Source organism: Homarus americanus, unplaced genomic scaffold (genome assembly GCF_018991925.1).
Source record: "Homarus americanus isolate GMGI-L3 unplaced genomic scaffold, GMGI_Hamer_2.0 scaffold21048, whole genome shotgun sequence".
In the NCBI taxonomy this organism is placed as follows: Eukaryota; Metazoa; Arthropoda; class Malacostraca; order Decapoda; family Nephropidae; genus Homarus; species Homarus americanus.
In genome coordinates, this window is record NW_024714126.1 from 79,774 (window position 1) to 142,500 (window position 62,727).

Below are 62,727 nucleotides of genomic sequence, written 5' to 3' on the forward strand. Positions count from 1 at the left end.
TCGCACGTCCGGCAGGCCAGAAAAATGGTAGCTGGTACTAATGACGGCGGCTGTCTCAACTCGCCTCCCGGTACTGGCGGACAACTGATGTATCTCTCTCCCGTAGACACATTATATATAAAAGCCTCTTGAGCCATCAGGGAGACTAATGATAAAATGTACTTTGAGTGAGGGAACCTTTATGTAAATGGATAAAAAAAAACTACTGGTCGGCCGCTCGTTGCCATAGAGCGGTCATCCTTTTTATACGTGTGTGTGTGTGTGTGTGTGTGTGTGTGTGTGTAAGAGGGGAGTTTGTGTACGCACTCTGGCTCGCGGTCTGTATTTGAGCGAGCGCCATTACGTCTTTGTGTAACTGTTCAAATCCCCGTTTCCTTCTTGACCAAATATTTTTATTTCGTGAGTTTCTTTGTTGTTTCTCCGTTATCCTTTATTGTTCTGTTATTTTTACGTGTGTTGAGATCACCATCATTCCGAGCTCAGGCCTTAGAGTGTAGCGAGTAGGGGCGAGCAATGGAGTTTTGTATTAATCTCTCTAACTTGATAATGATAAAAGCTACAACGTTCAAATTTATCTAATATATTTACCACAGGATCATTAACACCCACCAATGTTTTTGTTTAGGGTACGGTATAAATAAATTCTCTTCTCTACAGTGTAACTTAAACACAATATGAGCTAAATAATTCATACACAACATTTACACTCATCATCATAACTCCTTAAGCTGACAATGTGTTCAGGGTTATAAGGTCAACGCACAAGGTCACAACTCTGGAAAAGTCACTACTATAGCAGGAGTTGTTATCATTTCACTCGAGTGCAGACTAATGCTATCCACTCCCGTACACACAATATAAATGAATACAGTTTGTTATTCGAGAAACTTAAATGATTATGGTATTTTAAGATGAGTAATGATCAGTCTTTATTCTTATTGATTTTGAGGATCCTGTATATTGCACGTTATAAAATATAGAAATAATTTAGGATTCTAGAATAAAGATAAATGTTCCTGTGTAACAAAATCTGAATATTGCAACCTGGATTAAGAGGCGCCGTGTTAGTTCTCACCTACAAACGATTACAATAACGTTTTACAATAACTGGGGGGAAAAGTATTGTCATGTCAACTCCTGAAGGTTTAAAAGTTAGTGTTACTGTACGTGTCAGTTCCGGCGGAGTTTTAAAGTAATGGTCAAGAACGGGTCATAGTTGTACAGGCGCGGGGTTACTCGTCCGCAAAAAAAGACAAGAAAAAGTTTCTCTGTCGGTCAGTCAGGAAAGGCGTTCACACAAAACAAGCAACAAGAAGAAAAATAAATAAATCTCACTAATTCAGACCTTTTCCTCCGTTATAACAATCGTAGTTAATAAGAAGTATAGTACTTTAAAAAAAAATCCCTCACACTCGAAGAACACTTAGTATATCAGTCAGATAGGGTGGGTATATACTGTACTGACTGACATAACTAAGGAAGAGAAGAGAAAAAAAGAGTAGGTTATTTACTACATTGAATAAAACACACTTTAAAATTTACTTCACAAATTCTAGACTGTCAATGAATCTAGACCTTTCTCGTGGCTCTTAGATTAATAGAATTTATACCTCAAGAACCGCCTTCCCCTCTCCCCTTCTCCTATTCCCTTCTCCCCCCATCCCTCTCCATTTCCAGTTCTCCCTCCCCCCCCCAATTATCTCAGCTACCGATGACCGTCTCCCCATAGCTCTGAGGAGGGTAGCTCAAGTATATAAACCACTCTCCAGCAAGATGTTATATTTGATCCGATTCCACACACACACACACACGCACACACACACACACACACACACACACACACACACACACACACACACACACACACACACACACACACACACACACACACACACACACACACACACACACACACACACACACACACACACACACACACACACACACACACACACACACACATTTCCCAGCATTTGAAGTAATTCTATCAAGACTTTCCTGCGTGTTTTTTTAAGACTATATTTTTTTCTTATTTCTTACGAAGGATTTTAGATCGAGAAATCATAAAACAAAGCAAAAAACATTAAAACAGTAAAACAAAACATTAAAACAGTAAAACAAAACATTGAAACAATAAAAACAAACATTAAAACAATGAAAACAAAAACATCAAACCAATAAAACAAAACCAACAATAAAACAGCCAACAACATCACCTGATCATCAATAAATATTAGTTGGTCGGTGGTAAATAATAAAATCACATACAGACACGACACGACATACTGTTTACAATGGCACTTACTGGCGCCTCACTGAATTTAAAACCTTACACATAATAAGTAACACAAGCCCGAATATACTGTTCCAAAAAGTATCTTTACGGTTTTGTGTGAGACAATATGACAACTCGACCGAGACAACAGCAGTCACGATGTTCATTTGGAGCAAGTGTGCGTATTGAACATTACTGTACAGTCGCGGGCAAATACATCGACGCCGATCTGGAGTAATATGGACATTGAATATCTGAGCTTTTGATTCTGAATCTTCATAAACAAGGTGTTCTGTTTACCAATAGATGGCGTACTTCTCTGAGTAGTGTGTGTGTGTGTGTGTGTGTAATAATAAAATTAATAAATAATAAACGGTTTATAAATAGAGTTGCAGCCGGTGGCTGAAAATATACAGACTTACATTTGATTTAGACATAATGATATAATATGCATTGAATACATTTACAGGGCTGTACAGTACATAAATCAGGAGTTGTTTATTATTTTAACAATAGATGGGATGGTGCTATTCTTATGTGTGTGTGTGTGTGTGTGTGTGTGTGTGTGTGTGTGTGTGTGTGTGTGTGTGCGTGTGTGTAATATAACAATGTTTTAGCCGTCATCAACATAGACACTTGATAGCAAGGTCTCAGACGACTGGCCTTGGTCCTGGGTATCAGTGGTCGATCCAGTAATCAATGGTACTGTAAGTGTCTCTTTTGTCCTGTTGTTTTATTATTATCGCTATTAGTAGTAGTTGTAAAATTTCACTAAGTAAGTAAGTGACGTGTATGTGTGTGTGCACGCACAATCACGCATGCATGCGCGCACACGCACATACGCACACACACAAACTACACACACACACACACACACACACACCCAAATACTCTTACCACACAAACATTTAACATCAAGAGAGAGAGAGAGAGAGAGAATCAGCAAAACAATTTCGCCGAAAACCAAAATAATAGCCGAGCGAAAGAAAAGTACGAGACGTGACAGAAAAAAAGAGAACGGGGAACAAAAACCTGTGACGGCAACATGCAAAAGCCACTAACGGCGACACAGAAGAACGGAATACAAAAATTAACAGAGGCAAGAACCAACACACCAGCTCTCTCTCTCTCTCTCTCTCAGCTGCTACAGTACTTCCTCACTCCCTGGCGTACTCCTGTGTGTGCCAGTATATTCTCTCTCTCTCAGCAGCACAAACGCAAGCAGCAGTAACATCAACATTAACAACAGTAGTACCAAAAGCAGCAAAAATCTACAACAGGACAAACAGTAAAAACCCACAAGTTACAAAAACCCACAACAGCAACAAAAACCCACAACAGCAACAAAAACCCAACAACAGCAACAAAAACCAACAACATTTTAATATATAAATAAATTATGAATAATATTTTTAAACGTCCAGCATAAATTAGTCGACAAAATAAACAAATAAATACAAAGAAAGTTTAAGGTAAGATAATCGACTAAGCAAACATGAGATAAATAAAACAAAAAAAAAACAAATTAAATAGAAAACAAATGAAATGGAAAACGAGTGAAAGAGAAAACGGATGAAATAAAAACGAATGAAATAGAAAACGGATGAAATAGAAAACGGGTGAAATAGAACACGGATTAAATAGAACACGGATTAAATAGAAAACGAATGAAATAGAAAACGGATGAAATGGAAAACAAAATAAAACACGGATGAAATATAAAACGGATGAATAAACGGGAAATTATCTTGAAGAAATCCAAAAAAAAAATGAATAGAAGATAAATGAAAATGCAAACGTGAAGAAAAACAAACCTTTGACAAATAAACCCGAACGATAACAATGACAAGAACCACTGAGAGACACACAGACATACAACGATAACAAGGAACAAGAACAAACGGTAGTAACAATAATCAACATATTGTCACGAATCTCAAATAACAAAGAAACAGACGGACGGATTGACAGCACACATTCATTATATATGCATCACTTTTTTTAACTTCCTTGAGTAGGGTGTAATAAATAACGATCAAATGAATATTAGGCATCCCAACTTATTTCACCTGAAGATTAAGCAACGTAACGCTATCTGTAGGGGTTAAGTTAGTGATGATTTGTCTAATTATCACGTGAAATAAGCTGAGGGTGCCTAATCCTCACGTGATCCTAAATATCATACACAAAACACAATAAACACAGCGTAGTAAATAAATTAAAGAATATTTACATCTTAACAAACAAACTTAACTCGTCGACCACAAACATGTGTAATGTAAAGCACGAGTCACAAACTGGTATATATGCAACGGGGGAAGTGTAAACCAAAATACAAACACCTTATTTTCAAAACAAGACGTGAGCCGTAAATAAACTGAAGGTGTACAGTACGTGGCTGTTGTGAGCTACTTGCGAAGTTTAATGGTTACACTTCACAAGCAGGTAACAAACGGTTGCTAGTAGGAAGCACATACAGGTAACGAACCCAAAGAAATTAAAGTGCCACAAACTACAAATGGTTGCAAGACAGAAGCCACAAAGACCTGCAAACAATTTCCTCACAATAACATCGCAACTAACAAGACACGATTACGAGAACAAGTAAAGCGTGGCGGGGAATGAAAACAGCCCTTGAGCCCCCCATGAGACGGCGTTGGCGGCGGCAGAGGAGACGGTTGGCGGCAGACGGCGGCGGCAGAGGAGACGGCGGAGAGTGGTCGGAGCGGTGGCGGTGGTTAGCTGTTCTTCAAACTTCTTTCTGTAATGGTCGTGGAAGAAATTAATGGACACAGCCCTCAATCTTTCTAATGGAAGACCGTGAGGCTGCCTGTACAACATGAGAGTCCGTCTACCCCGCCTCTACCACACACACACACACACACCTCTCCGTGCTCTTGTTGTTCTTGATGCACTCCCGTGACCCGCCAGCTCAATGATGAAGTATAGGCAGAAATACACAATATTCTACGCACTAATACGTATACCTGAAATTTGGTACTAAAACAACACAAAAACCAATTTACGAGGGTTTTTTAATTAATAGTGTTAATAGAGGGCACCGCGTGTACATATAAACTAATGCAAATTTGGCCACACATTTTGCTATTAAGCTCGGTGTTTACGATGATAATAGCCGGCAACACTGTAAACAAAACAACTTTCTCTCTCCCTGGTCCCTACTCCCGGGCCGCCACGGTGAAAATTTCCCTTGTTCGTACACTGTGGGAGCTGCAACTACATGAACGAACAGCCAATCAAAATATGGAAATATGATCAACTAATCCGTGTATGTGGTGTGTGCCGGGAGGGAGGCCGAGATAGCGGGCCGCCTCTGGAGCCAGATATTAATGCATTAGGGCAGACGGAAACAAGCCTTATGAAAATCAGCTGATGGAATGGCCCTGGACCCCGTTATACTGACGAGCATCCAGTCAGCTGATCGTTGTTGTTATTGTTGTTGAGTATGATGTGATGGTGTTGTGTGGTTGTGTGTGTTTGTTGACAATTGTTGAGTTGTTGATTGGTGTATTTTGACTTGATGGTGATTGAATTTGTGATTAGTTTGTTGTGATATGATTGGATGTGTCGCGTTTGAATGTTGTGACTGTGTGTTATGATTAGGTGTGTCGTGATTAGGTGTGACGTGATTGGATGTCTCTTGATTAGATTCACTGAATGTGTAGTGAGTAGGTTTGTAGTGACTGAATGTGTAGTGATTGGGCGTGTAGTGACTGAATGTGTAGTGATTGGGCGTGTAGTGACTGAATGTGTAGTGATTGGGCGTGTAGTGACTGAATGTGTAGTGATTAGGCGTGTAGTGACTGAATGTGTAGTGATTGGGCGTGTAGTGACTGAATGTGTAGTGATTGGCTATATAGTAATCAGATCCTTTTATCTGATATTCTCTTGTTACTTTACACTTGAACACGTACAGTAGTTTGTCTCAGAAAAATGTTTATACACAACCTTACAATCATTTCTGTCATGGAGAGTCGCCTGAATGTTTGTATCACAACACCAACATTGTCCACACCTGTTGATGTGTGTGTGTGCGAGGTTTCCCACAAGTGAGGAGGACATTTGCTCCACCAAAACCTATAAGGCAGTGTGTATATTTTTCTGAGACACCCTGTATATCAAACCATCTAACCGAACTATCATTACCAATACATATGTCCCTCGTTGGCTAATATTAAGACCTCTTTCACTGTTTATATCAAGTCCAATCAAGCATTATTTCCTAGAGCTCACCTGGAGGATGTCTATGCTAGATGCGACAATATCTCATGTATAACCTAACTAACGGAGGGAATAGTTCTTGCGACTAACACCTGCACTAGAGAGATCAGCTGTATACGCTGATGTTCAAAGCAGAGAATGGATACAGGATTATCTGTATCTCGCTGGGGAAAATTACGGGTTGAATATGCATGTGTTGCTTTTTTTTGCGAGTAATAATATCTGTTGATACATAACTAGTGCATATTTCAAGCTCATAATACATGATCCTTCGCAACGTTACTTACCATTTGTTATAGTTTAAAGTAGATGAATGAAAGTCATATTTGATCTACAACAACACATACCTTGTTATTAAGACTTGCTTTATTTGACCGCTGGCAGCCCATTATCGACGAAGTAGGTAGAAATAATTACCTTGAATATAAAATATTCCCTAGTCAGCATTAAAACTAGAAGCGATATGTTTAATGTAGCCCCACAATACTAAAAACAAATTTGGAGTCAGAACACTGTCATTATTTTGTCTAAATTTGAGCTCCCCGACTCAAAAGGAGGCTGTGATATTGCCCGGACAAGCAAGCAAACAAGAAAACACAAACGTGCAAACGGATCAAGCACTGAGCACCCGCCACCCCTTTTGCACGCTCCTCGCACGGTACCTGGAAACGTAATGGGGGAGGTGGCCAGGTGGGGGAGGTGGTTAGGTGGGTGAGGCGGCCAGGTGGGGGCGAGGGAGGCGGCCATGAGGGAGAGGCGGCCAGGCGAAGGAGGCGGTCAGGTGGGGGAGGTGGCCAGGCGGGGAGGCGGGCCAGGTGGGGAGGCGGCCAGGCGGGGAGGCGGCCAGGTGGGGAGGCGGCCAGGCGGGGGAGGCGGCCAGGAAGGGGAGGTGACCAGGTGGAGGAGGTGGCCAGGGAGATGAGGTGGCCAGGTGGTAGAAGAGATGGAAGAGACATGGGAAGAGAGGAGGGGGAAGAAGAAGAGAAATGAAAGGTGGAGAAGGAAGAGACATGGGAGGAGATGCTTACAAAACCAGAGCAGCAGAGCCCCTCCTCCCCTCACAGCCACACGTCACTGTACTAGGAGTTCCCCACACAATGGCTACGAGAGTTCAGAATTCATCAAGCAGATTTATCGACCCGTGAATTACGCCACTTCCCTTCGCTAACAGCTTTAATTTCCACCCATGAAAACCATCGCTGCTGCAACAACCATCCACACAAGCAATTAAGCAAAATTACTTGCGTGAGATGGATTCATTAACCCACAAGGAAGAGGTTGTTATCAAAAGAACTAGAGTAATTTACAATCCATAACACGGATGAATGGCTCTCATATAAAACAAAGATCACGTGAAGATTAACCCCCCCCCCACCAGCTTATATCACCTGATGATTAAACTCTGCCTGGGGTAGGGGTTAAGGGTTAGGTTCGCGTTAAGGTGGTTAATCTTAAGGTGAAATAATTTAAGGCACCTAATCTTCTGGTGATCCAAACAAGATTACGCCACACAACTCTTGTCATCGACGAAACACATCAAGGTAGAGATTGTTATTGCTCTCAGCCAACCCCTTTTATTGATTCATTAGTAAGAGTTAATCCCAACTCAGACGACAACAATATCTTGCCTTCCTGGAATTGCATGCCTTGTCTGACCTCCCCAACTCTTCCTGGAAAATCAAGTCAGAATTCCTAATGATATATAAACTCTGGTGAAACAGTGAATCAAAGACTGTGTTATGTGACACAGACAGATTTCTCACGTTTATTCCCTTTTGTTCCTGAGGATGGAAGTACAGGTGTGTGTGTGTGTGTGTGTGTGTGTGTTTGTGTGTGTGTGTGTAACAGAGGTGAGGTGATCCTAATTCCAGCAGGTGTTCAATAAATCACCATCCCATCGTCTATCCTGGACGATCACAGGTCCACCCTCCACACTAATTCTTGGATAGACAGCCAGATAGTCCAAGAAAGTCTCTGAATAAATCACCATCCCATCGTCTATCCTGGACGATCACAGGTCCACCCTCCACACTAATTCTTGGATAGACAGCCAGATAGTCCAAGAAAGTCTGATGTTGGAGAGGGGGAGGAGGAGGTGGAGGATGAGGGGGGGGAGGAGGAGGAGGAGGAGGAGGAGGAGGAGGATGAGGAGAAGAGGGAGGGGGAGGAGGAGGCTGAACCTCACTCACCATCACCCTGAATAACACCATCATTACACACATTACACACCTTCCATCACTCTGCCAAAGTAAAGCCACACAAACACCCGAATCAAAAAGAAAGAAAACACAAGGTTAAAAAAAACACACTACTACTTATCCTTCGTCAGCTAACGCCAACAAGCAATAATCAAACTTGGGAATCAATAGTTCCCCTTCATAAAAAAAAAACGAAAGGAAAAAAAACAGAGGGAGTTAGTATTACTGGTGTGATGTGTGGAGATATGGCAACTCTACCGATGGTCCCCTCCGGAGCTGAGCTGTCACGAACCAAAGTAGAGAGTTCTGTCTCGTTGATTGGGACGAGTCATCATCATTTTCATCCATTACTAATGCAAGCCTCTCATCAACACCAAATGCAATAGACGCTTTGAGGGGATCTGTAAGGCGGGGAACGGAACTATACTGAAGAGAAAGAGTGGAGTTGAGAGAGAGTTGAAGGTGGGATTGAGAATAAGGGAACTCATTGAAGATAAAGGGAGAGTGAGTGAGAGTTGAAGAGGGGGAGAGAGGGAGGAGAGGGGGGAGGGAGGGTTGCTGGTACAGAAGGAAAGATAGAGAGAGGGTGTGAGATCTAATAGGAAAGGGTGCAGGGATGAGGGAAAGAAGGGAAAGGGAGATTGGTGAGAAAGGGAGAGAAAAATGGGTGAGAGGTGAGTGTGGGATGATAGTAAAGGAAAGAGAAACGGAGAGAGGAGGGAAGTTGGGAGGAAGAGGTCAATTAGGGAAAGCTGGAGAGAGGAAGGAGAAAAATAAGAAGGTGAGGGAAAGTAAGAGAGGAAGGGAGAGGTAGGAAGAGAGAGAGAGAGAGAGAGAGAGAGGACGAGTTCGGGGTAAAAAAGGGGGAAGTAAACAGGAGAAAGGAGTAAGAGAGGAAAGCGAGAAATGGGAAAGGGGACGCGATTTGGGATCACAGAGGGAAGAAAAGGATCGAGTGAGTTACGTGCCTATGACTGGAAGCAGCGAACAAGTAGTTAAATCTAAGAAAATAAATAATTATCCTATAAAAGTATTAGTTAAACATTTCCTAACTATAAGAAGCGACTGGCGAGGCAACGAGAATGAAAAACATCACATATTAGGCCAGAAGTCACATAAAACATCACACATCAGGTCAGAGACATGTAAGCAATCCTCACAGTGGTAACAACTTCAAGGCAAACTCCAGATAATATTAAAAAAAAAAAATTCCAAGTTACATCTATACGTTTCAAGCTGACGTAAATGACGTGTTTTCCCGCTAAAAATAAATCAAGAAACTCATAAGCCTTTCTTCAAAACTTAATATGCACAAGCTGAGGGAAATATCACCATTTGCTCAGCCAGGCGTGACGTCATGTTGAGGAAATGACAAATATGGTCTTTAATTCAGCAAAATGGCGTAACTCTGCCTAGCTTGTTGAGTATTGTTGGTGTTAGCGTGAATAACCAATAGTCTCCTCTGCATATTTCATACAGATCACCACTATTATCACCACTGCAATATAATAAAGGAATGATGTCAACCTTTCCAGAATGCCAGGCAACCGTTGACTTTGTAACTCCGCTCGCTGACCAATCTCGACCAAATAAGACGCTTACAGGCCAAATTTTCACCAGGGGAATTTTCATTTCAAGTCGCAAATTTATACCGTGTGTAGGTAATTTTTACGTTCGGCCGAGTGATCTCTGAGCCTGTGATCTTGAAACCTGACCTCTATCAACCATGAGAGGGTCCCAAGGCTCACCATTGAAGTTTAAGTTAGGATTATTTAAGGCAACACCTCAACAGCCTTTAGTAGATTGAGAATTCATCACCCAAACTAACATTCATTTCTCTTGGTGTCAACAACACTTCGTATGACCTTGACCTTGGATCGATTGTTATCACAAAATTAATACTAATAACTAGGGAGGAGAGTCTTCAGAAAGTTTGAGAGGTAATAATCCAAGTGTTCTTACAGCAAGGTAGAGAAACAAAAAGTGTAATTGGAACGAAAACGTACACGAACAAATGCCAAGTCGCTCATGAATCAACACATAAAATCTGCACCAGTTCAATCAGTCAGGGGGGTGACCTTGACCCCTAACACAGCCACTCTCACAGCCGGACAGATTGGTCAAGTCCCAGAGGTTCAGCACCCAAACTTCACGAGATTGTCCACTTACAAAAACGTTCATTCAAATACATTATATAAAATACGTGAGCACACAGAGAAGCTTAGGACAAAGGATAATAATGACCATCTGTAAATGAAATATAGTAGTGCCAGATGTCTCATACACCTGACGACTCATTTGGGACAGTGTAGTTCCAGCAATAAATATACTAAGAAAGTAATGTGGCCGGCACTGCACTCGACCACCTTCACTATACCAACTGTAAAACTAGGTCCTCATTCACAGCTGGGTGAACTGGGGTAGCCCCGGGAGCAAATCAACTACCCATAGAATAAAAGGCGAAACCTATATCCACTCAATTAAAGAACGAACCGAGGATAACTTGAAGGATGGAACTGAGAGTGATTATAAAATTTACAAAGAAAAAAAAACATTCATTTTCCTTCTGACCGAATAACTATGGGCTCGTATGGTGGTCGAACACGCTACGGATCAGTGACGAAGCACGTACTGTAGGTGGCCACACAACTATTTGGCTCCCACACGTAACTGCCCGGGAAGGGTTGGTGGTTCAGTGTTGCCGTCTACGCGATCACTGCCCGAGCACGGTTTCGTTACCATTCTTCGAAAACATGCTCCGAGACTGATCGTGTAAACGAGACCTAAGTTGAAGTGTGGTAATGGTTGTATATGACTAAATAAAGAGTGTGTGTGTGGAGGGCAGGTTGTGAGTGCACGAGACGGACGATCGAGAAGGTTGCGAGGATGTGTGTGTAGGCGAATGGAGATTATCTAACCTTCTATTAATTGTCATCCTAACACCACCAACGTTATAAGCACCTGGCATAACTCCATTACAACACAATGGCCGAACTGATTATATTGCAACTATATCTTGCGCTAGTCAGGCCGCACCTCGATTATGCGGTTCAGTTCTGGTGCCCCTATTATAGAATGGATATAAATTCACTAGAGTCGGTGCAGCGAAGAATGACAAAAATGATTCCGGGACTTAGAAACCTTCCATATCAGGATAGGTTAAAGAAACTTAACTTGCATTCCCTAGAAAGACGAAGAGTGCGAGATATGATAGAAGTATTTAAGTGGGTGAAAGGAATCAATAAAGGGGATATAGATAAAGTTCTATAATATCCGAGCAGGATAGGACTCGGAGCAACGGATTCAAGTTGATAAGTTTAGGTTCAGGAGGGAGATAGGAAGAAACTGGTTCACAAATAGGGTGGTGGACGAGTGGAACAAGCTTAGCAACTTTGTAGTAAGTGCGGGAACTCTGGAAAGTTTCAAAAGGAGGCTAGATAGATTCATGGATGATAGAGAGTGGTAGTAACTCTCGACAGGAGCTGCCATGCACAGGCCAACCGGCCTATTGCAGACTCCTTATTTTCTTATGTTCTTATGTTCTTATATGTAAACAAAATGGAAAATACAATTAATTCCTTTTATTTATATTTCCTCGTTTTATTTTTGGTCCTACGATAACTTTCTCCCCTTATCGATTACTCTAAAATATTCTTCAGTTTGGGATATATTCACCCAGTATTTTATTTCCTCACCTCGCAAGAAACAGTGATGGGTAGTTTCACAATATACAAATTCATGATAAGCGGCTTAATTCATTACAGTATTTCATGAGATATCAACCATGCAAATGACAGCTTAATGAATACTGCGTTTTAGTTATTTTAGTAAATTTTGGTAGTTTATGTTATTTCGTGTTTAATGTTATCATTTTTTCACTTCTTTGACTAATGCAGTTTTGTGACTGGTAAACTAAGCCATCTGGAACATGGCGCGTGTGTGTGTATGTGTGTGCTACAAATAAATATGATTTTTTTCATAATCTGCCGATTTTATGCTGCCAGCAGTGACGTTCAAGCTAAAGCCGCTCCTCGACGTTTCCAAATTTATTTAAACAATATAAGCAAGTGTTTCTGGACTCCTCGTGCCAAAACTATTCAATGCCTATCTTTTTAATTCCTTTCCGTGTCTGTTTATCAAAATTCTGGAAGATCTGGAATGGGTTAGGTAAACTCCTCAAGTGCTCCGGAAAATGTGAACACCGATCCTGACGCAAAATCGTTTTCTGTTGTATGAATGATGGTGCATAAACCGATACATTTGAGGCATGAGCTATGCTAAATATCAACGGTACAGTCACTCATAAAAGAAAGTGACCCCCTTCGAGAGAGGTCCTTTATTGGCCACGTATACACTGGCACTTTTTCCATGATTTGTCATTGTTTTTTCTAGAGCGTCTCGCTCAGACGAAACGTATCGCTTCCGCCTGATTGGCTTGCGCTAATTTCTGAGGTCAAGTTAAGATCTATACTCGACAATGAGGATATTTACAGAAAATAAATATCGAGCCACATAAAATAACAATTTAATTTTAAAAGCTTTCAGTATCGTAAGTTTAATAAACTGCTTAAGTGTATTTTTTTATTGATGTTGACATTCGTAAATGTATCTGATATCTTTGTTGACAATGAGCGGTCTGTTCATGGCATCTGTATCTAGTCATCTGTGGACACGGTTGTCAGAAGAATTTATGATAGAGAAATCATCGTTGCCTCCGGGACGCTAGAGACAATACATACAGCCAAAACAAAAACAAGAAGAGGAAGACATAATAACGATGAACACGGAAAGACTGATGGACTGTTCTCTATGCGTGTGTGACAGGGCGCTCTCAGAAAAAAATTACAGTCTTTAAACATTTGATGCAAGAAAAAAAAACGGAAAAGTTTCAGTGTGAGGCCGCTTTAATTGTGACATTTCAGTTGTGATAACAGTGCACCTGGATGGGGGGACGAGGGGTGAGGGATGGTGTAGGGGACGAGGTGTTAGATCACAGCAATCTGCTCGAACCACTGCCTCGGTTCATGCCTCGGTTCATGCACTATAATACGAGGTGAATATAACAGTATATGTTATCTTTACTCGTTGTATTCCAATATTCCAATAACATCATCATATAACCATGCAATATAAATACTACAACTGCATATTCATATATTTTAACCTGAAGAGATCCCTTGCATTATACCTAGCCCCATTAATGAGTATATCAAATGCAGTGTCTTAGTTTGTTACTTTGCTTTGAATGACGTGAACACATGTGATTTCGGAAAGCACTAAATAAACTTTTATTTGTATAATTGATTTTTCTTTATTTTTCCTCTAATTATGAATAATCCCAAACCCAAATACCCTGTATAACAAACATAACAATACTGTAACAACTGCAGAGGTTGTGAATTCTCAAACACCTAACACAATGTTGCCTAGTCTAGAACATAAATATTATGACTTTGCGATTATGGTACTGCTGGGATAAGGGACTGGTTAAATCTCCTAGAATTTCTCACCAATAACAGGGCGGAGAGGACGGTTGTGCTGCCCGTAGTTCAGTCCATTCACCTGGCTTCGAATGTTTCACTAAAATCCATGGTAAACATTAAACGGGTAACTAGTGTGATACGAAGTATATATTTTATTATTACAATTGCTATTATATTGACCTTATTCATCGCACTACTGTATAACTACAGTATATCGAAACTGAGCTTATTCTGAAAAAAGGAGAATTCATTCGGATATTTTCTCGACCCTGGTTTGAATTAGTAAGTTGGGGAGAGGCCTTCCCTAGTCGTTTAGGAAAATCGAAAAGTCCAAGGGAACAGTATGGCGATTGTAGTATTGCATGGTTATATCGTGATGTTATTAGGTTCTTGTAATATAATGAGTAAGGATAACATATGCTGTTATATTCACCTCGTATTAGTATAGTGCATGAAGCGAAGCATGAACCGAAGCAGTGGTTCGTGCAGATGGCTGTGATCTAACACCTCGTCCCCTACACAAGCCCCCCCACCCCCCCCAACCCTCTTTGTCAGGTACACTGTTACCAGAAGTGAAGTGTCATGGGTGACTTGACCTCTTTCTCGGACGGCCTCTTTCTTACATGAGTGACTTTACATACATTGCAACGTAAGTGTGCCCACTACTTGACATTCTCGGTGGTGATGTAACGGTACACAGCCAATCATGTCTGATCGACGCCAGTCGCCGGTGTATGTTTATGAGCCACACTGTCCGGGAGGCTGCTCTCACGTCCACAAAAAACGTAAAATTATACCATATCAAAGTTAAGTTCCTTCTGTTTAATATGCCGGGGGTTCCGTAAGGTAGAGCCTCATGGCTAGGAAATTAGGTAAGGTTAGGTAGGTTCCTTTGTTTAGGTTAGTGAGGTTTTCCAACAAAGCTTCTGCCACTTTTTTTCTTATCAACTAAGTTTAGGTTAGGCTTAATTTAGAAGTAACCACTTTTTAACACATTTGCCAAAAACTACGACAGTGTCCACTGTAAAACAGTGAATTGCAGCGTTTTTAATTATTTTTTTATAAAAAATCGGCGGCGGGTCCGTCGTATTTGTTTCACAGGGCTTGCTCTTAGGGAGTCCCCCCCTCTCCACCCTCCTCGTGAACATTCCCGTAATCCGTAGGCAATCCCTACGAATATCCATAGGCAGTGACTATGCAATGTGCTTTCACTATGCTCCTTGAATTCAACCATAGGCATTGCCCACTATAAGGATACCCTACGCCCCAAATCTCACATCTGGCGACACTTCGCTCAAGAGATTCAAAAGTTACACTGACTGCAAATCTGATAGAGGAGCGAGGAAAAAAAAGAAGCGAAAACATACGAAAATAAGGAACGTCACTTATTGGTTTACAATGTTTTTTTCCTTGCCCCATCACCACACGTTTAATCTATATAATATAATAAACAGTATACTCGTATATCAAGACATCGAAACTAAACAACCTCTAACTTACAGTACTAATACAAACATATCATAAAATAAAACAAAACATGAAGCTTCGTAACTAACCAGTGAAACCTACATGTCAATACCGACAACTTTTGCCATCAGCACGTCTAGTTTAATCACTGACCCATTTAAAACGCTGGACAATAATGTCGAGATATTACAGGGAGTGAAACTGACTACTGGTGTGTTATTTACTACTACGGGTAAAAGGTTAAACAACAATAGTATAGAATGATTTTAGCGTCCTAATAATGGTTTGCTATCTTGGGAGATTTTTTCTACTTCTCTATAATGCATTAAATCCAAATTCGGTGACAATAATAAGCTATTTTAATTACAGTAAACTTACACCACAGAAACTAGGCCATGACTTTGGTGCTTTCGGCGCCTCGATGAATTAGCAAACACCATCACTGAACCGTGTCTGATTTTTGCTGGAATAAACGATTGAGCGATGCCATTTTTACCTTACAGTGGAATATGCAAGCTGTCAAAAATGTTTTTCGTTGTTTTCGCAGCTTACGACGCTAAGAGGCATAGTTTTTTCTTTCTAATTATAATATCGTTGCTTGAGGCTGATATACGCTCTTGTCGTTATCAGGACCACTGAGTTCTTAAGGTAGAAGAAAAAGTCAGTAAGTCAATACTTCGTAGCTTCCAACAGTGTTTGTTACTAAGAGCAGCATCTACACATTTTTCGATGTCAATAAATACTTTACTCAAACCATATTGAAGGAAGAAGACTGAAGAGGGTATGACTCTTGTGATTAAATACTATCCTATGTGCATTGGTTTGACTAAAGCTCCCAAGAAGAAACGAATTTCCAGTTTGCAGATATTATATCATAGATTAGGACAGTGTTAGGTCAAACCAACACATGGAATCACACATCAAACTCAGTCATCCGCAGATTTTTACTCACCCGACATGACGGAGAGCGCCCAGGGTTTAATCTATCCGAGAGAATCGGACGATTTATCCACTGCTTAATAAAATCACATCTACTGCAAATGTTTAACGCCTTAAAATCACATTAGCTAACCTTTGCTACATAATCCTGCCTTCAAACGGGTTTATTCAATATACCGACCATTGCCGAGTGTTTCTGGCAAAATGACTGGCAATTTGGGTTAGCTCAGATAGCTTAGCTGGTGGCGTCTATACTGAGAGCGTGTGCCAGTGTTGCTACTCAGGGGGAAAAAGAACAGATAACTGACTAAAAAAATCCAAGATGAAAAAAAAACTAGATCACAATATCACATGCTGTGTATATATAATTTATAACCTCAATATTAACTCTAGAATATCATTTAACTATGCAACCTCACCTGGTGTTCCATGCTCGGCCATAGTCCTGAAAGCAACAATTCTGCTCTGCTCCCTTTACATAGAGCCTCTGGTCCTGTGGTTTTCTTCATAAAGTGTTCAACCACAGATACTTTTTTACAGCAAAACTGTTCACATGTTTTGAGGAGGATGTGTGGTTCATTAGCCAGTCATATTGCAATTATTAAGCTTGTTGTCGCACACAATGCAAATTCCACTATATTTATCTTTAGGATCAGGTTTAATCTAGTCTTTAAGCTCCACATCGTTCATCCAATCAGTTTTAAATTGTTAATATTATATTTTTCTCGCTCTTTTCTCTGTGGAATATTAGCTGCACCAAGGGACTTCTCAGTCAGTCATTACTGTTAAGTGTTTTTCACGCCTTTTGCCGATTTCGCTCTCTTAATATCTCTACACCAATTCTAGCAAGAACCGTTAATATTAGTGATACTGGATCTCATAAACTGTCTTAAGTCGAGGCCCGAGCCAACCTTGTCCTGTGATGACAAGGAAGATGATGAGCTCAAACTAAAAATCCTAAGGCTCCAGTCGCAAACATGGCATTATTTTTCCTAAAATTCTATATGATTTCTTTTCCCTATTTTTTCTCTAAAATATTTTCATTATTTACGAATTATTTTGTCAATACACTAATCTGATAAGCGCACGTTAGATTATTAACAAAAAAATATATTCTAGGATTTTAAGCAAAAAAAATCCAAGACTTCAAGGTCGAAGCAAAAAATAAGATCCGGTTGAAAAACCTGGGGGTTGCAACACTGAGTGCGATCCTTCGCAGGGGCTCTTTATACAGTAGGCGATTATTCATATGGCTTTTTTAAACAGTTAGCACTCTGATGCGCCTGCTCGCTGACACTGAAATACAAGATGGTGCTTGCTATGAGATTAGCCATTGGCCAAGCCCTTCTATTCTATGGTGCTGGGTGAGGCTATAGGCTAGTTTTCATTAAGACAAGTATATGGAGTTGTCAGGTTCTGGCCCTATAAATTCCACCCTTGGCCTCCCTTTATGTAGCCAAACTTTCAAAGCAAATGGCTTAAACATTTAATTACCTCATCAAAGTACATAAAAACTTACCTTGGATTGGGAGGCAATTTATCCCGGCCTTTAAATCGGTTCGTGTCTTGTGTCGTAGTGTCATACCTGGGCGCCTCTTGTTCAGATTTTCCGCACTACAGTAACTCTCTACAGTACAACAGCAGTAAGTCTTTCCACAATTCACTAAATATTGTACATCATCGTCTTTACCGCGCACTAGAACACAACAATAGTAAACCACCTCTTGACTGTAGGTCCACAACGTTATCACCGCCTCAATGGTGTGTTTATGTCAGCCGAGGTCAAGTGACTGAAGTCTCAGTGTCTCCGGGCATCCAGGGGCAAGTGTTGACAGCCGGTATGGAAAATTGAGGTAACTAGGTAGTCCACCTAGTAGTAGGGAGTAAGCAGCTATCAAACAGGGGGGATACAGTCTCACCCAAACGTTCGTTAACTCTCCCAGCCAGCTATTGCTGCACTGCCTGCTTCAGATGTATGAACTTGAATCTGTTACTTCGAACCTTTAGATTCATTCGTATCGGTTTCATGTTCTGGTTGGTACTGAGACAGTTTCAAACATCTGAAGCAGGCAGTGCAGCAATAGCTGGCTGGGAGAGTTAACGAACGTTTGGGTGAAATTGTACTATTTTGTATGTATACTAATAATACTAGCGTGCATGTATACTTGTGTATAATTGTTTGCTTGCATGAATGCGTATGTATGTATGCTTAAGTATATGATTGTGTGATTATGTTTCCTGTGTGTGTATGTCTGCTCGTGTGAATGTTAGTTTGTGTTAATATTGCACTGTACGTACACTCTCCCCCAAAATATCGGCCCCCCTGGGCCTGATGTATTTGGAGAACACAATAACACGAGCACAGCTGTCTCGGTTCGGTTGGTATTTCTGAATGAGAGTTCCACCTTTCGTTCTTTCTTCTTACACCTGATAATCACCATGGTATCTACAACATGCCACCTGTTCTCTACATAATGTAATGAAATAGGATGAATTGTGATACCATATGTAAAACCAATAACGCCATGAGTAACCCCGTTGATATGTGCTCCTTAGATACTATTTCAGGAATATAACGTTACTATGTTTTCATACCCGAAGTTACAATGGAATCGCTTCGAATGAAATATGAAACACTCTGATCCGATATTGCATTCATTTGCAAATATAGTAATTACAGGTGTATTATGATGCCATATCCACTTACAATGACATTATGATTTACTGCATTTCGATATTATTTCTACCTCAATTGATGAAATAACGATAATGAATATAACGTATCATCTCATGATTCTTGCTGGCAACGAAACATTATCTGATACACACTATGAGACGATTTCGCCAAGTCCTCCCATAGGATTGACAGTCACTATGGAAACATTATGGCAACACGAGGCAGTACCATCGCCTTTAACGATAGGCCTCAGCAACATGATGTTAGCACGACGGCTTGGCATTTCTCTTCACACTCCATGTCTGTCAGTACAAGCTGTCTTTTCCAATGAGTCTCGGGTACTAGTGTTGGTCATGGATTTCCAGCAGAAAACATCCACTATTTGACTGCCGTTGATATATTTTCGCTACCTTAATACCATTATATTATTTTACTAAAGATGGAGCACAGTGATTCACCATAATTACAACAAATGCCAGAAATAATAACTGGTAACCTCATAGATACTAGGAAGGCGGCCTACCAACATAATGAGGAAAGTGGCCGATACTTTTTGGGGGAGAGTGTACATGTGTATATATATATTTACGTTACGTTAAGTCTTATTGAATTTGTAAACGGCTTGAATATTAGTTGTGTGTTATAATAAGTAAAGTTCCATCTCTTGAATTTCAATTGTTGGTGACTATTGTATATTTACTCTTAAACAAGACTAACCTTAAAGACCTTAGTTGTTATAACATCAGCATCAACTAACACTCGCCAGCCAGAGCACCATCGTCTCCACCTCCACTCTTGCCAAGCTTAAATTTTTCGAAACATAAACGCAATTACGAAACATTGCCAACCTGGGCTGATTTTTCAAGAGGCAGGCAAAGTTCACATCCATTATATATTCAGTACTTAAACTGTTGTCGCTACTGACCATTCATATTTATTAAACCATCAAATATGGGCTTTGTTTGTATTTTTGCGCGCGTGCATATACATATTTATACAATGCGTGTACAAAACATGTGTCAATATTTAATGAAGTTATGATGGCGAATAATCGTTTTGCTTTATTCCGCTTCGCCCAACAGTTTTATAATGACCGTGTTGTTTTATTCGGCCTCGTCCACAAAGCTCGAGTAGGGCAGTGTTGATTTTCATTTATGAAGTGAAACGTTAATACTGTAATAATAAAAATAGAGGTGGGCAATAGGCGTTTGATCTCTTGGCTTAAAGCAGAGTTGATCCCTCTCGTCACCGCGTTACTAAAGGGGTTGATGTTTGGGTGTTCGTTAGTGGTGGTGTGACGGATAAATGACTAGTAACAGCACACGAGAAATACGAATTAAGAAGAACATTGAAAACACAAAAGTAATGAATATTTTCTGCAGATAAATCACCAAATACAGTTATAAACCTTTTAGGTAGTGCGTGTGTGTGTTAATGTGTGTGTGTGTGTGTGTGTGGAATAAGGTTAGATTATAGGTAGATGGAGTTTTTACAATTTTGCCAGGTATTTGGTGTAATGTGGTCGGGCAGTGTTCCTCCTTCACGACACGGGTTACCTCACACACACACACACACACACACACTAGCTCTTTGTTTACTCCTTGGTCTTCCCTGTGTTTATGTAAGCATCTCATTTATATCTACTTTCATTATCAATAAATCTACATGTCTTATCAATATGTTCCAAATACCTTGACTAAATACTCATTAATTCATCAGTCATACAGTTCACTCGCTAACTGCTCTCACTCACCTCACAATTACATAATCCTTCTGTTCTTCTTTCATGATATCAATTATTCGTTGTCCACGCCACTGTCAACAAGACACACTACCTGTCCCAGCGTCCTCTATTGTACCGAAGACCTTGTTATAGCTGAGAGGTGTCCTGTACGATATGAGGAACCTGGTGTTGGTAGTTCTAGAACTTTTGCACAGCTCTTTCCTATAACTGTAAGTTCACATAATCTCTCCTTCGGGTTTTTTTTTCCGTAGCTGCTGCAGTCCCGAGGAGTTACACCCAACACTATCGAAAGCCAGGAAATGGAAACAAGACAAGATGGAGTTTGCGATGGATGCGTGGTGAGACTCCTGCTGGTTAAAGTGTAAACAGCTATATGAGAGCCTGACAGTAGATACCAGATGATGTAAGCTAGAAGGATGGGTAGTAAGGTGAAAGAAATGGTTTACGTGGTGGACAATATAATATAATAAATGCAAAGAGACAGAGGGCACAGTATGGGAGGAAGGTGGCTGTACTGTAGGTTAAGTGAGAGAGGAACAGAAGCAGTCTGTAAGCAGGAGGAGCGTGAAGGTGGGGAGAGTAGAGAGCAGCGTTATATGAGCGTGTCGTAAAGGGGTTGACCTGCAGTGGACGCAGAATGACATTTAATATATAATTTATTTGTGTAAAAATATGGGCCTGTTGCAGCAGTTAGGCTTGAGCACTGTTCGCTTTTAAAGAGCAAAAAGCCAGCCATACTTGTGGGAGACTCTAATTGGTTTTCAATATTTGCTTCATATGGAAGACCCCAAACTGCTGGTGGTGTCCAACTTGACAGAGGATACAGTTAAACTTCAATCATATGACTTATGCAATACTAATTTATTGGCTACAAAATTTCATCAAAAACAATGGTGGGATAAATAATATTATGCAAGTGGAACATACACTGGTGCATATTAGTAACATAAAGGGTCAACAAGATGCATGCGCACGTACTTTAGCATAGAACTCTGAAGCATAACAAAATAAATTAAAAACCGATAACAAGCGAACAATTGATTTCTTTTGTCAGAGATGCTGAGTCGCAGCTGCTGGTGTCGACGTGTGAAGGTACAAATAAAAACATCCGTGATGACTGAACGTCCAAATGTTGGAGTGAGGGAGCCAGGAGGTGGAGAACTGTTACTGCCACATCGTCGTGTCACATGCTGGAAGTAAGCGACTGGCCTGTAGTTGCAATGAACTGCTTTTCTTTTCTATTGTGTGCCTTGAAAAATTCACTTTTTTTCTTTACTTTTCAGTTTACGCTACACACACACACGCACACACACACACACACACACACACGCACACACACACACACACACACACACACACACACACACACACACACACACAAGTAGACCCACCGATCATTAATTGTACTGTAGGAAGCTGTGAACACGGACTGATGTGCTCCTGGCTCACGTTTCCCTTCGTCTGCTCACGTCAGGAAGCTCTCCAGAGATCCATCCTTGTTTTATTTTTTGCTCATGATATCCAGACGTGAGCGTCGACAATTGGTACCTTTGTTTAAATGTGCTTATATTTTCCTTTTCTACCTTATTCTCCCCTCTTTGTTGTTTCTCTTCTTCTCTTCCTTCTCCTCTCCACTTACTTACAAACTCTTCTACTCTCTGTTTTCGGCCTCTGCGTCATCACTCCCTTCCTTCTTCAGGCTCTTCAAGCAGACATGTTTGCGTGCACACTTGGATGCGCAGCACCTCTCATCCTCTTTGCAGTATCCGTCGGAGGCACAAGACTGCAGAAGCTTACCATTGTCATCAGCCAGCTGGATGGAGCCAGAGGTCTTAGCCACCTGCGGGCACAAGGGTAAGTGAGTCCAGGTGAGAGGGAAAGGACCACAGGTTAGCCACCGTAAAATAGACGATCCTACCTTAAGAATATGTGTAATGTATGTCTGAGTTTATGAGTGTATGTATGTATGTCTGGGTTTATATCGTATACATTTGTGTTTAAGATATTAAGGGAACATCACAATCAATCGTACAATTTTATCTCAGTGTAAGACATTAGACTCATGAAAATATCTTTCACAAAAAAAAAAAATACAAAATGAGTGGAAACAAATAACTACCCAGACATTCACTATATGCGGAATATAATAAAGGAGTCAGGTCACATTAAATCGTTATATCCGAGAGTCAACTCATAACAGCGTATTACATCCAGCTACGCAAAGTTGCTCAAAATATGACAAAGAGAGAATGAGTATTGAATAGTTAAGCTTTTGGACATGATTGTGTTTTAATCTCTAGTTAGACCCCCCTACGTTGAGGCTCCAATGGATAGTGGTCTTTCGTCCTCTCTCTCTCTCTCTCTCTCTCTCTCTCTCTCTCTCTCTCTCTCTCTCTTATTCTCTTCCCCTCGTATCTCTGCTTCTGTTTCTCTCCCCTCCCGTCCCCTCCCTCCCTCTCTGTCCGTCTGTCTCTCTCCCTCTCATTCTCTCCCCTTCTTCTCCCTCTCTCTCTTTCTTTCTCTCTGTCTACATGTTTGTATCTGTGTGGGAGTGTGTGTGTGTATCTATGTGTATGTGTGTTTGTCGTTTGTGTTTGCAATTTTCACATCTACAATTTTGAATGCACTTTGCTAAATCAACTTTCACTTAATGGACACACCTCCCTCACACCCCAGCCCCTTTTAACGCTATATTCCACATGAGATTTTTCCAACCTCACGCCGAGCAGAACTGTGCTGACGCTAAGTGACGTCCTACCAACAATATCACTTATTGGCTGACAAGGCAGGAGTGCTGAGTCTTGCACTGGTAATTCAATCTTCAACTTTTGGTGCGGACACTCTACCTCGCCGCTTGATTGCACGCCGCCAGGAAAAAAAAAACACATTCTCAGACTGACAGACAGACAGACAGACACAGTTCAGGGCAAAAAACAGACGCAAAAAAGGGATAAAAAAATTGAATTCTCGGTCATGTATGCATTACTTCCCGCTGTCAACCAATGAGCTCTTTTGTTTAAACGACGTCACATGGAGGGCCGAGATGACGTCAGCCACGGACTCTTGAAATAATCGTGGTATAATATGACTTCCACATGACGCAACGTATTTTGTAAATTTGTTGACGGCGGCCAACTCCTGTACTGTATTTGACAATGTTTGCACGACTGTAAAATGCATGAAAACAAGTGCATAAAACAGTATTTGCTGACACCAAGTCTAAAAGAATTTAATCATAATGGAAGGATCTAACACAAGAAATTACTGACTCTCTTCCTGCTTGACAGACGGACGTTCAGCTCACGCGTCATGTCATCAATAGTATTTCTCGATTTACTCAAAGGTCACTAACAACACAAGACACACAGACAAATATACAAGCACACCTGAAAAAGTACAACAACTCCTAACTATCTGGAGATATCTGGGGGCTCTTGGCACAACTCACACACTCACATTGTCATACTTAGAATTATTATTTTTTTCTTCATACCTTACAACTACATGAACACACTCGTGATGTATCTTACCCGAACTCTTGCATCTGGAAAGACTCACCTTTGGTTTCTTGGGACGGAGGAAGATGCCAGAACTCTTGCACATCTGATCTTCTTCCTCTGGACAACTACCATCGTGATTGTCGTGACTCTTGGGGACTGAAAATTAGTGAGAAGATCAATAACGTTGCTTGTTTATCATTGTTGTTGTCGTTATGAACTATTGTTAGATGAAAAACGAGTGAAACTAAGACCAGATCGACGGTGCAAAAGTCTTTGTACCTTCCAGCAGTTCTCCCTGTAGCTACTGCTGCATTAATGACTTTGTTGATCAATTTTATGCAGGTTAAATAAAAGATGGTATTCGCAGGGGAACTGACGGGTTGCTGGCGTGACGAGAACTGGTCATTGTGTGAAGCTTTGTCATCAGGGAATATGGAAAATTAATGTATTTCCAGAGCTGTGGGGATTATCTGTGATAACTTTTTTTATTATCTAGGATTGGAAAACGACGTGGGATGTGAGGAGGATGTAAATGACATGAGGATGGAGGATGGAGGCTGGAGGGTATGTGTAATGTAAGGATCAACCGAAATGAATAAGAAGTAGGAAACTAACTGAAACGAATCAACTGCCGGATCAGAATGGGAGACGTGAGATTAATGAATTGATTGGAAGGAATTAGATGTGGGAATAGAGTGGATGAAATTGGAAGTGGAAAGTGAAGGGGCGAGATGAGACGTGTGGGACTACTGGAAAAAAAATTGTGGTGCAGGATTGAAGTAGCGCAGCGGGTGAGGGGGAAACACACACACACACACACACACACACACACACACACACACACACACACACACACATAGTACAGTGGTTATTGACGAGTGTGTAGTCTATATATTTCAACATTCTTCTTTCATGTGTTTACCCTACATTCGTGTGTAGATTATACTAAAATAAATGTTGACTATGCTATAAAATCGTGAAAAAAAATTTAATATTATTTTTTATTCTGAACGGGACAAAAAGTATTATGGGAAGTGGTTTCTGTTTACATCTACTGAACTGCGGAACTTGACGAGGGAGGAACATTAAAACTTGACATGGGAGGAATATTAAAAAATGACATGGGAGGAACATTCAAACTTGACATGGGAGGAACATTAAAGCTTGACGTGGGAGGAACATTAAAACTTGACGTGGGAGGAACATTAAACTTGACATGGGAGGAATATTGAAAAATGACATGGGAAGAACATTCAAACTTGACATGGGAGGAACATTAAAACTTGACGTGGGAGGAACATTAAAACTTGACACGGGAGGAACATTAAACTTGACATGGGAGGAATATTAAAAAATGACATGGGAGGAACATTCAAACTTGACACGGGAGGAACATTAACGAAGAAAATCAAGAATAAACACGACAGATAGACAAATACTAAAAAAATAATAATATCTTCACCAATCTCTCTGCTACATAACCTGTTAATGTAGGTAAATAATATACAGACGTTACTATACCACTAGTTATAAACCCTAACCTTCGCTTATGTAATTGTGACCTTTGATATAGTGACTTGAATCTGATGGTGTTCACTTTGTCCTGCGATGACACATATTCATGATAAGTTTAATTAAAAGTTGCATTACGGAGAAGAACAAGTTTGTTGACACGCAGACGGACGGACGGACAGATCCCTACACTAATAAGTCTATTTCTGTTTTGATTTTTTATAAAGCAGAAATGAATAGATGAATACCTCCTCCTCTTCCTGTACTTTTACTATGGATGAAACGTTCAGGAGTCCACTGAATACTAGTTAGTGTATGAGGGAAAATGAGGTGGATTAAGGAAGGCTGTGTGACGGAGAGAGTCACGGGCGCCACTAGATAAAGGATAGGCTTGTGCAGAGGTCATCCTGAGGTATGGAGGGGAGTGAGTGAGGGAAGCGAATGGTGAGAGCCAGATAGAGTAGGAAAGAGCTACTCACTGAGCCAGGGAGAATAAAGAGAGGTAGGGAGAGGTACATATTAAGCCAGGGAGAGTAAAGAGAGTGAGGGAGAGGTACTCACTGGGTCGGGAGTCATCAGCACAGCAGTACACATCACCGTCGTAGGTACAGTAGTAGTAACAGTTGCTGTGAGCTTGTGCATCCCCTTTAAAAAAAATTATCATGTCACTTTCTATATAAAAACGACTAATTTACTTATGATTTATTAATTATACCAGAAATTTAAGGAATATAAATCACCTTCCATACAAAAACGACATATTTAAGTTTTATTTAAAATACCTAAACTTAAAGGGATATAAAACACCTTACATATATAATTATTCACAAAAACGACTTAGGTTATTTAAGGTCCATTAATTATATATACTTAAAAACTAAAGTAATAGAAACAAGAAAATAATAAAAGAGACAAGTTGAGATCAAACCATAAGATTAAACAGAGATACAGTCAGTTTACAGTCATGCTTAGTCGTGTTAACCGTGAAGGAAAGATTCTTAGTATATGTCAGAGGATCAGCCGTCACAAGAAGGTACACGAGTGAGGTCATGCTGTATAGTGTGGGTGAACTATATTACTGACTCAAGATCTAATATATCAACGTCACAATGATATATATCCATCTTAACCACGTGCATTTCCTATATTAACCCGGCAAACCCCCCAAGAATCTGATATATCCATTGTTTAACTCCGGTTCTCGTTATAGACACACAGGAACCTGATGTTTCTGTGTTACCTTCCTCATATTCAGTAAGAAACAGAGGATGGGGTGAGGGGGAAGACAGAGAAGTAATGGTGAAGCAATACTGCGGAAGGGTCACTGAAGTTTAACCCCACCAGCTTGTTTCACCCAATGATAAAACGCCATAACCCTACCTGATGGGGGGGTAAGGTTAGGTGAGGTTAGCGTTAGAGTGGTTAATCTTCAGGTGAAATAAGATGGAGATTATTATTAAGCTTGAATAAACTGGGGGCTAATCTTAAGGTAAAATAAGCTTGGAGGCTAATCTTAAGCTGAAATAGACGTGTGACTGATCTTGAGATGAAATAAGCTGGGATTAATCTTAAGGTGTAATAAGCTTGGGGGCTAATCTTCAGTGACCCTTATTCAACACAGGTGGGTTGACGGTAGTGTTTACCTGTGCCTGCTGTCGTTGTAGAACTTGCGTCATCTAAAAGAAATATATCATTAAACGTAAATAAATAATGTAGTAACTGTCAAAATTCGAAGGCCACAGGTAAATTATGTAGAATCAGATGTAGATGGACAGGTAGAATATTATATGGCTGGCGTGTCGGGAAATGTCAATTTGTCAGGGCACCCTTAACCTATGCGAGACCAATATCTTAATTAACTTCAACTATCTAAAATAAGATACAAACATGGATTTACTTTCCCAAGACACTAATCCTATCTTGAACTTTCTTAAATCCCATAACTAATCCCAACTTATTATTATTATTATTATCATTATTATTATTATTAGTGTCCATTTTATAATACGTCAGTTACTATATATTAAACCACACAGTAACAAAATTATAAATAATAAAAATATAAAAACTATTCAGTGACCCGGTACATACAATCGACGAGTGACCTAGCTTGACCCAGCGTTTAGTGTACAGGGTGAGTAGTAGTGGTAGTAGTAGTAGTAGTAGTGAAGGGTGGGGCTGATGATGGTGGTGATGGTGGTAGTGAGGAGGGTGCTGGTGGTCGTGGTGGTGGGTGTGGTGGTGGTTGTTGTTGTTGTTGGTGTTGTTTTAGGGGTGGGCGGTAATGGTGGCGTAGTAGTAGTAATAGCAGGATATGGTGATGGTGATGTTGATAGGAATGGTAGTGTTGGAAGTGGTGGTGGCAGTAAGGATGGTGGTGATGCTGGTAGTGATGATGATGGAGTGAAATGTCAGTGATGAGGGTGGTGTTAAGGATGGGTGGTGATAGTAATGACAGGTGGAAAGTTTGGGTGTGTGTCTATGATGGCGATGGTGGTGGTGCAAGTCATGTTAGAAAGGTGGCCACGTGTTTTGTTTTGTTTACATGCAACACTCTCACCCATTTGCTTCATAATGCTTTCCTCCTTAAGTCTCTCTCTCTCTCTCTCTCTCTCTCTCTCTCTCTCAAATCTTATATAATCACGAATATATAAAATCCTTCGCGCGGGGAATCAAATATTCACCTACGCTCAATACGTAATCGGGTGTGGTAGAAGCCTCTGATTGGCCTCATTCCTGCCTCTCTCCCGTGCCCAGCCATCCCGAGCCTTAGTGTGGCGTTATGTAGTCTGTGTTGATAGCTTCCTAGAGCCTCTCGCCGTCCCTTGAGATTCCCAAGAGCTTGACAGATCCAGTGTGTGGCGTTGGACGGGTCTCGAGTTCATTATCCCCCCTCTCTCTCTCTCTCTCTGATTCTATGGGTATGAGTGATTCACTGCCTCTGAACGACTCACTCACCATCCACGAACGACTCATTCATCGTCGACGGACGACTCACTCACCGCCCTAGTAACTCACTACCCGCGGACGACCCATCCCTCCCCCCCCCACACAAAAAAAAGATTTACTTCGCACGAATAATTCATCTCCAACTCACATTACTTGCCACTTAGTAAATAACTCACCAATGGCTTGGAACTCACAATTAACTCACGACTCACCACTGACTCACGACTCACCACTGAGTCACGACTTACCACAAACGTATGATCACTTACGTAAGGCTTTGTCACCAATTAAAGTCCAGAAGAGGCAGTCATGCATATTCGGTTAGGTTAGGTTAAGAGTATTTAGTCACAGCCAATCAAATCCCTCGCAGTGACCCTAGCCAATCACCGCCATGAAGTGGTTCAACACCAACCAGAAATGACTCACTAACAATTCGCGACTCACCGCCAACCAACTCTCATTTCACCGTCTCAGAAAACACCCATCTAGTTATTTGCGACCCATGACTAACTAACTAGCAACCCAATGTCCTAAAAATGACTCACCACTTGGTTGTGACTCGTCGTGGTAGAGTGACTCATCTCCTTGTAGTGAGTAGTCGAGGGTGTCACAACACTGGTAGTCTGTGGTATGAGGCTTCAGGCACCAGTAGGAGCAGTCGTCTGTTGGAGGAGGGAGGAGGGGGGGTCCTTCTGTCACTCTCATGTTGTCGTTAACGTTCTTAAGTCAGTCTGTCTGTCTCTCTGTCTGTCTGTCTGTCTGTTGTTGCTTCTTAGCTCACTGTTTATCTATGTTTGTATGCCTGTATTTCTGTCTGTCTATTGTTACCGATTAGCTGTGTGTGTGTGTGTGTGTGTGTGTGTGTGTGTGTGTGTGTGTGTGTGTACATGACTGAGTGTATGTTCTGTATAACACATAACTTATCTATTCATGCAGTTCATATTCATAATCATGCACTTCTGTAACCTGTCATAACATTCATCATTAACTTACGTCAACTTACTCAATACTTATTTAACCTGTAGTTTAATAACATCAACTTAATTACAGGTAAACTAATTCAACATGATCTTTATTAAAATTAACAGTTAATCAATAGAGGATGACTTTCTGAATCTATTTAATAAAGAAAAGTATGTATAAATTATGTATCCTACAGAAATGATGTATTTACGTATATAGTCTTTCATGCAATCGTAATGTTTTCTGTCAAATAACGTATATCTATTCTCGTAAATCACATTTCTGCTTGTGCAACATTGATCATGCAAAGTCATGCAGAATTTTACTGACATTAATCTCGAGTTAGTGATTTTCATGACAGATTTTAACCAAGGATTTTTGTTCTTCTTTACAGTTATGCCAATAAGACTGTCATGCACCGGCAGCTGTGTACTCACCACTAACATACGGAGTGTCGTAGTCTTCTTCTGCAACGAGACGAACAGTTGTAGTTTCATGAGAGTCATCGGTCAATTTGGGTCATCAGGATGGAGATAACAATACTTAGTCTCACATTGTCTCCTGGGTGGGTGGGTGTGTGTGTGTGTGTGTGTGTGTGTGTGTGTGTGTGTGTGTGTGTGTGTGTGTGTGTGCATGGACGACAACTTTCTCTACTCTCGTAATTTTTTGTCTTTATGAAGCTTGTCTGTTCTATTGTTCGTTAACTCTCTCTCTCTCTCTCTCTCTCTCTCTCTCTCTCTCTCTCTCTCTCTCTCTCTCTCTCTCTCTCTCTCTCTCTCTCTCTCTCTCTCTCTCTCTCTCCTGTTGTTCCTATTCATCCCTTTCTTACTCACCCTTGTAAACTATCCCTCATTTCTATCTTTCTCTTTTTCTATCTCAATTTCTTCTACTCATGCTTCTTCATCATTCATTCATCTCACTCCTCATTCTTCTACCTTCCCTTGTTTCTCCTTCTCTTACCTTCTCCTTCCTCATTCTCCCATTTCCTACTTCCCCTCATCACCCTCATTACTTCCTTAACCTCCCCCACATTTCCCCATATTTCCCGTACTTCCCTCATCTCCTACATTCTCCCTACTCCTCTAATCTCCCCTAAATTCTTCTAAATTCCCTTAACGCCCCGACACCTCCCCATATTCTCCCTACTTCTCTAACCTCCCCCTACACCCACTTCCCCTACCACCCTTGACACTTACCCTGGGGCGTATAATAAGGGTTGCCTTTATCACAACACTCGTAGGTATTGCTGTTTGGAGTCTTGCACCAGTACTTGCAGGCTGCGGCAGGACCGGCCAGAGCCACCACCACAAGCAGGAGGGCAACACGCTGCATCATCCTTGAAAACTTCTGCAACAAGAGAGGCGTACGGTGAGACTCTCAGAAATCATCTCAAGGAAAGACAGTATGGAGGTGGATATGTGATAGGTCTAATGGAGGTGGATATGTGATAGGTCTGATGGGGGTGGATATGTGATAGGTCTAATGGAGGTGGATATGTGATAGGTCTAATGGGGGTGGATATGTGATAGGTCTAATGGAGGTGGATATGTGATAGGTCTAATGGGGGTGGATATGTGATAGGTCTAATGGAGGTGGATATGTGATAGGTCAAATGGGGGTGGATATGTGATAGGTCTAATGGGGGTGGATATGTGATAGGTCTAATGGAGGTGGATATGTGATAGGTCTAATGGGGGTGGATATGTGATGGGTCTAATGGGGGTGGATATGTGATGGATATATAGGTCTAATGGGGGTGGATATGTGATAGGTCTAATGGGGGTGGATATGTGATGGGTCTAATGGGGGGATGGATATGTGATATGTGATATCTAATGGGGGTGGATATGTGATAGGTCTAATGGGGAGGATATGTGATAGGTCTAATGGGTGGATATGTGATAGGTCTAATGGGGTGGATATGTGATAGGTCTAATGGATATGTGATAGGTCTAATGGGGATATGTGATGGGTCTAATGGGGTGGATATGTGATAAGATAGAGTGTGTGTTACAGGAAGTATGAGAGACAGGGGTGAATATGTCAGGGTCAGGGGGTCCAGCAGGGTCAGGATTGGGTCATGAAGAGAAGGGGGTCTGGGGGAGGTTCATGGGGTCACATTGAGGGAAGGGAGGTAACCGGACTTCCCCCACTTTAATGAATAGTATAAATGACATAAATGACCGGATGGAAATACACCTTGTTTGTTTCTGTTTGTGTATAATGATGTGTGTATGAGGGGGTGAATATATGATGGGGTGTATGACGGGGGTGTATATGTGATGGGGTGTATGACGGGGGGTGTATATGTGATGGGGTGTATGAGGGGGTGTATATATGATGAGGTGTATGAGGGGATGTATATATGATGGGGTGTATGAGGGGATGTATATATGATAGGGTGTATGAGGGGATGTATATATGATGGGGGGTATGAGGGGATGTATATATGATGGGGTGTATGAGGGGATGTATATGTGACGGGGTGTATGAGAGATCAGTGTGTAATGAGATAAAAAAAAAAGACTAACATCAACTCTCACTAGAATACTAAGAAATATAATGGTGAATCAAGATAAAACGAGTTAGTTATGAATCAGAGATAATCCATAATGTTAACAAATAAACCCAAGATACGTAACAATTACCTTTTATTAGTTATTTATATTCTTGAGAAAAAAACAATAGTTATTTTCGATCAATTTAATTATATAATTTTTTAGTCATATCTTATAATCATATTAATAGGGTTACTTTCTCGTACGTGGAAAAGGGTTCACGTACAGTTCTAAGGACGGAGTTAACCCCAGCACACACACACACACTTAATTAAACGTAACTCACCCTTACGTCAGTTATACATAGGGAAGGTTTATATGTACCGTCCAAACCTTATGTCCCAGAAAGGCTATACGTTTGCCTTCATATCTCCCGCAAGAGGCATCACACCAGTCAGATGATTAACTTAACCACGAGTCTTTGGGGAGAAGGGGAGGGTATGTAGGTGTGTGAGGTGAGGGGGTGTGGGGGAGAGGTTGTGTGGGTGTGTGTAGGGGAGAGAGGGTGTGTGGGTGTGTGTGTGTGTGAGGGGACGGGGTGTAGGGGAGAGGTTGTGTAGGTGTGTGAAGGAGAGAGGGGTGTGTGGGTGTGTGTAGGGGAGAGAGAGGGTGTGTGGGTGTGCAGGGAAGGCGTGTGTTTGTGTATGTGGAGAGGATGTGTGGGTGTGCAGGAAGGCGTGTGTTTGTGTATGTGGGGGAGGATGTGTGGGTGTGCAGGGGAAGGCGTGTGTTTGTGTATGTGGGGGGAGAGGATGTGTGGGTGTGCAGGGAAGGCGTGTGTTTGTGTATGTGGGGGAGAGGATGTGTGGGTGTGCAGGGAAGGCGTGTGTTTGTGTATGTGGGGGAGAGAGGATGTGTGGGTGTGCAGGGAAGGCGTGTGTTTGTGTATGTGGGGGAGAGAGGGTATGGGGTAATAGGGAAAAAAGGAGGCGAGGGGTTTTTGATCAACAGAATGAGGGAAGGAGGATGAACATTGAACAGTATACAAGGATGGAGCAATAACCTTGATCAAGGGAGAAGGGTGATCTTAGCAATGGATGACAGGGAGAATATTGCTGAACCTCATCCGTGTGTGGGGGAGGGGGGGGGAGGATAACCTAATGTTTGGAGGAGGTAGAGCAAAACACAGACTCAGAACGGGATCATGTGGTCAATATAAACATCGCTAGAATAAACAAACACTGTCCGGGCAACAGCTGGGCCATAGAGAGCAACTCAGCGACTGGGGCTGTATAATGAAGTAAAAGGTACAGCCGTCGACGTGACCACAGCAGTGCGAAAGTGCTGCAGTTGCTACTCTCACTTTCTCTTACATCTGCTTATGTTTGTTCTTTCAGCTATAACACGAACTCAAACACTGAGAGGGCCGTGATGAGGCTGTAGCTAGGGTGAGTGTCCTGGTAGATCACTTGGAGGGAAAGACACGAGGTTAGAGAGTTGAGAAGACCTTGCTGACTGGCTGGGCGGGGCGATGAATCTGCCATAAAGACGTGCATGAGAGCATCGTGTTATAAAAGGCCGCACACCGCTGCCTCTCGCCAGATTTATGAAACAATGCATCACGCGCCTCGGGGAACACCCACAGACACCCTATACTGCTCTCCTCCTGCGAGCACACACACACACACACAGAGCGTAGACCAATGATATATGTCCTAGTGTAACGCAATTAAATTTTAAGACGTTTGGTCGCAATTTGCACCAGTATAATATACCACCAATAGTTCAAAGGCGTTTTGTATATAGTTTCATTCAATGTGCCTCTATTTTCTTCCATTTACGTCTAACTTATTTTATTTTTTACATCTCGTTCGTCGCTACTCAATAAACATACACTATATGCCTCCTCGTGTGTCGACCAGGGTATTAGCTGATATACCTAAAACTATTCATGTCAAACCTCTAATCAAAATGCCGGGCCGAGAGAATCAACCTACACATTAAATAACACCATTTCACTTCTTTTTGTTTTGAAATAATTAAAGTAGTTACCGAATGACGCTTGAGTGTTCTGAATTCTTTATCGTAAGTCGTCAGTAAGCTGTGAAGTACGTAGTGTCATGTTGGCCCGCTGGTGGAAGGACGACACGCCAGGCCGGTCAGGGATCACCCTCCTGCGTACCCCGTGGGAGGAGGGGAGGAAGGTTTAATCCGGGAGGCACTGGTGTCAGATGTCCTCACCATGAATGACACACTGACCGGATGGATGTATACAGTACTCATATTTGTTAGGTTTTTTTTGTATTTAATTGTTGCATCAATGGTATTTACGTAGAAGCAATATTCGAAGCGTTTCCCCAGTATTTATTAATCTTTTAGTTACAGTATTTGTCTAACTGTGTAAAGGCTGGGATAATTTGGAGACATGAATAGAGTAACCTATAATGAAGATATAAGTTTAACTAGAGTGAAAAACCAGATGAATATAGGAAATTGAGCACTAGAGTGAAACGAATGAAATAAAGTAATAATATAATGTTACTGAATAACAAATTAAAAATGTCTGAAATTAACACGAGAAAAAAAAAAAAACATGGACTTTATTTCGGAAGGAAAACGTCAGGAAAAATCTGTGTAAATAAAGCACAGTGTTTGTATATTTGTTTGTGTGTCTGTTCGCTAAATACAAAGGCAGTCTTAAAGATAGAGAGTTGAAATTTGGTATGGAGATGTACACTTACCACAGCAGTGTCCCGAAGGTAGAGAATGGGGGTCGACCCAGTGATACCCCCCCCCCACCCCCTCCCCCCACTTTCCTCATTGAAAACACATCTAAGTTTGGGGGGTCGACTCCTCCCCTAAAAGTGGTGGTGTAGTTGTTGTAGTGTAGTGGATAGCATAGAGGATAGTGTAGTGGATGTAGTAAAGGTTATATTGTTAGGGATGCAGTGTAGATGACTGTGTAGTCACGAACATAGGCTATGAACTGGCCCTCAAAAACAATTCCGGGCATTGTCGGGCACCCCAGCTAGTAAACAATGGATATTAATATTTGCCAGGTTTTGTTGAATATACTTCCCAGTGTGAAGGACAAACTGCGGCACTATGACAGGAAATACGTAATAGGCCTACGCTATTATAAGAGAAAACTCAATCTATTATAGCAGCAGGAAGCACATCATGATAGGGATAAAAGTACACCACACTATAACAGGAAGTACACCATGATAGAATAGGAAGTACACCATGATAGAATAGGAAGTACGCCACACGATAGCAGGAAGTACACCATGATAGAATAGGAAGTACAGTCGTGAACAGAAGTCCTGTCGCCCCCTGTGCTGTTCCGCGAACCAAGAGATTCAGACTCATGAACCCGAAGCAGTAGACACTGGTGCATTATTCTGCCCATAAATGCTTCGGATTCATGAGTCTGAATCTCAGGGTTCGTGGAGCAGCAGAAGGGGCGACAGGACTTCTGTTCACGACTGTACACCACACGATAGCAGGAAGTAAACCATAATAGAATAGGAGGTACACCACACGATAGCAGGAAGTAAACCATGATAGAATAGGAAGTACACCACACCATGGCAGGAAGTACACCACAAAAAGGAAGTACACGATTATAATGGGAAGTACTTTATGATATTGTGGGACAGTACATCGAGTTCCAGGGAGGGTGTATTAATTCAGTGGATATTACGGTTAGTGAGTGGTGAGGGATGAAGGGTGGATAGGATAGAGGATGGAGAGTATTGAGTGATAGGGGGGGGGGAGAGAGATAAAGAAACTCAGAGAAGGATTTAGGATGGATGGATACCTGAAGGGTGAAGGGAGGATTGATGATGCATAGATGAAGGATAGGCAGACAAAGATAAGGCAATAAAAGGTGAGGATAGAGAGAGACAAAGAGAGAAGGATGGACGATATAGGATAGGGTAATGATGAAAAGTGAAAACAAACACAAGAGCCTCGCGGTGACGACACAACACCCCACCGAGCGAATATTTGTGACAAACTCTCTCTCTCTCTGTTTCGCTCTGTTCATTTCATTGTTTTGCTAGAGTGAATTGTGTTGCTTCCTGGGGTGTTGATGGTGGGTTGGGATAATAGGCGGCGCACAGTAACTCTACAATAGGCGGATACATTGGCTACGGGAGGTGTGATATTGATGTGTGTGTGTGTGTTTGTGTGTGATCCTGAGCTCTCTTAGTAGCACCTGATATATACTGTACATTTATTTCAAGGAAGTATTATATAACATTTAGTATCATCTGAATTAATGTACCACAATTATCACTTCTTTATTTATATTTTTATTATATTTTATTATTTTTTTATATATTTGTATTATAAGTATACTGTACATAGTTTACAGTAGAGGTTATACACAGTAATCTGATATAATTTTTTTGGTGGTATAGTAAAAGATAGAAGTAAGTGTAACAAAAATATTAACACTTAGATAACGTAGATGTAGTGATGATTAAGGCTGTGGACTTAATAGCCAAATTGTATGTTAATATGTGGTAAGGTATTATGCATAGTACTATCAAAAGTTAATATGTAGTTACGTCGCATCAGTCTCTTGTTTTGCGGAATAACTTACACAGCTTCATGTTACTTAAGGCTACTTTTCGTCCACAACACAACGGGTGAGTCACATTTACTTATAACTTAAACATTCCTTAACTTTACATAGACTTAAATATTTCCAAAATATCAATAAAGTTAAGAGTCAGGACACTAGGAACAACTAACTCTGTGCTGCTAATTAAAACATACAAGTCAGCCAATGTTTAGGTCTACCGCAAGCGTAAAGAAACACACACAGGCACCTGCAGGACACCAAACGTGACACACCTGATGATCCAAATTACACGTAGTTTAATAAAAAAAAAAAAAAAACGAAAGATAAACAACTATAGGTCCCAGAAATACATAAAAGGTTTTGGTGAATTATGTAGGAAGAGGTGAGGTGATTGATGAGGAGGGGGCGGGCGGCTGTACACCTCGGCCAATCCCACCGTCCATAATACAAGCGGTGGGCAAAAGGTTAAACAGTAGCTCTCTAAATTCTCTCTCTCTCTCTATCTCCGCCGCACCCAAACGCTTCATTAGCATTAATAACCTCATTTCAGCCCTCCGCTCCTGATTCTGTAAGAGGGTTAAACATTGAGCTCCAAGAAATGTCACCACAAATGACCAATTATTGGGTGAAGGGAGAAAAAGCTCGACCGGCCAGACTCCCAGATGAAGGTAGTGATAGACGTTTAGAATATTCACCTCACGACTGCTGAGGTATTTTCATCTGTCGATCCCATAAGATTATTTTTCCCATGAGATCTTCACTACAAATCATAACGTTAGTGTCTCTATCTGTCTATCCGTATTGATTTTTTTTATTTTTTGTACGTCTTCTTATGGGGAAATTCATTATATTATTCCACCAAGATTACGATATAGTTTATTTTACAAGTCTCAAGGTAATAATACCCATCTCTAATGACTTTGTATATTTCTTCATTTTTATTCAGAGTAAAATAACCTGGTAAACTCGTCATGTTATTCCACTAAAATTATGAGAGAGGAAACCCGACAGCTCTTGCTAGTGACAGAAAGTAATTATTACATGTTCTAAATTAAAATTGCCGCTGTCAATAGTCATTATCAAGCCAGAGGGATGATCAGTATCATTTTGGTAATTGCGACAACTTTATAACACAAATAACACGAACATGTTGATTGACCTACCGGAACAAACAAGCAAACAAACAAACAAACAAACAAACAAGAGATCGACACAACTGTTAAAGAATTAACTTACAGTACCAGTTGACGTGAGAACACTAGCACACTGGTAATATGTGTGTGTGTGTGTGTGTGTGTGTGTGTGTGTGTGTGTGTGTGTGTGTGTGTGTGTGTGTGTGTGTGTGTGTGTGTGTGTCGTAAAGGTATGTGTACATGGTATACGTGCTGTTACATAATGAGTACAAGCGTGTGTGTGTATTGTGTACACTAGGAAGATATTTATTTCAATGTGCTGGCTGTGGTGTTTGTAAATTATCGCGCATACAAAGTGCCTATTTATTGTATATGCAATGTATGCCTTTGAACATTGTATGTGTTTGTGTATGTCTGTGTGTAACGAGTGTCTGCGCATTTTGTTTTGTATGTGTGTGTGTGTGTGTGTGTCTGTGTGTGTGTGTGTGTGTGTATGTTTAGAATAAACATTCATACACAGTTATACACTATATATAATAATACTAACAAATAATACTGAAAAAATAAACATTAGAACATTTTTACCTTTGTAAAGTGTTAACAAATACAACTTGTTAATGTATTTATTTAAGAGATGTTAATTATAAGTAAGGTTTATTGTTTGCAGTGATAACATTGATGTTGTTTATATAACATTAACCCATCATTACTCTATTACTGTAACGGAATTTCTATCAACTCAACTATCTATCTATCTGTTTATCCTCAATCTATTTATCTCTCTGTCTAACTATTTATATAATCGTATATACTAGTTATATCTATCTATCTATCTATCTTTGTCTGTTAATGCCTCACCGCGAGAGAACATTAACGTTGTTTTCTCACTCATATCATCAAGTCTTCTGTAATAAACCTGGTGACTGTCCACTAAGCTCCTTTTTTCCCCCATCGATAACTTGTTTCCTTTTTATTTTGTCATGTGTCTTTCAATTGCCATCTATGTTTTCTTCTTCCTTTCGACCTTGTAAACAATCACTAGCTCGGTATTATTCTCTCGACAGGTTCTCACCCCTTGATAAATAAAAATACGTCTCGACTCCCTTCCTTATTACGACAGTCAAACTAATGTGTAAAAATCCTTCAGAGTTCATTTCTTATATATGTTTAGCCTTGAATATTTTAACGTGTGATGAAGGTCGTTTGAAGAATGATGGTGGGGAGATAATTTAATTGTATTTATATATGTCTAGGGTTACTTTCTTCTTCACCTTCATAAAGTTTGTAGAAGGTCGATTACAGAGACGTCTAGGGAAGGTGAGTGAGAGGGAGACGATAAAAGGCTAAGAGGGATGTATAAGTCATTCTACACTATTATGACCTAGCCAACATTCACGAAATAATCATATACTCGTAATCTTATTCCATCGGGAAAGTTAGTAATTTCTTTTACAATATAAATATAATCCGTCTGTCTTTCAATACCGTGCATTACAATATATATATATATATATATATATATATATATATATATATATATATATATATATATATATATATATATATATATATATATATATATATATATATATATATATATATATATATATATATATATATATATATATATATATATATATATATATATATATATATATATATACACATTATATATATATATATACATATATATATATATATATATATATATATATATATATATATATATATATATATATATACTCCATCAGCCGGGGCGAATATGTAATAATAATAATTCATAGTATATAAATTTTGTAATAAAAAATAAAATAAAATATTAATGGTAATGATAATAATAACAACACTGTGATAATAATAATAATAATAATAATAATAATAATAATAATAATAATAATAATAATAATAATAATAATAAATACAAAGAAATACAAGAATGAAAAAAATCAACAGTGAGAAACGCTATATGTATGTTGTGTTATGTATGAGAAACAATTGAGACCCTGCAATTGTGTGTAAATGAGGAAGAAAGCCAGATCATCAACCTGGGACTTGGTCACATATGGCAGCAGGGTCTACCATTAGACAACACATTATGCTTCCAATATCTTCCCAGGTGGTAGTACCTCCCTGTCTGGTAACTGCCTACTACTTACTTCCAGTTTTGTTTGGCAGTATTTCACAATAACAAATACTGTTATAATCTTATTTCTTGTTTAGGAAAGATTACCACGGCACAAAACGGGCTATTTAATCAATATACTGCACAGTTGTTTATAAATTGCTTTTCGATCTTACAGCTCTGGAGGCAAATCCTTCAATATATAGTCAGTTTAAAGTACTCATGTTGTGCTTGTCAGTGCAAGAGAAAGACGACTAATAAACGACAACGATTCTATTATCCCCGATGATTCGAAAATAAGACAACGCAAAAATATCACCAAATAAATAAGGGACCAGCAATGTCCCCTGCAGTACACCAGTGCAGAGCGTACCTGTGTCCAGACGGCGACTCACTGCAACACAACCCGCTGCTCAACTGCCTCCTCCTGGCTGTTGCACGCTGCTTTTATACTTGCCGTGACGCAGCAAATTTATTAGAGAAAATGAAAACACGTATACCAAGTCATCCAACCGTTTGTTGATGATAAAAAAATAAAAACAATAAATGAAAATAAGCTTTTTAATTTGCGCTTACGGAATAATGACTCGTATTTGTCATGTTGTTGTTCTGATATTTACGGAATTTTTAGATAATTTATTCGACTCTGTGGGGTCGTGGGGTGTCACTTCGTCGCTCCACTGAAGAACACAACCACGACACATTTCCTGGAAAGTGTTCAATCATCCGGTATTGAAATTTACTTTTGTGATGCTTATTTTCACCCCTCTGAAAATTATGCCTAATATACCTTTATTGTAAGGTTCCAGAGGTCTAACCTAATCTACAGGTACCCGTAATTATCTTGAGTAATATTATCCATAACTTGTATAGATACTTTTGATAAATGTTGAGTTTGCCCTATAGCTTTATATACCCCAGGAACGTTCACTTCATCATACCCTGGGAACGATTGTCCTATCATCCTCTGAGAACCTTCCCCTCGTGTATTTACTTTGGATGATTAGTTCAGTTGTTATATTGAACATTTACCACTTGAATCTTTTGACTTAGAGTCGCGTCTTGTATGTTAATGACCCATCGCCTAACGCTTGAAATTTGCCTCTGACAGACACTGGTGTAATACAGAGAGAAATGATTAATACCAGGATATGTATAGTGATGACTGAATAAATATTTTGTGTCTGTCTGTCTGTCTGTCTGTCTGTACTGTATCTATAGGTACAGTGCAATCTAAATACATTAATATACAGACCAAGCTGTAACCACATAAGGTTTTCTGTCTATTAATGACCACCAGAGAACACCCCAGCCAGCCATAGTACCCAGATCACCAGCCCTGAGAAGACAATAACACTTCCTCCTCCCTCGCTGTAGCAGATTGAAGACAGCAAATTAAACCTTCATAAATAATAATCCTCTTGATCTACATAAAGACTTTGTTAGGAGTCGTGGAGGAAAGGTAAAGAAATGGTAATAAATCGACGAATGGGAGGTGTAGAAACGAGAGAGAGAGAGAGAGAGAGAGAGAGAGAGAGAGAGAGAGAGAGAGAGAGAGAGGGGGGGGGGAGTAGACAAGTGGCAGAGAGAAAAACTTAAAAAGAGAAAAGAGAGAGAGAGAGAAAAAGAGACAGGAAAATTAACGATAAAATAATGACAGGGAAATAAGAACATAAGAATGGAGGAAACTGCAACGGGCCTATCGACCCATACTGGGCAGTCCCGTTTATACCCAACCCCTATTGCTCATAGAAGCATCCAACCTATGTTTGAAGCTATCCAGCGTATTTGAGTTAATGATGATATTTGGTAACTTGTTCCATTCATCCACTACTCTGTTTCCAAACCAGTGTTTACCTATTTCACGCCGAAATCTAAATTTGTCTAATTTAAAACCATTGTTACGAGTTCGCTCCTGGTTGGATAGTTTGAGTACCTTTATAATGTCCCCTTTGTTTAACCCGGACTTCCATTTATGCACCTCTATCATGTCGCCCCTCACTCTACGTCTCTCGAGCAGAGAGAGACAGAGAGAGACAGCGAGACTTCTTGATATATACCCTCGCACATAATAACTATATATGGAAACAAATGTAGAATCACCTGTGTGTGTGTGTGTGTGTGTGTGTGTGTGTGTGTGTGTGTGTGTGTGTGTGTGTGTGTGTGTGTGTGTGTGTGTGTGTGCGTGCGTGTGTGTGCGTGCGAGTGTCTTGTTGCTAGCTGGTATGTATGTGTATATAACTTTCTCCTGCCTGGCGTAGGTAAGTGTGGCCTTGGCAGAAATGAGGTGCTGGGCAGAGGAGGGAGTGTGTGAGAGTCATCTGCCACTTGTCAATTCTTACGTAATATTATGTCGTCATCAGATTATGCTTATTTATTCTATCTCTTTTTATACATTTAAATAACTATGTGCATAAGTGTTTGTGTGTGTGTGTGTCTGTGTGTGTGTGTGTGTGTGTGTGTGTGTCTGTTTGTGTGCTTATATACTTCTACTGGTCGTTTTCTACACATCTACATACACCAGGGAAGGTCTTTACACGTATTACCCCTCCTCTCGCCAATGCTGCATCATCCTCTTCTTCAGAAACAAGTCCAACCCGTTTTGCCGGGGGTCGAGGCTAAGTCACAGTATGCAAATGAATAATATCACAATCTAAAGGGGTTGACATATAATCTGCCCTATACAGGTGAAAATCCCACATCACACACTGAAAGATTCGTCCTTCACACACCTTAATTAGCCCTATAGGTGATACTGTTATCTTCATCTTGCATATTAAAGTGTGTCGTTTAATGTTAGTGACGTCTACCTCATTTAACTGTTAATAATTAAATGCAGTATGGCCGGTATACTATTTATCTATGTGAAATAAAAGAATAATTATGTCTACGGTCTATTCATCAGCGACAATTGTTTTGTTTTCTTCTGTGTTAATATCTTAAAAAGAACGAGTCAGTAGAGCAGAATAAGAAAGAGGTAATAGCAGTAAAGCAGAGAGAGAGAGAAAGAAAGAGAGAGGGAAGGGGGACACACAACACAAGAGGGCCGCCCACCCACGACACAATAGCTGTCAGGTTCCTGCAAATGGTAATTGTACAAAAATTGTGATGATGAGGAGAAGGATGGGAGGGAGAGTCATGGGCGGAGAGAAACACAAGGAGAGAGAGACGAGTTGAGGGAAGAGAGAGAGAGGGAGAAGGACGGAGTGATGATGAAAGAGAACAGAAAAGGAGAGGCAGATAATGTCCATATTGTTCACATTATATCCACATAGCACCGAGAAAGAGGTTTATGTGTTGTGTGAATGATGAAGGGATCTGGCGTTCATTCTCACATCGATGTTCACACTGTAAGCTATTGAAAATCAAAAACAAAAAATATTATATTTGACTTGACATTACCAAAACAGTAAATCCTTATTGCAACACCAAGGCCGACTACAAATAATTATGGAGACGAGTTTGTGGCCGGGCACCTGAATTTAAGTGTGTGTGTGTGTGTGTGTGTGTGTGTGTGGCCTTCAGAGTCAGTTTTAGGGAATGATGTCGATATGATTGGTTTATAGGTGTGTGTAGGTGTGGATGTGTGTGTGTGTGGATGTGTGTGTGTGTGGATGTGTGTGTGTGTGTGTGTGTGTGTGTGCATGTGTGTGTGTGTGTGTGTCGAGCAGGATAAGAGCGATGTGATTGGTTGTTATATCAACACACAAGATCAGTGACACAAGAGGTCCACAATTTTCACCTCATCTAATTGAAACTATTAACGTCAAGTTCACACGATGAATAATACCCAACTGAACTTGAGACAGGTGCCAGATCACGCCAGGTGGTGACCTTTTGATAATTGGGGCATTGACCTTTAATCAGTTGGCCATAAACGTAGCAGGTCTAGGAGTGGTGTCGGTAACTTACGTAAACCAGATAAGTATAAGTGTATATTGTACCCTTTTTTGCCTTTTAAGTTACACAGCTGACACACATGTTTGGTTACACCGATAAATTTACATATAAGGAACTGATCGATGTCTGAGGCGAGTAAATCGAGACAGTCATTCAGATTTATCCTAAGACCGAATTCTGTGAGATTAAGCCAAATTTTCATATAAAACCAATAACGAAACGACCGTATTTGTAATCATTAAGCTAATCATTTTTTGTTTGTAAGTAACGTCAAAAGGAGAGGATCACCTAAAGAATCATCACACAGCACACAATCAATATAACCTAACCTAACCTGACCTAACCTGACCAAACCTAACCTAACCTGACCTGACTTAATCTAACCTAACCTAACCTAACCTAACCTAACCTGACCTGACCTGACCTGACCTGACCTGACCTGACCTGACCTGACCTAACCTAACCACACCTGAAGATGTTATAGATTCATTCTTTATAACATCTTGCTATAACGCGTCTTCAGGTCCACAGTTTAATCGTATCATTTGAAATTTGAATAGGCAGAACGACATTTGTGCAGGTTGAGTGTTGAATCTAGGTTAACATGAGCAAGTTTTCAGGACTGTTAGTGCTTTTGTATTGGAGTGTTGCTTCATATGTACAGTAGACAAGGACATAACAGGAAGGTGGGGTGGGTGGGTACTGGGTCTCCCTGGTGGGGGGGGGGGGCATTAGTTGTCGGTGGGCAGGGGATGAAGGTCAGTTGGGTGGAGCGGGTCAGGTCTACTAAGTCGAGGGTTTCAGGAGAGACGAAGGTCAGCGAGGCGAGGCGGAGCGGGTCAGGTCGACAGCTTATCTAGGATAAAAGTGAAAGTGTTTAACGTGACCTGGTGTGACGCTTCTTGGTTTAAACCCTCCTCGTGCCGCCCACCTCACTCTCACCGCCCACCACCTCACTCTCACCACACACCCCCTTACTTCACAACACACCCTTACTCTCACCACACACCCCCTTACTTCACAACACACCCTTACTCTCACCACACACCCCCTTACTTTCACCACCCATCACCTCACTCATGAAGAACAACTGATAAAAGCTAAGTCATTGTAGCTTTCCGAAATAAACCGTAAATGATAACTAATTACTAGATATGTTTTGGGGAGCAACAGTGATAATATCTATTCCAGCGTGTGTACTCTAGGCCATATTATGATGATTTTGGCAATTAAACATTTGTTATGGGTTTCTTAACACAAAAAACCCATCAAGAACAACTTGGGAATTATGTAGAAAGTAAATTGTAAATTATCTTTTGCCGAGAGACATTTTCGAAGAGATATCATCACAATGCCTTGAGAAATTAATTACTATTGTTAAAAATTTTCAATGTTTACCTGGCCACACCTGTCTACAGTGTCATGGTCACGTGCGAGGCTCGGCTGCGTGAATTACATAACAGCTGTGCGTAAGTAAGGATTTACTTCATCTCTGATACTCCTCTCTTTTACATAAGGACATAAGGGGGGACCGGTGGTAGAAGCGGTACCGTTCTTGCCTCGCAAGCGAGATGTCACTGGTTCGATTCCCGGGCCGGTGGAAGTTGTTTGGACTTACTTCCTAGCCCCCATTAGTCCCTGTTCACCTAGCAGTAAAGTAGGTACCTGGTGTAAGTCGAAAGTTGAGAATTCGTATTCAGGGAGTTTTTGGAGCTTCCAATAACTTGATGACATAAACCACTGACTCTTCAGGCTTCTACGCCCTTGACTCTTCAGGATTCTACGCCCTTAACTCATGAGACATAAAGGCAAGCATGAACTTAGCATGCTTCCCTGTTGGGCGCTGTAAACGCTTCTGCGCTTCACCTTACACAAGGATGTAGGGGGGGGGGTGCCCAATAAAAAATAAATAAAAAAAACATAAGAACATAAGAAAATAAGGAGTCTGCAATAGGCCGGTTGGCCTGTGCATGGCAGCTCCTGTCGAGAGTTACTACCACTCTCTATCATCCATGAATCTATCCAGCCTCCTTTTGAAACTTTCCAGCGTTCCAGCACTTACTACAAAGTTGCTAAGCTTGTTCCACTCGTCCACCACCCTATTTGTGCACCGGTTCCTTCCTATCTCCCTCCTAAACCTAAACTTATCCAACTTAAATCCGCTGCTACGAGTCCTATCCTGCTCGGATATTATAAGAACTTTATCTACATCCCCTTTATTGATTCCTTTCACCCACTTAAATACTTCTATCATATCTCCCCGCACTCTTCGTCTTTCTAGGGAATGCAAGTTCAGTTTCTTTAACCTATTCTGATATGGAAGGTTTCTAAGTCCTGGAATCATTTGCGTCATTCTTCGCTGCACCGACTCTAGTGAATTGGTATCCATTCTATAATAAGGGCACCAGAACTGAACCGCATAATCAAGGTGCGGCCTGACTAGTGCAAGATATAGTTGCAATAAGACCTCTGCACTCTTATTACTTACACTTCTAGATATAAAACCCAATACTCTGTTTGCCTTATTTCGAACATTAACGCACTGTTTTCTAGGCCGTAGGTCCGGGCTTACAAGTACCCCTAGGTCTCTTTCACAAGTCGACTTCTCTAGGTTGATGTTGTTAAGGCTGTATACATTGACAGTATTTGTTCTTCCAATATTAATTACGCTGCACTTGCTGGTGTTGAATTTCATTTGCCATTTTTCAGACCACCCCTGCAGTTTATTTAGGTTCCTCCTGTAGTGCATTTGCATCCTGCCCTGAATTAATCTGCCGCCCTATTTTGGTGCCATCCGCAAACTTGCTTATGTCAGGTTGACGTCACCAAATGCTGTCAGTTTATCAGTTGCGAATCAATATTGTGTAAGTGACTAAACCAAGGATACAGGGGAGAGTTTACACAGTCAACACTCCTCAAACTTTTTATGATTGTCTTCACCGGAGATTTTCACTAGTTATGCATAAATAAATCAGACAAAGGTCATTAGCCTCAATTAGTCTTTCTTCTATACACGAACTGTAAAATATGCAAATCAGATGAATTAACACCCGTACTTTACAGCCGTCACCAAATAACCATATATACACATAGCCACCACTGTATATATTGGACACTTTATAAGGGAAATCCGCCTCTTTAGATGGAAAGTTCGACTAAACAATGAGGTTGAAAAGTTTTGAAAGTTCCATGACAAATTAACAATTGAGTTAGCGTGCAGGTTGTGGGAGGAGACTACCGTTACTACCGTTACCACCACCACCACCATTAACAACACAGCCACTAACGCCAACACCATCACCAACATCATCAATACCATTACCAACACCACCACTGTCACCAACACCACTATCAGCACCACCACCAACATCACGACCACCAACACTCCACCACCACCAACACTCCACCATAACCATCACCAACACCACTGTCACCACTACCAACACAGTTACCACCACCAACACCATTGCCCCACCACTACTATCACCAGCAACTATATGCAATTTTTGCCCCTACTATAGCAAGTAGTTCACCACAACATCACCACAACTACCTCTATCACCACAAGCATCACTACCAGTCTAAAACCACCGTCATCAACATCGCCGTCAGTATCACCACGACCAACCAAAGCCACACTACCACCATCACAACCACCATCACAACCACCACCACAATCAACCATCTCAACCAACCCCCACCGCCAAGATCCTCAGTTCTCTCCATCTGGCTTAACTCAGTTCACCACATAACAAGAGCGTCTGGGTGGTTTTCGTCAGGTGTGTTTTGATAATTATATTACGCCGGTATCCCTTATCTGTAGTGTAAATAGCGAGCGAGAGAATGATCTACGGTGAAATTGTACATTAGCTGTCAAAACACACACACACACACACACACACAGCCTACGTACATACACATATACATTCATAAATGCACACTTACATACAAGCATAACAAACATGTATACAAAAACACACTTAAAACACTCACAAAATTGTCTGAATATTAGAATCTGAAGACACAAATATTCTATTCTTAACTACCATATAAACTAATTCACGCTCATATATATATATATATATATATATATATATATATATATATATATATATATATATATATATATATATATATATATATATATATATAACTTTACTATAGATATATTCTTAATATATCTAGATGTGTTATATTTACTCTATTATCTATTTAATTTTGACCTTTGAGTGTTTAGTCTTAAATGTGTGTATGAGTAAGTGTGTTTGTGATTATTTTATATATCTGTGTGTGTGTGTGTGTGTGTGTGTGTGTGAGAGAGAGAGAGAGAGAGAGAGAGAGAGAGAGACGCTCCTTAAAAGATAAGAAACCAATTCGCGACAGGATCTTTCCCTTCTATACCTTGTACACTAGTCACACACACGCCATATACCTAACCTACGTACCACACACCTAACTCCCTATTTCATATCCTACCTCCCTACCACACACCCTACTACCCTTGCCACGCACCTTTCCTCCTTACCACACACCCTACCTCCCTACCACACGAGCGCATTTCATTTGGACGAACAAAAACAACTTTCATTTAGGCGCGAAAAATCACTTCATTTGGGGGTCCGAAAATAACCTTTACTGATACAGTTACTGTCGCCCAAAATGAAAGATGGGAAACTGAATTTTTCACCCAAATGAAAAATGCCGGAAAAATCACTTGTCCGGCCTCCAGTCTGGGCACATCATGGATGCCGTGCACTGCTAGCCTGTACAGACTAGAAAAAATTGAACAACCATGACCTCTATTCTCTGTCACCAAAGAGGTCAAATACGGATCACCTCCTAGTGGTACTTCTCACACAGGAGGTCCAGCACGAGATAAATGGTAGTAAAAGGAGTGAATAATTCTTTGTGAAAATATATATTATAGATGAGTAGATATTCACAGTAGTTAAGCTGTAATAATAAGCACCTTGCAAAGTTTATATTACAGAGGCGTCGTAACTACACTGCGGGGTTGACCATCTTGGTCCTGATGGTTCCTAGTTCAATCCCACGTTACTCACTATCTTCATTTTTTTAAGTTGAAAATCCAAATGCCTTTGTATAATAAATCTCTGTTAACTTAACTAATCGAATATTTCATTTTTTAACTATAATTTACCCCAGTAAATTATATACCTGTGTTTTCCTTACCTTTGACACACAGCCGCCTACCAGGCTGCTGAGGGAAAAGTGCCACACCTCCTACTGTGTGTGTGTGTGTGTGTGTGTGAGCAACCATCACTGTCACCAGGTAGGTCCAGCACGAGTTACCAGGTACTACTCTTCTTATTATAATACCAGACAGAGCCAACCCTCCCGCCTCCATCTGACTTTACCTGATATATGTTGTCAAACTTTCTGTAGCCATTTGTAACCATTTACTCGTATACTGTTTTACTAGAAATAAAAAAAAAATGGCTTATTGATTTTTTCGCTCAATTGAAAAATGCTGCTACCACACACCCTACCACCCTAACCACATACCCTACCACCCTAATTACACACCCTAACACCCTCACCACACCCCCTACCACCATTGCCACACACCCTACCTCCCTACCACACACACTACCACCCTTACCACACACCCTACTTCCCCACCACATACCGTATTTCCCTACCACACACCCTACCTCTCTACCACACACACTACCACCCTTACCATACACCCTACCACCCTAACCATACACCCTACCACACATCCTACCACCCTTGCCACACACCCTACTTCCCTAACCACACACCCTACTTCCCTACCACATACCGTACTTCCCTACCACACACCCTACCTCCCTACCACACACACTACCACCCTTAGCACACACCCTACTTCCCTACCACACACTCTACCACCCTTACCACATACCCTACTTCCTACCACACACCCTATCACCCTTGTCAGACACCCTACCTCCCGCCAACTATCGCTCATTCAGGCCAAGTAAACACAGGGTGCCAGGGACTTGTCTTACTGTGATGTAGTTCCGGTTTATAATGGCCTTTTTCGTTGGTCCACTCGTCACCTGAACAACTGGTGGCGACTGTGGACATGGTGTTAGATCTGTTGATAGCGGTTAGTGTTATCAGTTAGCATAGGAAGTTATTCCTCTGGAAAAGAAACCAGGATGTAGACCTATAGGGGTGGGGGAAGTGCTGAGGCGGATCATCGGCAAATGCATAATGGAGGTGGTAAAGGATGATGTCAGGGCAGCAGCAGGGAACCTACAGGTGTGTGCTAGCCACCAGGCTGGCGGGGAGGCCGCCATTCACGCCATGAGATTGATATTTGAGCAGCGTGATTGTGAGACCGTTCTCCTGGTGGATGCTTCAAACGCATTCAACATACTTAACCGCAAGGCTGCACTGCACAACATCAAGATCAAGTGTCCAAGCTTTGCGATGTATGTTGAAAATTCGTATAGGAATCCATCAGACCTCTACATAGTAAACAACAAGGCTCTAAGAGGTGATACCATCTTACAGTCAACCGAGGGAACAACACAGGGGGACCCTGTTGCAATGGCAATGTATGCAATTGGCCTATCAGTGCTCCAACATGAAATAAAATTTGAAACAACTGGGGTCAAACAAGTGGCATATGCTGATGACCTTACAGAAGCAGGTAAAGTGGAGGGCATCAAAAAGTGGTGGGACTTGGTAACATCGCGAGGTCCACAAATAGGGTACCACCCAAACGCCAGCAAGTCCTTCCTCATCGTGAAGCCAGAACATTATGAACGGGCAATTGAGATTTTTGGCGGAAGTGAGGTCAAAATAACTAAGGACGGCCAAAGACATCTAGGCGCAGTAATTGGCACTACGGACTTCAAGACCGAGTACGTAGTGGGAAAGGTGAATGAGTGGGTTAGTGAAATCCAAGCTCTGTCTGAGATTGCTAACACAGAGCCACATGCGGCCTTTGCTGCATTCACCCATGGAGACAAGCATCGTTTGAACTACCTGATGCCTACGATCTCTGATATCGGACCCCTCCTCCACCCTCTGGAAGAGGTTATCAGTGTCAATTTCATTCCTAAATTAGTGAAACACCCTGACTTAACCCCAGCAGAAAGAGCACTTCTTGCACTTCCACCAAGACTGGGAGGGATGGGACTAACCAATCCAGAGGAGATTGCTGCCACCGAACATCAAAATTCACTTAAACTCACGGCAGCCCTCACGGACCACATAATAGCCCAGAATGCAACAGGGGAGTTGGATACCAGTGAAGTAAATAAGATTCGTAGGTCCATTACGACAGACCGATAGCACTGCCAAAATGATAAGTTGCAGCAACTGTTGCTGCAGGTACCAGAAAATTTGAAAAAAAAAAATAGCTATAGCGCAGGAGGTGGGCGCCTCGAACTGGTTACATGATTTACATGAAGAATTTACAGATGCCATTGCTCTAAGGTACGGTCGGCCAGTAGAAGGTTTGCCCTCCCAATGCGTGTGTGGCTCTTCCTATGATGGCAATCACGCCATGGTGTGCAAGAAAGGGGGCTTCATATGCATGAGGCATGACGAGGTAAGGGACCTCACCGCAAATATGTTGAAGGAAATCTGCCGTGATGTCATGGTAGAACCGACCCTCCTTCCATTGGATGGTGAGATCTTCCAACACAGGACTTCAAACACATCTAACGAAGCCCATGTGGACGTTAGTGCTCGAGGATTCTGGACGCGGGGACAGCAAGCATTCTTCGACATCAGGATTTTTGATCCCATGGCCGCATGTCACCCTAACCTAGCTCTCGATGCTGCACATAGGAGGAACGAGAACGAAAAGAGAAGGGCATATGGGGAGAGAATTCAAAACGTTGATCAAGGCAGCTTCACTCCTCTAGTGTTCACAACCTCTGGTGGGATGGGACCAAGTGCAAAATGTTTCTACGCCAGACTCGCGGAGGTGATCTCCGAACAGAAGCAGCAGCCCAGAAGTTACGTTACAGCCTGGATGAGATGTCGACTGTCTTTCTCTCTCCTTCGGTCGGCTTTGCTCTGCCTCAGGGGAACGAGAGCTTCTGCCCCAACTCCGACAACTGCTGCAGATATTGACTATGAGGCGACTGTCACTGAATGCCACATAGATCTGCGGCTCAACTAATTTAACACAGATAGGATAGCTACTTATGTATTAGGATATTTAATATTAAGGTAATTAAATGGTGGCGAAGGTGTGGCTTTTGGGGGAGGCTGGAGGCCACGTTTAAAAAAAAAAAAAAAAAAAAAGTAGCAGTAGTAGTAGTAGTAGTAAAATCTACAGTGCTATTAATAACAGAATTTAAATGAATGGCCACACTAAAAAAAATAATTACTCAATAAACAAGCACACTAGCTCTGAATCCTTAATATAGTGAACGTCGCCCTCCACCTTGGATACGTATTTACTGAAGCGTTGAGGTCTCTGGGTGGCGGAGGAGACCGAAGGAGGGGCGGAGGAGACCGAAGGAGGGAAGAAGGAAGAACCACACACACACACACACACACACACACACACTGCTCTTAAGATGGGTGTGTCTGTCATGCCTCCTTAAAGAACCGTATCACCTTCTGCTGTGTTTTATATACGTCATTAAATCGTTGTTTTTTTCAGATGTTTATGTTAGAAATGTTATTTTCAGTCAGTAATATACAGTTTTAGAGGAGGAGTATAAACAGCTGGTATACTTTGATGTTTAGAATATCATACACGGGTTTTTTTTGCTTGATGATATTAATGCGCAAGATGACTTCTAGGTGACATTTGACTAAGTGATTGGAGAAATTTGAAACAAAAATAATCGCCTATTTTATAACATTAGTGTCAGGACGTAGAAATTAATTTGTATTTATATTGTTGTGTTCAGTTGTCCCATAATAATGACCCGTAACACCAACAGTAAGGTACACCCAGTTTAATGACACCTAATTACAGTCGTTTACCATTCTCCTACTTCACGTAACAATGATTAGGAATTTAGGAGTAACAGTTATTGATTGTCCTCAAACGAAGAATTTCTTTGTGTCGTGGGAAAATAATTTACCTAATTATAATGGCCTTATACCAAGTGGTATATGGATATAAAAGTTCTTTCTTACAGTTGATACTAACAGTAAATAAGTGTGTAAGTGAACATTATACACTATACACTTACTCTATCATGACCTCTAATAACACCAACACAGATACATCAGTCCACCAGAGCAATTACTTCACAGGGTCAATAAGGCGCAGAAGGGAGCACCCGTCAGTCTGTCAATGGTGGTCCCGGGACGGTCGTCACTATCAAGGACATCAATAACACATGACTCATGTCTTGACCGGCCTGTTTCCCTCCTTGGCGTGAACCGGACAGACTGGCGCTTAGTGATGAATCAAGTGATGTGATACTAGAGCAGCTAGACGGACGGGTGTAGACGAGTGTTGTGATATAACTAGATTCTCTTACCATCCGTGCTGGATGTTACACAACACGAGAACAACAATGGACGGCCAGGATGTGACGTTCTCCCGGTGCGGTGATTGACACACGAGGAGGAGACAAATTATCCGAATTAAAACGAAACAAGGTAAATGCACAACTGAATGCCTCCCCACTCTCACCAATGGCGTGCTCAGTATAGAGACACCACAATGAACTAGCACAAATCCTGGCTACAAGAGAACGACCTCACTAACAATATGTAAACGATGACGTGATTAGTCCCGGACGGAAGTGTGAGCAACAGAGATAAACATTCACACACTCACCTGCAAGTCACCTGTGTCTGAACGTTCATTCAGTGAAAATTACAATACGTCTTTCACCACCACTGTCGACCACCCACAATCCCACCAGTTTCAGGAATAATGGGGAAACTACGAAGACTTTTACTGCCCAGTCACATGCTTTCAGACCAGACGAGCGAAAAAGTGAGGACATTTTTCATCGGTAGAAAAAATCAAATAAATGCATCTACAGACTGACACAACAACAACCATCAAAATTTCTTGGTTTTTGGTTTTATTTTACTTCGGAAGAGGAACGGGAGAGGTGAGGATATAAAATGAACAAGTTTAGTGTTTTCGTTAACATCCTGTGTGTGTGAGTCATGACCACTTCGTACGTCCACCACAACAGCAATGATAACACATCCACCCACCCACACTAGCTCTTCCATCCCACATTCCCTTTTCCATCCCACATTCCCCCATCCACTCACCCACACTCCCTCTTCCATCCTACATTTCCCAATCCACCCACTCACACTCCCTCATGCACCCACCCACACTACCCCTTTTATCCAACACTCCCTCATGCACCCACCCACACTACCCTATTCATTCCATACTCCTCTACCCACCCACCCACACTCCCCCATCCTACACCCGCCAACATTCACCAACTCACCCTCACTCTAGTGGTCCCGGTAACAGGTAAGGTGTAGCGAGTACCCCCCCCCTCCCCCCCCGTCAGAGGTGAGTACGGAGAAACGGTGCCAACTACGGTCAAGCTGCCCCGCGGCGTGGCTGGTTTATGATGGTTTATTTCCTCGTTTTATAGTGAGGTTACGTCGCAGTTGTAATTTACGGGTTTATGTTTGATTTACACTTAAGTTTAATTTCAGATTTAGGTTTGATTTTCACTCTCATGTTTAATTTATAGTTTTTGGTTTAATTTACAAATTCGTGTTTCGTCTGAAGATAATAATTGATGGTTTAGTTCGATATTACTAGGAGCACTTTATTTATTTTTTTATTATCATTTAAACCAAAATGAAATAAACATAAGATACATTAACTCTTCATACGCTACCTAAACCTAACCTAACCTAAAATATATTCCCCCTACAGAAAATATCGCTAACTTTAAGATAAGTCAAATTGTATAAATGAGAAAGGTGAGGATGAAGTAATTCGACGGAAAAAAATTATAACCGATCACAAACAAACCCAATTTTCTATGATGATGATGAAGGTAAACTTAGATAATTTTTTTACATTGATTCTGTAGTAAGAGTGAATGAGTGTCAGTATAGTATGAGGACATTATATATTAAGTGAAGGTAAAATGTGTCATAAGCCTGGATATTTCAATGTCCAGTAAGTAAAATAACCGAGAGGAAGGTGACATACAGAGAGAGTAGTTAAGGTGACCACTGAATGATGTGTTAAGGAAACGTGGCCTCCTTCCTCACCCACAAACTGTTCCCGAAGTGTTAATAATGGTGCTGTTGTCGCTGTCATTCTTCCACCATTACTTTTATTTACCGTAACCCACATATCTACAAGCGAGGCTCTCTCTCTCTCTCTCTCTCTCTCTCTCTCTCTCTCTCTCTCTCTCTCTCTCTCTCTCTTTCTTTCTCTGTACCTTAGAATGGAAGACACCAACCGGAAATACTCTATTTTTTATGCTTATGAAACTGTTATAATCCTTCCATTTTCTAAGGTTAGGTTAGGTTAGGTTAGGTTGTAAATACTTAATAACTCCATAAAAAACTATTTGCGAAATTTTGCTATGGAAATAAAAATACCGTTAAAAAGTGGAGTGTTTTAATGGTTAGGTGTGACGGCCGAGTCCCATTCACTAGCAAAGCGTCAGAAGGATCCCGTTCTTACTTCCGGAACAGAACTCATTGAAACACAGCGCAGAGTCAACAACCTCGACGAACTAACAAAAAAAAAAAGGAAAGAGTAACCAACTAACTAACCAGGTGGCTCAATAGTCATTAACAAATTAAGATCCCGAAGACGTATTAACTGGGTGGTGATGCCGAGACTGTTAACTTAACCTTGACACCATCACGTCACATCTGCGTCATTCATCCACCTATCACTTCAACTTTGAAATGACATCTGGAAGCCCTTTGAGTGAGCCACAAGTGTCCTGATGGTCAAGTGGGGAGTTATGTGTTTTGGTTGGGGTGGCTGTAACCCCCCCACCTCCCTCCCTCCCCGGGATATGGCAATGACTTTCTAAATATTCTCTAGTGATGTCACGCCGGTAAAAGATGAATGATTACAAATTATTAACAATCACACTTTGAGGAATATATAATCCCTCTCTTACCCATTATTCTGTAATCACACTTGATCTTATTGCTAAGTGACTGACTCTCCCAACATTGACAATTGATAGAAAATAAGTGTACACATAGGTATGCGCGCCATCTGTTACTAACCAAAGTGACTAATTTTTGTGGTTCAGACTCGAACCTAGAAGCTTCACTATCACTGACGGGGAACTTTACCCCCAAAAATCATCATAAAGCGATAGGTGGATATAACACGAATTTTTTCTCGTCAGTCCGCCCTGTACTTCTGCATCATTTTGTCTTCTCCAGGTTAAGGCAGGCTGCTACAGTGAATTCAAACAATTACTGAACTCTGACTTATTTCTACAGGAACAGATCATTGACCAACAATACACTTGTTAGTATCAAGGTCTAGAGTAGGAGAGCAATGTTCAGCGGTTCATTCCTTTTTTAACCCTTTCACAGCGGGAGGTTACCCAAAGCTGAATAAAATCGTCTACCGGTAGCCAGAATAAAATGGCAAGTGATGGTTTGTTTGCATTCTGCGAGCTGAGGAGCGGCGTGCGAACTGGCAGAGAGGATTATTTTTCTTAGTTTGGTCAATCATAACACAAACTCCTCACACTAGAGAGGCAAATAATACAATATATTACCTGGCACACACTTATGAGATGGAGCTGTATGTATGTAAACACAACCAGATACTTTAACAGACAGGTGTGGTGGATGGAGGTAGGTAGTGGGTGGGGCGAGGAAGGTGGGTGGGGATGGTAATAGTGGGTGGTGGTGATACAGGAGGTTGTGGGTATGTCCGGTAGGTGTATGTGGGGGGTAGTGGATGGGGTTGGTATTGGGTGTGGGTGGTGTTAGAGTTAGGTGGTGGTAGGTGGGGTGGTCAGGTGGGTCAGTGGTGGTGAGTGATTGAGGTGGGAGCAGTAGGTGAGAGGGAGGAAAGTGAAAGGCAGCCATATGACATTTGTTGTAAGTTGCGCAAATCACCGGTAAAAGGAACCCTACACTCTCATACAGGTTACTGACGTCTTAACTCTTTAATGTTTTTTCTTCCTTTATTTTACCTGCCTGACATTTCCTTTCTATCTAAACTAATCTAATCTAACCTAACCTAACCTAACGTAACCAAACCTAACCTTACCTAATCTAATCAACCTAACCTAACCCACATGCTCTCCTTCTAGCAGATCTGGAAAGACAATTTAATCTCCTTAACTTACTAAAACAATCTTCCTTACCACAACCATTAAGTAAGAATAACACCGTATTCAAGGATTACTACATACAGTACACACTCAAAAAAGTATCTTTACGGATGAGTTCGATAAATTTCAAAATGAACACTGCAACTCCTGTGGTCTCAGTAGGGTTGTCAAAATCCTTCTTCTATTGGGTCATATTGTCTAGCACAAAATTGTAGATATTTTTTTTATTGTGAGTACAAGTAAACACAGCAGCGAAAAGACTAATTCGACCATTATAGACAAAACAGTTTTCTTAAGAGTATGGACAAATGATGCTGAACACAATATGGTGAGGATCGGAGCGCAGTATGACGAGGGTCGTAACACAATATAGCGAGAGTCGAAACACTGTATAATGAAGTCGTAACAAAGCAAAGGGAGGTCGTAACAGTTTAGCAGGGTCGTGTGTGTGGGGGGTGTTACTTGTTGTTGTTGTAACAGTGTTGTGATATGATGATGAGGAAGGAGAGTGATGGTGATGTCAGCAGGTGGTGTGCTTATGCGGATATCATGTTAATGGTAGGAATGAACAAGCTATTTAGCATGATTGGCATAGTTAACCCTCATCCTTGGTCACGTGTTAGTTGTGCGGGTACCAGCTGAAGCTCCATAGTGTGCAGTGCTCCCTTACGCCTGAGGAGTCTTAACAACCTGTGCGTTAAGGTGATGGGAAGGAAGGAGACGAAGGGGAAGGGAGGCCTCTGCGCGCGCTGGACAGGGGACAGGGGGTGTAAATTTAGAAGTAGCAATAAGTTATATGCTGCCAGGTGCATAATATGAGGAGCGCCCGTGTATGTCAATTAATCTATGGGAGCATAATGTAAACGAAGAAGCATACAAAGCATCAACGTTGTGGGGTCAAGTAATGAATAAAATTATATCAAGTTGTTTTAAAATATTCTGGCCCCAGGCAACCGTGTGTACTTCATTTCTCACAGAGTAACTCAGAGTAATACGTAATTCGATACTCTCAGGGTTCACAGCTCGCGATGAAGGTGGATTGACAACGCTGAGTTACCAGTCAGAAATGTCCCCCAACTGTACCATAGTTTACTTTCTATCACAATTTTGTGAGTCAGGTAGACCACACTTCACCACCTCGCTTTAGTTTGTTTTTAACGCACATTAAGCTGTGTTTGGACAATCAGGTAATTGTGGAAATATCATTTAACTATGGGACATCCATTTCCAATTCAACACCAAACGCAAAACGTAAACAAACATATGAATCATACCACGGAAATATGTTTAACGATTAGTCATTGACTGGTGAGATTGACGACACAAAACACAGAGTCAATGATTCAAGTTACAAGGAATAGCAAAGCCAAGATTTTCCTCACCTGCTGCTGTGGCGCCTGACGGAGGGAGAATACCAGGCGTGAGCGTTGCTGCCTCGACACCGCCTACCTTAAGCGTTAGCCAGTAAGTCTTAGAGGAAAAATTGGTCGAAAGTTTCACTCAGTGGAACAGTAACTGGTTGTGTTGATGTTTCGCTTTTGTTCTTTGATAATTACGATATTTATTTTCCCATGTTCACGTAAAATTCATTCCCTACCATTATACATTATTTTTGAATTATGGTTATACAATTTAGTTTGGAATATTTACTAACTAAAGTATTTGGGAAGAGCAACTAAATACTGAAATTGTGAGTGTAGCCAGTAAGTATGGCAAGGGAGTTTCACCTGTAACGCACAGTGACCACCGACCACTGTGGCCACCCCTGACTGATTATGACCACATGACCACAGACCATTGTGGCCACCCCTGACAACCGACCATTGTGGCTACCCCTGATCCACCGACCACTGTGGCCGCCCCTGACCACCGACCACTGTGGCCACCCCTGACCGACCACTGTGGCCATCCCTGACCACCGATCACTGTGGCCACCCCTGACCACCGTGGCCACCCCTAACCACCGACCACTGTGGCCACCCCTGACCACCGACCACTGTGGCCACCCCTGACCACCGACCACTGTGGCCACCCCTGTTGTTGGTAGGCCACTCTTCTCAGCAACGTTATATCTGTACAAGGTTAAGACAGTGGGATAAGGCAGGTGTTTGAACCACGTATGTACTGTACACAGGAGACACCAGCAGGGAGAAGACTAAAGACTAAAGACTAAATACGAAAAATTATTGGTACAGAAAATAAAAGCTATCTAGCCCCCAATAATTTATTTCTCATGTGATGTGTGAAATACGAGATGTCTTATGTTGATGTTAAGTGAATGTTCCATGTGATGCGGATATGTTTCAGAAGACTGCTCCACTACCCGGTGATGAGAGAGTGAACACCGCCTGAAGTTAGGGAGTGAAAATATGCTGTCTTTCGGTATGAGTGAAATCCACTCTATGATAGATTACCAGATATCAACTAAAGTGAGAATTGTTCGTAATTAAACTGGAGTGAAGAAGCAGCCATGACCATTTTTTCTGCCGTAACCCAAACGTAAAAAAATAAAAATCCCTCACGTACCATAAACACTATCAGTCAGGTTAGGAAAGACAAACGAACTAAACACAGCTTAAGGTACGACGAAAATCACCTGAGTATGACTTGAGTGATCTGAATCTAACAGTGAGTGCAGTTAGAGTACAGTTAAGCTTAAACAGAGGAGCGGGTACATGACCCCAGTGGAGAGTCAACACAGAGTAGTATAAGCAGGTAAGGTCCCGTTCACCTCCTCCCACCACCACCAGCCACCCACAGTCACACTCCTCTATCTGGAAATTAACAAAGGAATGTCAAATGGGCCCCATTAATAAACAAATCCAGTCTTAATAGGCCCCAATTTTAATAGATTCTAGTCTATTCCTAAAACACCCAAGGCTATAAGTCAACCAACATAACCCTATTTTATATATCCTAACTAATAATAATAATAATAATAATAATAATAATAATAATAATAATAATAATAATAATAATAATAATAATAATAATAATAATAATAATAATAATAATACAGAACTAAATGACCCGCGTCTCCTGACTAGAAAACTGACCCCTGGGCCCTTGACACAGATCACTTTGTAACAAAAACACGAAAGACAAGTGCACGACAGACATCACCTGTGACAGTCTCAAAAACTGGGCTTCTGAGAGTTGTCATAAAGTGTCTGCAGATATTGTGGTACAAGGGCAAGTAATAAATCTGCGTGTATGTATGTTGTGGTGTAGTTACTGATGAAAACATTGGTTATACACTCCATTCTTGGCGGTTGAGGGATGCAAACGCTGCCGTCTTAATATATAAAGAGTTTCTAATGCTTTTAAATCCGGATTATTCACAAGAGTACGAAGAAGAGAGGGAGGGGAAAATCCCACGTAGGTAAGTCTTGCATAAAACAGGTTTTGCAAGTGTCTGTCTCATTAATATTATCATGTGTTTCCACCTGAACCGATCACTAGGCCCGTTACACTTCAGACGCACTCCAACAAGTTACCATCTCACGGTCGTCAAGTACAAAATATAATTAAATAACTTAGATTATTTTCAGAAACATTATATTTTGTCGCTTCTGATCAAAATTTAAATTTGTTGTTTGTTAGATGATGTGGTTGACTGGTTGATTGGTTGATGAGACCCTTGTGGTGTAATACAGCTTAGACGATTGAAGTCGCTAAGGTGACTGAACAACGTAGAGTAAAGATGAAAGTTTCCCACCAGACCACCACAAGTTATGTAGTCAAGTGTGTCTACCACTAAGTATGTTAAGACAAAGAGCCATTCAAGGAGAATTATGTGAGGGCCCAGTGATACCCCTGAGGTCAAGATTCTGTTATGAGGATCTGAGTGTGTGATTGTGTGGTATTCATAAAATCAAGAAACTGGTGTGTGACCCTCAGAGTCTGGTCGACGCATCGCACGAGGAGCCACCGTAACCTCTTGGTGGAAGGTAAGCGACCTTTAGCATCCTACACTGACGGAGGCGGGTAATATTGCCAGTCGTAAAATTTGGTTCAGCTAACACGGAGAGAATGAAGTAGTCGGTAAAGCTCAAACTATTAAAAAATTCATTCCAGTTAGTTTGTCCTGACAGAGGAAATATATTGACCTCATACAACGGGTCTTCTTCCCATAAGCAGTGACCTGGAAAGAAAGTACCAGTTGATCTTTCACGCACAAGGTGTATTGTGGAATCGTGACTGGTATCTCCCTGACCTCTTGTGACCGTGTTGGAGGTCATAAGAACTGGCAAAAGGAAGAAGTGGAAATGTGAGAGGCGGAAGAGTAGAAGGAGATGGAGGAGGAGAAGGGTAGGAACGGAGTAAACTCAGGATGGAGAAGATAAAGAAGATGAAAGTCACTTAATTACACTTGTTCACTTTATATTATAAAAGAAAAACTTTTCATTCCTTTTTAGAATCTTTAAAATAATTTTTAAATGTTTTTGTTTTTTTCCCTGAACCATTATATCTTTCATTATAATCGTAGGGTTTTTGGGATCTTATAAGGAAGTGATTTTTTTTCTTGTCGTGAGAGACGCTCCAAGACTTCACTTGTTTGAGGAGACGGAGGATCAGCCTCTACTGTAGGTAAGAAGAACGAAAAGAAGGCAAAGAAAAATTAATAAAAAAAATATATACAATAAAAAGGGTCTAACTATGAAATAAACAAATCCCCTACTATCATCATTTCATTCTCTCCTTCATACCTGACCTCTGACCTTTGACCTTTCATGACGGGGTCACCAAAATGCTTGTGACCTAAATATTAGTCCATTAAACAGGCTGGTGAAAAATCATTTGAACGTTGACCAAATCTGACTTTTGGGCAGAAGTTTGTAAACGGTTGAAGAAGTAACAAAGAGTAAAGTACATGTTCTTGGAGATACAACTTTGGGATTAGCTATTCAACAACTCACACATAACACGAATACTGACTAATTTCTACTGTCAGTTTGGTTTGTGTTTACCTAATGGCTTACTTCGTCAAGTTTATTGTCGTGGGAATTAAAACTTCTATAGCCCAGTCGATATGAAATGAAGAGACAAACACAAACACAGACACAAACACAAACACAGACACAAACACAAACACAAACACAGGCACAAACACAGACACAAACACAGACACAAACACAGACACAAACACAAACACAGACACAAACACAGACACAAACACAAACACAGACACAAACACAGACACAAACACAAACACACAAACACTAAACCACAGACACAAACACAAACACAGACACAAAACACAAACACAGACACA

The 62,727-nt window shown here is 41.0% G+C and overlaps 1 protein-coding gene across 5 annotated transcripts; it reads right to left on the reverse strand.

Annotated features, from left to right (window-relative positions):
- Positions 1-21,867: 21,867 nt before the first annotated feature.
- LOC121875768 lies at positions 21,868-58,911 on the reverse strand. Of its 5 annotated transcripts, none has more exons than XM_042380456.1 (8): positions 58,835-58,910; positions 31,146-31,296; positions 30,387-30,416; positions 29,532-29,648; positions 27,681-27,713; positions 26,599-26,682; positions 24,584-24,681; positions 21,868-22,865 (listed from the first exon to the last, which is right to left on the reverse strand). In XM_042380456.1, the coding sequence occupies exons 2-8, from the start codon at positions 31,282-31,284 to the stop codon at positions 22,677-22,679; spliced, it is 690 nt and encodes a 229-aa protein (XP_042236390.1). In that variant the 5' UTR covers positions 31,285-31,296; positions 58,835-58,910; the 3' UTR covers positions 21,868-22,676. The 5 variants fall into 5 exon arrangements, with proteins under 5 accessions (XP_042236390.1, XP_042236399.1, XP_042236415.1 ...); XM_042380465.1 differs by lacking the exon at positions 58,835-58,910 and adding an exon at positions 40,670-40,724; XM_042380481.1 differs by lacking the exon at positions 27,681-27,713 and having other exon boundaries at positions 58,835-58,911.
- Positions 58,912-62,727: the final 3,816 nt, after the last annotated feature.

What these genes read in the sequence shown, in the direction of transcription:
- LOC121875768 (XM_042380456.1), bottom strand. Translation starts at nt 31,284, where the DNA reads ATGATGCAGCGTGTTGCCCTCCTGCTTGTGGTGGTGGCTCTGGCCGGT. An exon ending in CGACGAGTCACAACCAAGTG is followed by an intron (nt 27,714 to 29,531) that starts GTGAGTCATTTT and finishes TATTTCTTTTAG; the next exon opens with ATGACGCAAGTTCTACAACG. An exon ending in TACAACGACAGCAGGCACAG is followed by an intron (nt 26,683 to 27,680) that starts GTAAACACTACC and finishes TTTTTTTTAAAG; the next exon opens with GGGATGCACAAGCTCACAGC.